Genomic DNA, 60948 nt, shown 5'->3' with positions numbered 1-60948 from the left:
GACGTCGTTCAAAGAAAAATAGCAGTCTTGCTAAAACCAGATAGAAAAAGTGAGATGTTTTCTTAATAGAGGGAGTTGGATTAAATCATATCAAGCCAGAGAAGGAGGAAGACCCCTCAGGGACTTTGGAGTCTTCCACCTTCAGGAACTAAGTCATTTTGTTCTGAGTAGAGGAGGACAGAAGACACTAATGGACACCAGCTGCTGCAGTAGATTTTGCAAGTCCTTTGAGGGATCACAGACAGCAAAATAGCTGATACAGAAGAAAATGGTGTCAGCTATGCTGTCCCCGCAATTCACTTTCAATACAGATCTATCGATAGGGGAATTCATGATTAAACAAGGAGAGACAGAAGACAAAAATGGACAAGTTTGATTATATAAAATTAAGGTTTTTTTGCACAAACAATACTAATATAGTTAAAATTTGGAAAGGAATTGGGTAATTAGAGGGAAAAATCTCTGAAGCAAGTTTCTCTGATAACATGGTCTAATTTCCAAGATATATTAGGGGACTTTGACTTGAATTTCCTTTTTTTTTTTAAATTTGTTATTTTTTAATTTATTAGAAAATAGAAATATAGCAAATAAAAACAAAACAAAACAAAAGTAGAACATGTAGAAATATAGCAAATAAGAACAAAACAAAACAAAAGTAGAACATGTGCCCGGCAGAGTATCAGGGAGGATTCAAAATATCAATGAATTTCCAATTCAAGAAAGACGATATAACAGTAAAATAATTTATACTCATGATCTTTTGTTTTCTGATGTGCAATTTTTTCCTTTGATCCAAATTTTAGAAAAGTATGAACTGATGCAAAGTAAAGTAGTCAGAAGAAGCAATTACAGTAACATGAGTGGAATTAATAAAAATGTGAAACGACCATGAAATTATAATGGCTTGGCTTTGAAAGAGATATGAAAATGTACTTTTTTGCAGAGGTGGAGAACTACTGAAGCGCAACACCATATATAATGTCAGGCTTCTTTGAGGTATTTTGCAAAACTGGTTGGGTTTTGTTTTGTGGTTGTTATTTAACTCCTTTTTATTCGTTAAGGGTTGGTTATTTGGGGAGTAGAGATATTGGAAAATGAAAGCAATGTAAAAATCAAAGATGGGAAATTTTAGAAAATAGTACTCATACAGTTCTCTCTCTCTCTCTCTCTCATTATTTATCATTCTTGTTTTATTTCTATTCAACAAACATTTATTAAGTCCTACTGGGGCAGTGAAGTGGCTTACTGGCTAGAGACAGTCCCTAGGGTTTAAATATGGTCTCACCCACTTCACTACCTGTGTGACCCGGGGCAAGTCACTTAAGCGTGAATATCTCAGTTTCCTCATTTGTAAAAGGAACTGGAGAAGGACTTGTCATCTTTGTTTAGGAAAATCCCAAATGAAGTCACTGGACTGAAATGAGACAACCACAAAGTACCTACTATGGGCCAGTCTCAGGATTACAAATATGAATAAGAAAGACAGTATTTGCCCTCAAAGGATTCCAATCTAATGAAGGGTGAATGGGGGAAAGAAGAAGTTTTAAGAAGGAGGAAAGGAAGGGAGAACTGGCTTGGATGCTCTTCTTAAATGAACATTTGCCCCTGCCTCCAATCAAAGGGGCAAGGATTGAAGTATTTAGGTAAGAAAGTGTCAAGGCTGATGCCATCTGTCAGGATGAGGGGGTTACTGGGAATATGATGGATACGGTCAAAGGATAACTTTAACATCACTTCCTGATGCATTCCCTCCTCCCTCCCAAGCTCACTTCTTTTTTTAATTTAAAAAAAAAAAAAAAAAAATATATATATATATATATATTTTTATTTAAAAATAATAATTATTTTTTCTCCAAGCTCACTTCTTTTTTTTAATTTAAAAATAATTATTATTTTTTCTCCAAGCTCACTTCTTTTTTTTATTTAAAAATAATTATTATTTTTTCTCCAAGCTCACTTCTTTTTTATTTAAAAATATGATTTTTTTCCAAGCTCACTTCTTTTTTTTATTTAAAAATAATTATTATTTTTTCTCCAAGCTCACTTCTTTTTTTTATTTAAAAACAATTATTTTTTTCTCCAAGCTCACATCTTTTTTTATTTAAAAATAATTATTATTTTTCTCCAAGCTCACTTCTTTTTTTAATTTAAAAATAATAATTATTTTTTCTCCAAGCTCACTTCTTTTTTTAAATTTAAAAACATTTATTCTTTTTTCTCCAAGCTCACTTCTAATAAAGGCAAAACTAGCCAAGGAACCCACACACCCACACGCACATACAAGACAATCTTGCATCCGCTATTTTTCCAAGGAAACGTGGGAATCCCAATCTTAGCCTGTTCTTTGGAGAGAAACCAGAGTGGTGTCTTATTCCCTTCTCCAGCTCGTTTGACAGATGGGGAAACAGACAAGCAGGGGTAAGTGACTTGCCTGCTGCTAAGATTGAGGCTGGACGTGGACTCAGGTCTTCCCGGTCCAGCACTCTGCGCACTATGGCGCCACCTAGAGCCCCAGAGGAAAAGAGGGAGATGTCTACCATCTTTTTGACAAAGATTGATCCTCCTAATTCCTTTAAGCTTTTCCTAAACATCTGCTTGTCAGCCATTCTACTACTCTAGGAAGACACCGGGACACTCGAATCCCGAAGGCTTTTTCTTCCGTCTGGGAAGCGCCACCAACCGAAGGCGGCGCACGAATGAATAACTTGGTGGTGATGAGACCTAATAAACCCTTTTTCATTTGACTTTGGGGGGAACAGAAAGTGAAGTGAGCCGCGCAAAGTCTCGTAATCTTCAGAAAAAGAAGGGAATGAACCATGGCTTCGATTTACGTCTTTGGGTTGAAGTGGAGCGGCCTTTCTGGTCTATTGCAAGTCTTTTAAAAAATAATAATTTATTATTATCGTAAATTATTATTATTAATAGAAAATGAAACCTAAGAATGAGTGTAATTGGAATAGACTACAGAGACTCCTGCAGTACAGGAGAACCAGGAGCCCGGATAGCTCAGTCGGTAGAGCATCAGACTTTTAATCTGAGGGTCCAGGGTTCAAGTCCCTGTTCGGGCGGAAACCTCACTTTTAGATAGAATATTGTAAAAGGCGCCGATCGTGAAGAAAAAAACGAGCAGAAGTTTGTAAGTAAATCCGAAGTGAGAAGAACTTTATTAAAATGAACTGCTGTTAGCCAAACTCCAGGAATCTTCACTCAGTGAATTCACTGGTTGTCTATAAAAAAGAAAAGATTACCGAGGGCCCTAGTGAGATCCCTGAATTAATAATCTCCTTCGAACAATGATTATCTAATATTCCCCAACTCAGTAGGAATTATTAAGCACCTCCTCCTTTGGACTGAGAGATAAGAGGGTAACCCCCGATCCCCACCCCTTGGAATGGGAGACAAGAGGGTAAGTACCCCCCGACCCCCACCCCTTTCTCTTTAGCTCTAAGGGAGTCAATTTTACAGTATCGCTTAATACGACATAGCAGAATTTGAAACTTAAACCCCTGCAAGGACGCTCAAACTTACTTTTATTACTCTAAAAACCAAACCAAACCAAACAACTGACAAATAAAGAGATCGCCATGAAACTAGAAGAGCGAACAAAAATGCGACTCTGGTGGGACTCGAACCCACAACCTTTGAATGCCTCGCCAAGGCAGCTAGAAGTCCAATGCGCTATCCATTGCGCCACAGAGCCGTACGACAACTACCCTACTTTCAAGGGGCAGATAAACGAGATGAGCTCGTTAAGTACAGCAAAGTTGTCAGAGTCCTGACGTCCAACACGCCGTCCACTGCACCACCCGGCTCTTCTCTAAGTACATTGGCAGGAATCCAAAGCTATGGAAGGGATCAATGTCTAAAAGTAGATTTCTTTAACTCATACTCGATTCCTGCTCAAGTAGTTTCAGTGGCTCCCTATTACCCTTAAAATCAAATATAAACTCCAGTCTTCAAGCTATCCGTTCTAGACTGATGACCCATTCTTTCTCTCCCCTCCGCGTGTCTCTAGAGGAATACACTGCCTTTCCATTCCCCCACCCCCAACTTCTTAGTCCCGAGCTCCCTCCAAGATGGGCTCGCTCACCGCGTCCTACGCGAAGCCTCTCCCGGTCTTCTTCCAAGTCTTAGTGCTCCCCGAACTTTCTGTCTTTATATTCAGTTTCTATGACGGTCCTTTGCATACAATCGGTGCTTAATAAATACCAACGGAATTAATGAAGTCGAATCGAGATCCCAGGCGTCTGATGCGCTCTCGCAGGCTGTGCGCCCTTTCTGCTTAAAATGGAACCACAGCGGCTCACGCTGCTAGAGGCGGTCGGTTTCGCTTTTATATAGGATTGCACGGCCTGGGAAAGGCCATAGGGACTTCCTAAATGCCGCTGGATAATCTGTGCTAAAAGGTGAAGGATGCGCCCGAACAGGGACTTGAACCCTGGACCCTCAGATTAAAAGTCTGATGCTCTACCGACTGAGCTATCCGGGCTCCTTAAGGAACTACGATTCGTTCAAAAGGTGAAAAGGGCAAGAGGAATCGATTTATTATGTGCCTGAAGTGGGAGGTGATAGTCCCAGGATGGGGGTGCGGCTGGGGCCCAAGCTGAACCCAGACTATCTATGGGAGGATCCTGCAAAAATGATCGGAGTAGATGCTCCCGGAGGCGCCTCCTAGGGGCCACTTCCACCCCCCCCCCCCCCCCCCACCTCGCGGTGACATGCGATCGCTCCGACCAGGGTCTCTGAAGCTGCGGACCCAGCTCCGCTCTAGTCCGGCTCGCTTGGCCACTAGGGGCTGCAAGTGCTTCACTCTAGTCAGAGCAAAGAGAAAGAGCTCTTCGTGGCGCCGAAATAGCTCAGTTGGGAGAGCGTTAGACTGAAGATCTAAAGGTCCCTGGTTCGATCCCGGGTTTCGGCAGAAGTTTTAAATCGTCGTCTCAGGTTTTAATCTGAATTCTTTCGGAGGCTGTGAAATTGGTTGGGATTTGGGGGCGCGCCTCTGCGGCAAGCCAGAAGTCCAAGCTGCCGGGGAATCCCCGCGAACCCTTCGGCCCCACTGCGGTTCATCAGATACCGCTGTTCCGGCCACTGTGCGACCTCCACAAATCAGCACTACCCAGTCTGTGGAACAGTACTCCTGCAAGCCTCAGCCAGCAGAATGTTTCCCTTCTCTCCCTTCTTTTAACCTCTTTCTATCATTTCCTCTTTTTTTCTACCTCAATACGTCTGTCTCTCCATCTCTCCTTTCCCCCCTTCCCTTTCGTCTCCCTCCCTCTTTCCCTTCTTCTCTTCCCTCCCTTCCTTCCATTCCTTTCTCCCCTCCCTCCCTTCCATTCCTTTCTCTTCTTCCCTCCCTCCCTCCCTCTCTTCCATTCCTTTCTTTTCTCCCCTCCCTCCCTCCCTCCCTCCCTTCCTTCCATTCTTTTCTCTTCTTCCCTCCCTTCCTTCCATTCCTTTCTCTTCTTCCCTCCCTTCCTTCCATTCCTTTCTTTTCTCCCCTCCCTCCCTCCCTCCCTTCCTTCCATTCCTTTCTCTTCTTCCCTCCCTTCCTTCCATTCTTTTCTCTTCTTCCCTCCCTTCCTTCCATTCCTTTCTCTTCTTCCCTCCCTTCCTTCCATTCTTTTCTCTTTTTTCCTCCCTCCCTCCCCTTTCTTCCTCTACTTCCTTCTTCCTCCTCTCTCCTCATGTACAGCGGGTAACATCCCTCAGCTGCGCGCTTCATTCCACCCCCAGAAAGCAAGCAAACTCAGCGTAAAGGTCCAATGAGATCACAGTGGGGGGAGGGGGTGTAGCCTGGGAAGAGACTGGTCTGACTCTCGGGGTACGGAGTTCTACCGTATTTCAGTGCGGAGCCCGCTGTTGTGTCCCCGGGGAACCCGGCTGTTGAAGACTGCTAAGTCCTACCCAAAGGTGGAGGACGTGCGGCCTTGGGAATCCCGCCAGCTGTCTGAGAAGGAGCAGGCGGGGAGAAGCCCGCCGGGAGGCCTGGCTACCCCACGGGACCGCTGGCCGTCGGCCTTCTTCGTTGGGAAGGCAGGTCTGGGTTCCGCGGGGAGGACGCTCGGCTGGGGCCCCCTTGCTCCCAACGCGGCCCTGAGAGCTGCATCCCCGGGAAAGCGGAGAGACCCGGAGTTGGTGCTTCCCCGGACTGGTGATGCTCTCTGCCATCTCATCTCTGCTGTAATCATCCAGTATCAGAATGTGTGTTAGCTATTTCTGTACATCCTCCATCCAGCGCCATCTTCTCAAATGTGTCTCATTGTAGACACGAATCGGAAACACGGTTTCCTAAATCCCACGTCTGCTGGAAAGCAGGACCGGATTCGCGGTACGAGAAGCCATTTCTGAAGATGAACTTAAATAAAGCGCGTGAACAAGACAGCCCCGGTGGGAGGAGCTTGGTCCTGGGGGGCAAAGGATGGGCAAAGGGGACAGGACCCTGCGAAGACTGGGGTGGTCGGCTCAAAACTGCAGGTCCTCTGCAGGGGACTGCTTGCTGACAGAACGTCCCGGTAGAAAAAGCAAAAAGAAAGGATGGGAAGTTAACTCTAGTGAGGTCCAAGGAACGGGTCCATCGACAACGTTTTTGGGATGTTTTTGGAGCAGAGGCCTCTGGGAAATACTGGCCAAAGTCTGCCAGAAAATCCTAGACTTAGTAGTAAAAAGGAAGCGCAAAGATTCGGATAACGCAGAGCTCATATTCCACATTTGGGTCAAATACTGAAACTGGGTCACGAGGAAGAAATCCGAATTCTCTTGGGGAGAAGAAGAAATTAGATCTTTTGAGGAAGCTAAGACAGCCTGGGATTTATGGCCTACTCAGGACAGTGCAGCGGATTGCAAATATCCATCTAAGTCGGGTATGTAAATTGGAGCCTCTGATAAAAATTGGCAGGGAAAATAATGTAGCATTAGGATTCTGGTCAAGGAAGCTTCTTCCCCCAGCCAGGGAAAATCATACGGGCTTTGAACAACAGCTACTGGCTGCTTATTGGGCAGTAGCTGAAACTGAACAGCTCACTTTAGTATGAGGCCCCAAGCATTAGGGGATGGATGATGGGAACCCCAGCTCCCCATAAGATAGGACATGCCCTGGAATCTAGTATAATAAAGTGGAAGAGGACATACAGAAATCAGGAGTCTTGGTATTGCATGAAAAAGTGTCTGAAACAGTCGCCTCAGAGCAAATACACGAACCAAGGCTTTGACTCTCCAAGCTCTGAACAAAAAAAGTATACTTGGTTCCCTGATGGCACTGACAAACTTGGGGGACAAATTAGACATTAAAAGCTGTGGCATATAGAAAGCAGTTATATTGACAAGTACAGGGAAAGGAGTCAGTGGGCTGCAGTATATCAGGCCCTAAAACAAGAAAAGGGGGGGTCAATACGACATCTTTACCGACTCCTGGCCCAAAGTCAATGGACTTTCTAAGTGGATGCCAAATATTCCCAAAACTGGGAGGTTCACGAAAAAGAGATACGGGGAAAAGAAATGTGGGTTGACATATGGGACATAGCCCCAAATACTATCATTTCAGTTTTCCTCATAGATGTTCATGCCTCGATGAACAGCAAAGAGCATGAATGCGTCCACGTGGACGACCTTGCAAAAATTGCGAAGATGTACAAAGAAAATTCCATTCGGAGAGGGGAGGATGAGGGAATCCTAGCAGGATGGCTCCAGTGTGCCCAGACGCTCGGATACATAGAGGAAGGGAGGATTTACTACTACCAATATGGCAACTGGCTCAAAGGTGTGGGTTACAACTAAACCCAAGGCTGTGGAAATCCTAGCGGAAGGGAAAAAATAATGCCAGTGTTGGTTTGTTACGCAGGAGATGGTGCCTTATATGTCGTTCCACTAACACATGTCTTTTCATAGTGTTTTTCAGGGATTTGGATCATGACCTTCCTCTTAGAGCCTGTTGTTTGGACGCCCAGAGTTATAGTGAATAAAAGTCCAACTACCACCATCCGCTGGGGATGGAGCAATTCAACTTACGATAGAATACAAGACAATTTCAGCTGCCCTGCAGCCCGGCCTTGCTACTTTCTTAATCTTACGTTGAATGATAATGCTACTTACTGGCCTGGATACTCCCAAGTATATGGAAGACACTTTGTGAAAGGAAAAAACTTTACTATAAATGTGCAATCTGAGGTGAATGTCACCTGTTGTATCTATAATTATCCTATATTGACACCTACGTCCAATCCCCGACAAAGCATCGTGACTCTGAAAGACAAATGTATCAATGCATCCCAAGGGATGTTCCAGGGGCTTAAGTTCACAATCCCGAGGACTGAGAACCAATTGTCTTTGTTTTGTTTTAAGACCACAGTGATACAGAATCGGACTTGGTGGGCCGATTACATCCTCCTAGTCACTCCTGGACAAATGAAGCAATACGCATCTGCTCTCATAAAAGTGACCTAGAATGTACAAAAGTACCTTTTGCACTTTAATATAACTTTCCCACTCATTGAATCACATAGCAGGACAAAAAGCATCTGCTATGATTCTCTCCTTGGAGGAACTGATTTGGGCACAGTAAATTCAGTAGAACTTGAGAACCTCTCCAGCAGATTGTACAGCTCGAGTCTCAACTGTAAAAGCACAATGGTTGCCCATAATGATCCTGCCCCATCAATACACTCTAAACTACCAAAGACAATTTCCTGCAAGTACTTAATGCTTCAGTATTAGCCATTTTACGCCTTAATATTAATATATCCTTATTGTATAATTGGACACATTCGTTACAAAATATGTATAGCCCAATACAAAAGGAAAACGGACAAAGGATGTTAATGCAGGGCGACCCACGGTTATGGCAGAGTGTACTCTCAAGCGATACATCAAAGAGTCATTGGATGGCTAAAGAAGTAAAGAGCCCTAAATGCAAGAGTATTTCATTCACCGACACACTAACTCATTATAAAATCAGGTTTGCTACAGTGATGTGCACTTTCCATGTTATCGCTTTTCTTTTACACTCTTATTTTGCTTTGCCTCATATTAATGGACACTACGTAGACCTAAATAATGGTATTCATACTTTAGCTGATTGCACAAATTGTGATCATGGAAATGTATGCGGAATGGTTACCCAACAGATGGAGCTCTGTCTATTAAGCCATTCTCCTAATCTCTGTGATTTTACTCTATATCCCATATTCAATTTGTCTATGTTATATGAAGTATCTGTTCAACCTCTCTTGCTAGTCTCTAATAATCAAACTGATCTGAATTCTGTAGGGCAAGGAGCCCCATTTGCAGGTTGTGAGTTTTTCCCATTGGCAGGATGATGCTTTCTACTTTTCCCCACTATAGTGGATGATGTTGGGTCCCCAACCTGTTACCTTCTACCTTTAATTTCTAGTCTAAATTCTTCTGTCAAATTGCAGTGACTATTAGAGAAAAACCAAGAGCTCTTCATGAACATTGAATACAAAGTTGCTGGGAAATTAATAGAGTAACTTCTGATACGAACCATCCTTGATATGACTTTTTATTTAAATTTCCTGTGCAGAAATATTTTTCTATAATAGTTCACCTATGTTAATGTTTACTACTGTACTTATTATATTATGCCTATGTAATTGTTACATGATTTTCCAAATGAAAATATACATACACTAAACTCACCCCTAAAGTCTCCATAGCCTATATTTTCAACATGTCAGAACTGAAAGCTGACTGAATGGCAAATGGATCTAGAAGTTCTTCTATATTTCAGTGCAGGCCCTGTGTGTAGCCTGTAGTGCCTCTTCTCCCACCCCCTCCTGGAGTGAATCTGGATTTTGAAGACATGCTAAATCCTACATAAACACAGAATATCTGCTGCAGTTCTCTGGGAAGGAACGTTGCCTGCGAACTCCATAGTGAGGTCTGGCTGCCCTCTTGATGCTGTGCATGCACAGCACATGGGATAGTTGGCAATAAGCCTCTTTGTCGGCAGCCAGCCTTCTTTGTTTGGAAGGGTTGATGATGTTTCTGTTCCAAGGAGAACTTTGGAATCTCACCCATGGAGAGGATGTTCTGCCTGGGATCCCTTGCTCCCCATCCAGACCCCGAAAGCTCTATCCTGGGTTCCCCAGTGAAGAGACTGGAGATTTGGTGCTTTCCTGGCTTGGTGACAGTTTCCATTACTTCTTCTATCTATATTGGTATTGCTATAATCATATTAGCATTAGGAAGGTCCTGGCAGAGAAGTAAAATTTCTAGCAGAGAAATCCCAACAGAGAGGTATAAAGTCTTGTTAGGGAAATAGGGATAAAGATAAAGAGAGAGTAATGCTGAAAGAGAATATCATTCCGCTCAAAGGATATGAACAGACAATTTTCAGATGATGAAATTGAAACGATTTCCACTCAGATGAAAAGAGGCTCCAAATCACTACTGATCAGAAAAATGCAAATTAAGACAACTCTGAGATACCACTACACACCTGTCAGATTGGCTAAGGTGACAGGAAAAGATAATGACCAATGTTGGAGGGAATGTGGGAAAACTGGGACACTGATGCATCGTTGGTGGAGTTGTGAAAGAATCCAACCATTCTGGAGAGCAATCTGGAATTATGCCCAAAAAGTTATCAAATGTGCATACCCTTTGATCCAGCAATATTTCTACTGGGAGTATATTCCAAAGAGATATTAAAGAAGGGAAAGGGACCTGCATGTGCAAGAATGCTTGTGGCAGCCTTTTTGCAGTGGCCAGAAACTGGAAAATGAATGGATGTCCATCAATTGGAGAATGGTTGGGTAGATTATGGTATATGAATGTTATGGAATATTATTGCTCTGTAAGAAATGACCAACAGGAGAAATACAGAGAGGCTTGGAGAGACTTACATCAATTGATGCTGAGTGAAATGAACAAGACCAGGAGATCATTATATACTTCAACAACAATACTATATGATGATCAATTCTGATGGATGTGGATATCTTCGACAATGAGAAGATCCAATTCAGTTCCAATTGCTCAGTGATGGGCAGAATCAGCTACACCCACAGAAGGAACACTGGGAAATGAATGTGCACAGTTTGATAACTTTTTGAGCATAATTATTGCTCTCCAGAATGGTTGGATTCTTTCACAACTCCACCAACGATGCATCAGTGTCCCAGTTTTTTTTTGTTTTTCTCTCCCAAGTTATTTTTACCTTCTGAATCTGATTTTTCTTGGGCAACAAGAGAACTGTATGGATATGTACACATATATTGTATCTAAGATATACTTTAACATGTTTAACATGTATGAGACTGCTTGCCCTCTGGGGGGGGGGTTGAGGGAGGGAAGGAAAAAATTGGAACAGAGGTGAGTGCAAGGACAATATTGAAAATTACCTATGCATATGTTTTGTCAATAAAAAGCTATAATAATAAAAAAAATAGAGAGAATATCATTTCAGTGGGCAGAGGGTTCCTGCTATGCCAGGGAGAAAGATTCCTTGGCATATTAGGTCCTCTGCAAGGACTGAGTTTAAATTGCCATTTTATAAGGAAATCTGGAACAGAAGTTTCAATGGAGTAAGATTCCTTCAATGCTGTCACTGCCTCCAGGCCTAGAGGAGACCACTTACTGGGAGTGGTTTTGAGCCAACAATAGGGGTCAGTGGAAATCTAAATGAGATTACTTCAACTAGTCCCACCAAGATAAAGCATTTTTATCTTGATTCCCTGGGGCGGGTCTCACAGAGTCAGGGTTTAAGGAGAATTTCTCCTTGAAGGAGTTTTCAGAGAGTTTTGGGGGCTCCCCTCATCAAGTCCACAGTTGAGAGCCCCTCCTGACCTTTGGGAGGGGACCCACCCTCCTGTTCTAGGGGAAGCTCCCATAGTGCTTTCCACCTACAATTCAATTGTAGATCTTGGCTTAGGGCATAATCACCACCCTTTATTGAATTTAGTTTATTAATTGAAAATTAGTCCTTAATCTCCCTAGTCTCAAACCATAGAAGGTTAATAAAGAAATGACTCTGTACCCCAAACCTTTGCTAATTCCTAATCAGGAAGAGCCCACTGAGAAGCCATTTCTCAGTGTAAAAAATCCATTTTTTGCCAAAAACCTCCCCTGCAGAGCGGGACTGCAAACCTGGCCTGGGGACTCCATTACTGTCAGAGGATCTCTCACACCTCAACAAAAAACATTTCTTTTTCATTCCTACCATGCTATCACTCTGATTCAGTTCTTTTTTTTTTTTTTTTCTCTTTTTTTAAAGAAATTTAAATTTAACTTTATTTCATTTATGTAAATATGGTTAGGGGGGGTAATAATATGATTTGCCCCCAGCTGAGCCCATAAAACTGGCTCAAGGCCCATAAGTTCTAGGAATAGTTCTGTGAATGGGAAAAGGGACTTTCCTGGGGACATGACACAAACATGTGAAAAATTGGATCATGAAATTTGACTGTGTTCTGATTGAGTTGTATATATAGGAATCAGTGTGTATGTATATGTGTATATATATATATATATATGTATATATGCACATATAGGTATGTGTTTATATGTACATATAGGAGTCAGTGTGTATGCATATGTATATATGTATATGTATATATTTGTGTATATGTATATATGTGTGTATATGTATATGCATATATAGGTTGTGTTTATCTATATGTATATGTGTATATATTTGTATATATATGCATATATAGGTGTGTTTATCTATATGTATATATAGGAGTCAGTGTGTATGTATATATGTATATATATGTGTATATGCATATATAGGTGTGTGTTTATCTATATGTATATATATAGGTATATATATGTGTATATATATATATATATATTTATATGTACTATAGGAGTCAGCATGTATGTATATATGTATATATATGTGTGTGTGTATATGCATATATAGGTGTGTGTTTATCTATATGTATATATAGGAGTCAGTGTATGTGTATATGTGTGTATATGTATATATTTGTATATATGTGTGTATATGCATATATATGTGTGTTTATCTATATATCTATATATATATGTGTGTATGTATATATGTGTGTATATGTATATATATGTGTATGTATTTATGTATATATATATGTGTGTATATGCATATATAGGTGTGTGTTTATCTATATGTACATATAGGAGTCAGTGTATATGTATATGTGTATATATATGTATATATTTGTATATATATGTGTGTGTGTTTATCTATATGTATATATAGGAGTCAGTGTGTATGTATATGTATATATAGGTATATATGTGTGTATACGTATACGTATATATGCATATATAGGTGTGTTTATATATATACAGGAGTCAGTTTGTATATATATGCATATATAGGTGCGTGTTTATCTATATGTATATATAGGAGTCAGTGTGTATGTATATGTATATATATATATGTATATATTTGTGTATATGTATATGTGTGTATATGTATATGTGTATATATTTGTGTATATGTATATGTATATATGCATATATAGATGTGTTTATCTATCTATCTATCTATGGAGTCAGTTTGTTTATATATATGCATATATAGGTGTGTGTTTATCTGTATGTATATATAGGAGTCAGTGTGTATGTATATATGTATATATGTGTGTGTGTATATGCATATATAGGTGTGTGTTTATCTATATGTATATATAGGAGTCAGTGTGTATATATATATATGTGTGTATATGTATATATTTGTATATATATAGTGTGTATATGCATATATAGGTGTGTTTATCTATATGTATATATAGGAGTCAGTGTGTATGTATATATGTATATATATGTGTGTATATGCATATATAGGTGTGTGTTTATCTATATGTATATATAGGAGTCAGTGTATATGTATATGTGTATATATATGTATATATTTGTATATATATATATATGTGTGTGTGTTTATCTATATGTATATATAGGAGTCAGTGTGTATGTATATGTGTATATATATGTATATATTTGTATATATATATGTGTGTGTGTGTGTTTATCTATATGTATATATAGGAGTCAGTGTGTATGTATATGTGTATATAGGTATATATGTGTGTATACGTATATGTATATATGCATATAGGTGTGTTTATATATATATACAGGAGTCAGTTTGTATATATATGCATATATAGGTGCGTGTTTATCTATATGTATATATAGGAGTCAGTGTATATGTATATGTGTATATATATGTATATATTTGTATATATATATGTGTGTGTGTGTTTATCTATATGTATATATAGGAGTCAGTGTATATGTATATGTGTATATATATGTATATATTTGTATATATATGTGTGTGTGTGTGTTTATCTATATGTATATATAGGAGTCAGTGTGTATGTATATGTGTATATAGGTATATATGTGTGTATACGTATATGTATATATGCATATAGGTGTGTTATATATATATATATATATATATATATATATATATATATATATACAGGAGTCAGTTTGTATATATATGCATATATAGGTGCGTGTTTATCTATATGTATATATAGGAGTCAGTGTATATGTATATGTGTATATATATGTATATATTTGTATATATATATGTGTGTGTGTGTTTATCTATATGTATATATAGGAGTCAGTGTGTATGTATATGTGTATATAGGTATATATGTGTGTATACGTATATGTATATATGCATATAGGTGTGTTTATATATATATACAGGAGTCAGTTTGTATATATATGCATATATAGGTGCGTGTTTATCTATATGTATATATAGGAGTCAGTGTGTATGTATATGTATATATATATATATATATATATATATATATATATATATATATATATATATATATATATATATATGTGTATATATTTGTGTATATGTATATGTGTGTATATGTGTGTATATTTGTGTATATGTATATGTGTGTATATGTGTGTATATGTATATGTATATATGCATATATAGATGTGTTTATCTATCTATCTATCTATCTATCTATCTATCTATGGAGTCAGTTTGTTTATATATATGCATATATAGGTGTGTGTTTATCTATATGTACATATAGGAGGCAGTGTTTGTATATATGTGTATATATGCACATATAGGTGTTTATATGTGTGTACATGTGTATACGTATATGTACATATATGTATACAGGGGTGTATTTAACCGATCACGTGTTTAAACATGCGTAGTAAAAACAGCCAACGACAAAAAGGCTCCGCGGCCCCCTCTCCTTCCCCTCCCGCCCACAGACTTTAAACCCAGCTGGGCGGCGCCAGGGCCTTACCTGCAGGAGAGATTGGCAGGGACAGACCGGAACGAGCATTTAAAGGAACAGGCTCCCAACTGCCGGCTGCCAAGCTTCCCCAGCCCGGGGCATGGTGGGCGGCGGCGTGGGAAGGGGAGGCCTGCTGCTGAAACCCTCCTGTTCTTGAGCAGTCGGAAGGGCGGTGGGGACGCGTCTCCGAGAGTGCCCCGAGCTCTCCGCAGCAGGGCAGAAAGAGCAAGTTCTTCGCCTTTCCAGAGCAGAGGGTCTCGCCCCTCCAAGCCCGTGGCTCCCTCCCCTTCCCCAAACATGGTCCGCGAGAGTTAGCCTACGGGGGGCTCGAGGGGCAGCTGTGCAGAGCTCCCTTTGGCTGCGGGCGGGATGTCGTGCGTGGGACGGACAGGGATTTTCTCCTCCAGTCCCGCAGTGGGGACAGCGGACCAAGCTGTGCGAGCTCTCAAATGGGTGAAATGAACATAGGTCTCAAAAGTGGCTCCAAAACAAGTTGACATGTTCACATACCCAGGCACCCCTGCGCACCAAGAGCCCGGATAGCTCAGTCGGTAGAGCATCAGACTTTTAATCTGAGGGTCCAGGGTTCAAGTCCCTGTTCGGGCGTGCAACTTTTATGAAAGAAAAACTTTAAAAAGAAACCAAAAACCGCTTAAAAAAACAACACCAGAACCTAAGCTGGACTTGTATCTGGGTGTTGCGGCGAAAGCAGCGTGGGACCGGCTGGGTACAGAGAGCCGGGGAAAGGGCCGCCGTCCTCGGGGAGAGCCGGGGAAAGGGCCACTGTGCAACGAGAGAGCCGGGGAGAGGGTCACCGTCCTCCCGGTTCCGTCTTTGGAGGATTAGAGTTTTGGAGGTGAGGAGCATTTAGGGAATCTCCTCAAGGCACCATTTCCTGAGCTTTGCAAACTTTCAAGAACAACCTAGATATTAGTTGTTGCTGTTATCGTTGCAATCTCTTTATTCTGCAGGCGACGAAACTGAAACCCAGAGAGGGGAAGTGAGAGAATCCGAATTCGAACGCGACTCCCGGAGCCCGCTGTCCCGGGAAGTAACGACTCGCCTAAGAATTAACAGCAAGCAGTAAGAGCTTAGTATGTGTCAGCTCCTGGGTAAATTACTGCTACACAGGCCAGACTTATATATATGTGCACATGTACACACACACACACACACACACACACACACACACACACACACACACACACACACACACACACACACATGAAAACGACAACACAACCCGTCCCCAAAAACCTTCTAGCTAGTCCTGGGGCTCCCGGATTCCCAGAAGGGCCCCACTAGGCTTCCCCAGCCCAAGGGATTCCTGGCACAGACAAAGGCTAAGAACGCTGCTCTCCAGGGCGAGGATGTCACTCATACGCAGATAATTATATGCTCGTGCATATAACGCGGAGTAATTTCTAGAGCCGGAGGGCATTATTAACTCGGGGGATTCGGGGAAGGAAGGGGCGTCCGGGGGTCGGGAGCTCGGTCTGAGGGAGCGAGCTTCTGGGCTCAGTGGGAACAGGAGACTGAAAACCGCCGAGGGTTCTACCAACTCAGCGGAATTGTGTTGAGCCCTTGTTTAAATCAAGCAGAAAGCTGCCATCTCCACTTAGGAAACAGGAGGGTTGCATCAGATCTTAATGATCGCTGGGGAAATGGAGTTTGGGCACCGAACGCAAATTTAGGGTTTGGAGAGAGGACTTCTGAGGAGCTCAGTGTCTTGGTTCATCATCCTTGCTTTGTATGTATACACGTGCATGTATAAACAGGTGTGTGCATATATGTGTGTATACGTATATATGTATGTGCATATATGTGTGCGTATACATGTATGTGTATATATGTGTGCGTGTACGTATATATGTATGTGTATATATGTGTATATATGTGTATACGTATATATGTATGTGTATATATGTGTATAGAGATGTGCATATGTGTGAGTATACGTATATATGTATGTGTATATATGTGTATATACATGTACATTTATGTGTATATAGGTATATTTATGTGTATATAAATGTATACATGTGTGTATACAGATGTATGTATATATATGCATACGTGTGTGGATATATAGATGTATGTATAAATGTATATATGTGTGTATATAGATGTATCTGTATAGATGTGTGTGTATATGTATATGCATGTGTGTTTGTGTATATGTATATTTGTAAGTGTATATAGATGTATGTATATGTATATGTATGTGTGTGTGTATATGTAGGCCTGCTGCTGAAAGATACTACAGAAGGCTTCTGCCCCCAGATCCTTTGCCCCAAGGTCTCCCAGGGGGATCTGACCCTCCAATAGGGTGACTTTTGTCTGTGTGGGACCTTATCCTTCTTCCTTCCAAAATAAACAACAAAATCAAACCTCTTCCTTCACTATTTTAGTTCCAGGAAAAAGTTAACCTTTATATATATGTATAGGTATAGATATAGGTATATATGTAGGTATATATATATGTGTGTGTGTGTGTGTGTGTGTGTGTGTGTATATATATATATAGGAAGTGACCTGCAAATAACTATGAGCTTATCAGATATGTCCGGGGTAAGTTGATGGAGGCGCTGGCTTTGTGGGAGTTGGGAGAGGGGGGATGGTTGGGAAAGGCTTCTTACAAAAGGTAGAATGAAAAGAAAGCCAAGTGTGTTACAGACATGAGAGAGAATGAACAGATATGGATTGGGGAGGCAGAGAAGGCCGGCATAGGATTGTAAAGGAGGAGAATAAGTCGTAAAAAGAACAGGAAAGGTAAGAATGGGCCAGGGGCCAGTTTATGAAGGACTTTAAAAACCAAACAGGATTTTATATGTGATATTGGAAGTAATTGGGAGTTACTGACATTTATTGAGTAGGGGATCTGCTTTAGGAAGGTCACTTTGACAACTGAGTGGACAATGTACTGGAGAGGGGGGTTGAAAGACCAGCTAGATGGCTCTTTCAGTAGCACATTGCTGAGGTACCGAAGGCCTGTCCCAGGATGGTTGTCCTCTTGGGAGTAGACAGGGGCATTACATGTGAGGTGTTGCAAAGGTGGAATCAGTGGGACTTGGCAACAGATTGGATAAGGGGGTGGGGTGTATGAGAGTGAGAAGTCAAGGATGACACGTGGTGGGAGAGCCTGCTTCATTGGGAGCATGGTGGCCATTTTAACAGTGACAGAGAAGCTTTCAAGGGTTTGGGTTCTCTGAGAGGAAATGGAGAGGAATAGGGGACAAGGGTGGAAATCCAGGCAATAAAAACATGAAAAAGCAATGATCACTAATGAAAAAACAAGCTGCATGCAATGAACTGTAGGGGTCCTTGTGGGAGAAGGTAGAGTTTGAACTGATACTGATCTTTTGGCTGTGAAAAACAATGATCAGATCTTTGGCTAATACTACAAGCATTCACACAGATTATAGACAGCAGAAAATAAATGTCAGAAATGGACAAAGAATACATTTAGCTCCAAAGATGAGTTATGAGAAGACACTTTCTTCCAGATCCTTTGTAAGGATGGGGCCTGGAGGGTGGACATGGGAAGAAGTTTTGGGTTGGGGAAAATAGAATTGGAAGCTATATGTATACATGGAACTCATACATATACATAGATATGTATACTAGATATATACACCATATATATATATACATGTGTGTGTGTATACACACATATTAGCTTTGATGAAATATTTTCTATTATCCCTCCTTTTCTCTGGGAGTGGGACAGATAGAGGGGAAATTTTAGGCATCATAGTATATACCTGTGTGTGTGTGTGTGTGTGTGTGTAATTTGGGGAGGTTTCTGATATCAGTGAATGATTCCCTTTGTCTCCAGTGTATAGTAAATGGAAAACTGTGACAGGAAATGAACTTGGAAAAATGGGACTGCCTTGTACTGGGAAGCTTACTTGAATGACAGGCACAAGGCTCTGAAATGGACACAAATCCTTTAGATGTGAAAAAAAGAGGACAAGGGTGACCCGTATCTGAGACACTGACTTATCTTTTATAGGTGTCAACTTGTAATTATTATTATTATTATTATTTTGCTTTTCAAGCTACCACTTTTTCACATGATCATGGATTTATTTAAAGCTTCAAGTTAAACCAAGCAATGAATGAATGAATGAATGAATGAATGAATGATTTCAAATCCTCATCCATCCACCCTTCCTTCGGATTTGTTGGGCTTCGTTGCCTCCTTGGATGAACCCCTGGGGTGCCCCCAGTTTGCTCTTGGGAATACATGATGATTAAAGGTATCTTTTTCTGACTTCCTTTAGTTATAAATAGAAAGCACGCTGGGAAGCACTTGAAAAAAATCAGCTCGGCCTTGGGGGCTAACTAAGTTGAAAGGCGCTTCCGTGCGCCGAAATAGCTCAGTTGGGAGAGCGTTAGACTGAAGATCTAAAGGTCCCTGGTTCGATCCCGGGTTTCGGCAGAAGCTTTTTTTTTTTTTGTGTGTGTGTGTGGTTTTTTTTTTTCCTTCCCTCACTCTTGATTGAGGAAAATGTTCGATTTCAATTGAAGAGGTCATGACAATAAAGATACTCTTCTCTTTTTCCCTGCATCCGCTTTCCTGGGAGGTTTCTCCCCTCCCCGGGCGCCTGTCAGCGAGTACTGAGAGGTTCAGAGGAGAGTCCGGTGTAACCAGGGCGCTGTGAATGCTCAGGACTCAGGCCCGACGCGATCGCGGAGCCGACCTTCCGTTTCCTAGAGCCAGCTGCCACTTACTCGGGCCACCGAATGTATTTATTTATGTATTTGATTAATTAATTTATTACTAGCTGCCACTTACTCGGACCACCGAATTAATTAATTAATGAGATTAATTAATTTATTAATAACACAATAGAGAATATGGACCTGGAGGTGAGAATCTGCACTCCATACTTAAAGGCTTGAGGCGAAGCCCTAGTTCCCATCTCGGGTTCCATAGTGTAGTGGTTATCACGTCTGCTTTACACGCAGAAGGTCCTGGGTTCGAGCCCCAGTGGAACCAGGAGTTAGTCTTTATTGTGACTTTTTGATTGGAGGCGGGGAGAAAAGGGGGGTTGGAGCGCAGGCTCATCGGGGTTAGGGGCCCAGAGTTTTGGAAGACTTGTAGGTCCGGGCTCCAAGCTGAGGTCACCTTATGCAGCAGCTTTAAAAAAATATGCCTTCCTTTCCCAAAACCACGTTCTCAGAGGTGCATAGGATTCGAACCATAAACCTCTTGTTGAGGAGCCTCAAACCTTACCGATTGAGCCACCCGAAAAACTCACTACACGAAACTCACATTCTGTCTCTACTGTAATCACCCAGTTCGCGCGTCGCGCGCGTTTGAAAGAATTTGCTCTGCGGGACTTCCTGCTCAGTAAGAACTTTGACTGTTTCTGGAGCTTTGTTTTTTTAAGTAGAGACGATTTCATGAGACATGTCTGTTAACGTGGGAGAGCAGCGCTCCTTTCAAATCTGGGGTTTTAGGGTTGAGCCCATCTGGGTTCTTTATTCTTGATTGCGAGTTCTAGTTCTCCTCAAGTCAATAAGCGCCTACTATGTGCAGGTTTTGTGCTGAACGTTGAATCCGTTGAGATGTTGCAAGTAATATTGAGGAAGCCCTGTGTAATGAATGAGGTGGTCATTTTATTGCTAGTGCTGCCTTGGAGCGGAAGAAGCGATCAGTAGCGTAGTATGGCAAGGCCTTTGGGGGGCCCTCTCCTGTACTTCTCCCCTCCACGGTGAGAGGGAGGGACGGCGATGTTCTCCTGGGAAGAGGACTTTCCGAGGAATTCAGTTTCCAGCTTTTTTTTTTTTTTCCCCCTCCTCTTGTAGATGGTGACTAGAGAATGAATTCCTTTCGGCTCAAAAATGTTAGCCTCCTACCAGAAGTGGGGTTCGAACCCACGCGGACACATGTCCATTGGATCTTAAGTCCAACGCCTTAACCACTCGGCCATTCTGGTTGGCGATGGTGACTATTTCCCCCCTCCTCAGATGAGGTCTTCTCTTCCCAGTTACTCTCCCGGTGACCAAGTTGGTGGCGCGCACCGAAGAGGGCAACGAGACCCAGCCTCGAAGGGGAGAAAGACAAGTTCCGAGTGGGGCCGTCTGTCCCAACCTGAAACACTCTTCCTGTCCTTCAGGCCCAGAAGGACACTGGGCGGGAGCTGAGGTGACCTTTGGCCCCGGACACTGTCCTGAATAACTATTTACTAGGCGCCTGCTTAAATGTGCCCAGGATTCTCCACCAGGCTCTGAGCATCCTGCAAGGAGCCCAGTCTCCCAGGAGTTTACGTTCTATCCGGGGAGCCTGCAGCTATGTGAATACGAGACTCCTAGACTACGTAAATCCGTAGTAATGGGGAGGAGGGCAAGGGAGCGGGCCAAAAACCCTTCCCGAGCTGGTTTTTTTTTCCCTTCTTCATCTTTACCTCCCTCTGTCTCCCGTACCCCAGATCCAGGGCCATGGCTCTCGCTCTTCCTGGAACCAGCCCCTCGTACATCCTTAACTCCGGCGATCTCCCCTGGCTGCCATAGACTCATTCCAATGCTCTCTCCTCCTTTTCCAGCTTCTTTCCCAGTCTCACCTGAAGTCCCAATTTCTGCAAGAAACCTCTGAGAGGAAGCCCAAATTCTCCTGATTCGGACTTGCTGGAATTCCATGCGATCTACCATTAGAACGCAAACTCTTTGAGGGGAAGCGACTGTGTATTATTTCTTTGGGGGGGGGGAGCGGTGGGGGCTTTTTTTTTTTTTTTTTTTTTTTAAATATATCTCCTCAATGCTTAGCATGGAACGTATCACGTAGTGAGCGTCGGACCATGCTTATGGACTTGATGGAGACCCGGGGTGGGGACACCCATTAAGAAGCATTTGTTAAGCATCTTCCAAGAGCGGGGAACCCAGGATTGAGAGCTGGCCATGGACAGCTCCGGCCCTCCGGGGGCTCCCAGACTTTCACAAAACTCCCCCTCCGCTTTTCCCTTTTGGTACCAGGAGATACGCAAGCTGTTGACCCCAAATGGCTGCCCCAACTTTTAGAAAGGTCATGGTGGATATTTAAACATGGTGGACTTCTTTGTATTTTCTTGGGAATAGTTGGAAATGGTTCCATAATGCCAGTGTTTTCCAAAGCTCTCCAAGAGGTTGTGTGCATAAGTGGGCATTTTTTTTGGGGGAATGGTAGGAAACAGTCCCACGATACGCATAATCTCCCTGGTTTTTAAAGCTGTGGACGACTTTTGTCTCGCTTCTCGGAGAGGTCACGTGGGTATTATAACCCGGTGGAGATCTTTAGGTTGATATTTTCTTTAGGAATGACAGGAAATAAGCTCCCTGTCGCCTTTGGCTTTTGATTTCTAAAATTACGACTCTGGTGGGACTCGAACCCACAACCTTTGAATTCCTTCAAGCTCTACTAGAAGTCCAATGCGCTATCCATTGCGCCACAGAGCCACTCGCTTGACAGGCGTTCTCTTAATCGCCTCATCTGCAGACAAAAGCAAGCTTAAGTTCCAAAGTATAAAAAACGATCCTGGAGTTTACACTCGGATGATTTTGGAGATCATCTCTCCAGCTCCTTCGTTATACGTGGAAAGCCCGGCTGCGACCCCTCGCGATAAGTGCGCGCGTCTTTGGAGGGACGGGCTCTTTGGCCGCGGGGAGGCCGGCGGGGCTGTGCTTGTCTGAGCGGTGGCCCCCACCTCTCCCAGGCAGGGCTGGTGCGCAGCGCGGGGCAGGAGGAGGGGGTTGGGGGGGACCCGGATTTACTGACAGAGGAGGGCCAACGGGACTTTGCCTTGTATATTAAAAAACAATGATCCGCTGTCAATTTAAGGAAGGTGAGGGGAAAAGATGGGGGGATGGGGAAAAAAAGAAAACAAACAAAAAAAAGCAATGGGAAGAAATGACTATTCTCTTAAAGGCCCTTAAGAAATAGAGGACTCAACGGTTCCATAGTGTAGCGGTTATCACGTCTGCTTTACACGCAGAAGGTCCTGGGTTCGAGCCCCAGTGGAACCAAGAAGACATAGCTTTTGCCCGTGATTTTAGAAAAATTTTCACTTGGAAAGAAGCAAAATCCGAATCATATCAGTCTGTTTCCTTCACCCACGGATCAGGAAGAAAACCTTTTGTAACTTTACACCGTTTGAAGGATGCTATTCTTTAAGTGGGAAGCATTGAACAGCGCTCGCTAAGCTCCACAACTGTCATGGCCCCGGATGAACTCATCCTCCACTTTCTTCACCCGCGAAGTGGGACTGGGGTGGGAGGCGTGGCCCACGGCTAACGGATGCTCCCCTTCCGGCAGCGTCTTTGTGCACTAAGCTCTCCTCACATTGCTGGAGGTGGCCCACGGCTGAGCACCCCCGGGGGCTGCGGAGGCGGCCGGAGTTCCCAGAAGCCTCAGAGGATGCTGTCTGGGGATCAGAACCTCGCCCTTTGTCAGCGCCTTTGCCTCGGACACAGGGACGTACTCGGAGGCTTCCGAGAGGGAGTCGGGCAGACGCAGGGGAGGCTGAAGTCATCTGGAGGCTTTAAGGGAGAGGTCCAGGAGACTGGCCTGAGGGGTCCCGGGCTGAAACTATGGGTGGAGGTTTCTCGAGATCAAGAAGTTCATAAGCATGGCCGCTAGGTGGCGCAGTGGAGAGAGCACCAGCCCTGAAATCAGCAAGACCTGAGTTCAAGTTTGACCTCAAACACTTAACTGTGTGACTGGAACAAGTGACTTAATCCCAATTGCCTCAGCCAAAAAACAAACAAACAAACAAAAAACATTTAGGAAGCATCCACTTAGTGTCAGAAAGAAAAATAAACAATCCCCTCTTGTAAAGAGCCGGCATTCTAATAGAGATGACAACAATGTCGTAGAGAACACACGGGCATGTGTAGGTGATAGATGGCTACATTTTGTATGTATTTATGCTTACATACACATGCATGTAGACGGTATGTACCACATAGCCCATGTCGTGGTAACTGTGCCATCCGCACTGCACACACACCATACATCTAAAGTGAACATAGACCAGGAAAGGACTGAGGCAGGAAGAAGGGCGCACACAGGGCAGGGGGCGGCTTCCAGGAGGAATTTGGTGTCTGAGCTGAGTCTTAAGGAAGAGAAAGCTTCCAGACCAGGGATTCTGGAACCAAGGTCCGAGGGCCAGATGCGCCCGCCGGGTTCTGGCATGGGCCGAGGGGCGGACGCAGGGTGGGAGCTGCTGTTTTTACTGTGTCCGGCCTCCCACAGTCTGAGGGACAGGGAGCCGGCCCTATTTAAACAGTTTGAGGACCGCTGTTCTGGACCCACAGAGATCTCACCCCCATCAGTGCTCTGACATCCTGGAACAGACATTCTCTTGGACCATTGAGCCAGAGAATATCTACGGAGGGGTTCGGAGGAGCACCCGCAGACTTTAGAATGCCGCCATCTTCAGTTTCCGCCAGCAGCCGTCAGACGTGCCCCCGTTAGTGATTCCAGGCTGCCGTGAGCGGTGAGACTCCGGCAAGACGTCACCAAGAGGTACGCCATCGCTCAGCGCTCACTCCATTCCTGCAGTGTCCTTTTCTCTCAGTTTTACCGGGACTCCGGTTTCCAGGAAGCAGGGGGTCTAACAGCTAGCAGAGGGCACCAACTGCTGCCAGAAGACTGGGGACCATTAATCTGGGGATGAGTCTGATGGAGGAACCGCATGGATGGTTCTCTCTGGATGGTTCCAGAACCATCAGAGGCAGCCAAAGACTGCATTCTTAGCAGAAAGTTCCCCACAAGTCCGGGAGGGCGGGGCTGTGCTGGAACCGAATTAACAATGTGTCTTTCTAGAGCACTTGGAGGTTTACAGAACTCTCCTTCGGTGAGGTAGAGTGCAGAGCTCATCCTGCTCATTTTACAGATGAGAAAAGAAGAAAAGGAAATTGTAACAGAATTGCCTAGATAGTGACATCGGAGGTAACACTTGCACCCCAGCCTTGTTCCGACAACACTAGACAATTATAGTGAAACATTGACAGTTTTTGGGTCTTGAAACATCTGAGCTGCGCCTGCCAGTGTTCCAAGCCAGGGAACCAGCGCCTCTTTTCTACACTATTCAGTCATGGAATTATGGTCTAAGGGGCAGGTCTTCCAGTGACCAGCAAAAGCCTGGCATCGTCTGGGGCTGGAGGGCAGAGCCCACTTAGGAAAGTCCAGTATTGGAGCCAGTCCGTATCAGCCGAGCGGGTGAGGACCCAGAAAAGACCCTGATTGACCGGCCCAGTCAGGGCTGCGCTTTGGGTTGGTGACCAAGCTTTTCCTTTCCTGTGGAGGCGCGCCCTAGCACCGTGGGAAATGCTCCTGGCTACTGCTCTTACTGTGCAGTTGAGTAACTTTGTTAAAGAACTGAAGGATGCTCATGTCATGTTCTAGAGTCCTGTACTTTCCTGAAAGGTTCCCCTAGGAAACTATAGGCTCAGAAGTCCTGTTCTAGCCAGGACTCAGGATTCTGACAGTTCTCTATGGGTGACACATGAAGACCTGAGTCAGAGTTGGGGAGAAAAACAAAAGGGCCAAAGGGAAGAGAAGGGGAAGGGAGAACGAAAGATAACCTAGCTTATTTTGGCAGATTCTATTTATTTATTTTTTATTAGGGCTTTTTATTTTCAAAACATATGCCTGGATAATTTTTCAACATTGACCCTTGCAGAACTTATGTTCCGAATTTTCCTCTTCTTCCCTGCCCCAGATGGCAAACAATTCAATATATATTAAACATGTTAAAATATATGTTAAATCCATATTTATACATTACTTGCTGAATAAGAAAAACAAAATCAAAAAGAAAAAAATGAGAAAGAAAATAAAATATAACAACAAAAAGAGTGAAAATGCTATGTTGGGATCCACATTCAGTTCCCACTCTTCATTACTCAATAATCGGAGCTGGTTTGAATCATCTCATTGTTGAAGAGCGCCATGTCCATCAGAATTGTTCATTGAATAATCTTGTTGTTGCTGTGAACCATAATCTCCTGATTCCACTTATTTCACTTAGGATCAGTTCATATAAGTCTCTCCAGACCTTTCTAAAATCATCCTGCTGATTGTTTTTTATAGAAATTATTATAGACTATAGAATAGAATATATATAGCATATAGACATTATATTATAGGATAATAATATTCTATCACATTCATATACCATAATTTATTTGGCCATTCTCCAACTGATGGGTGTCCACCCAGGTTCCGGTTGATTGTCTGGCAGACTTTATGCTTTCGAAATGCTATGGTAGAAGCACTGAGCTTAAAATTGGAGGGCAGGGAGGCCAATCCCAGGCCTTCTCCTTCCAAGCTGGGTGACATTTGACAATTGACTCATCCCTTCTAGGCCTTAATCCCTATATGTATAAAATGAAGGGCACTGGAGTAAATGCCATGTAAAATCCTTTTCAACACTTAACAGTTTATTAATAATATGAAAATAGAGAATGTTAAGAGAAATATTTACGGAGTGGAGAGGACTTCGCAGTGGCCTCCCAAAGCACATCATTTAGTGTACCACATCACCCTACTTTTTGCAATCTGGGCCATTTTTTCTATTGAAAATTTTCTTACACATCCCTCCCCAGTCCATTAGTTCTCACTTCCTGTGCCTTGGTAATTATCTTGTATTATTTGACACCCCTCTTTTTGGATTTTCTGTCTCCTGTTTAGATACAGTGGGCTGGGTTCCCATTATTACATAGGCTGAGAGAGATTTTGTCATGTAACCAAGTGGAGAATTATATCCAGTGAAATGCTAATGGAACAAGGATCAAAATGACAGAATCAAAGAATAGTGGAAATGAAAGAGAACCTAGAAAACAGAACATTAGAGTTTAAAAGTGAATCTTTGAATGTAGAATATTAGTCTAGGAGCACCCTTAGACTAGTGCTCATGCATCTAGAACTTTAAAGTTGGAATCAGACAGAGATGCTGGGGTCTAATCCTGATTTGACCAAGTCAACTTTAACTTTCTGGGCTTCAGGCTCCTCATTTCAGAAGTGAGTTAATCACTTCTAAGGTTTCTTTTATCTCTAAATCTGTGACCCTATGGTTCTGGGTGAATGCAGACAAATCTTGAAATGTGGAACATTAGAATTGGAAGAGAACACAGACTACTGAATTCTAGAACATAGAATATTCAATCCAGTAGCCAAAAGACCTATAGAACATAAGAGGTGGAGGGAAACCCAGAACGCAGCATATAGGATCATAGGCATCTTAACTTGGAAATAGATGAGACCTCGAAGGACATCTTGTCTAATTCCTTTCCATTATAATGAGGAATTGAGACCAATTGAGGTCAAGTGCCTTGCTACATCAGTAATAAAATCATAGAGCTTGGGTCTTTAGTTGAAAAAGAAACTTTCTGGGAAAGTAGACAATTCCCTCCATTCCTTCCCATTGGAGAGACACAAGGAACTTCTTGGTTGGTCCCTTCTCTGATTGGCTGACTTCAAGGTGATTGTCAGCCTCTTATACAAATCAAGGGCTCTTCTGCTTAAGTCCCCATTATATAAATGAAAGAAATTATTATTTATGTAGTATGTTAGAGCCTGAAGGGACTTGAAACCAAAGAATGTTGAAGTTGGAAGGGACCTTAGAATATTCCCTCCAATCCCTACGGTCATAACATGCACAGAGGTTACATCATTTGCCTTAGGTCACACAGATAGCTATTAGTAGGTTCTTGTTCCCATTGGCTTTTCCATTTTTAATGTGGAATCTTTAATACAGATATTTTTTGAATGGAGGCAGGTCTAGTGTCTGTGCATCTTATTATGTACCTTGCTTTTTTTGTGTTTGCAATAATCTAAACTCTTTGCCTTCACTGGTTACTTAGGATAACTCCCATCATTATATACAGGAGGCAGATATTAGCAAGATTACTTCCTGGAGTATCTGTCCCATGCAAATAATGAGCATAAAGTTCAAGTCAGTCTTTCCCATTTCCCTGTTAGCTCAGAGCCAATTCCTTTGCAGAAGGTACAAGTCTTCTGTGTAATCTTCTCATGGCTGACTTCATCTCCTGGTTTCTCAGTGTGTAAATCAGGGGATTCAAGAGAGGGGAGATGACAGTGAAGGTGACAGAGATGACTCGATCAGAGGGAAGGGCAGTGAAAGGCCTTGCATATACATAGATACAGGGCACAAAGTGCAGGGTGACCACCATGATGTGGGACGAGCAGGTGGAGATGGCTTTCCTCCTGCCCTCCCCTGTATGAGACCTCAACATCACCATGATGACTGTGTAGGACACAGTGAGTAGAAAGAACCAAAGTGTGGCGAGGAGACCATTGTTGGAGATCATTAGAACTTCCAGAGCAAAAGTATCAATGCAGGCAAGTTTGAGGACTTGGGGGACATCACAGTAGAAACTGTCAATGATATTGGGCCCAGAGAAGGGGAGTGGGAGCAACAGACAGATCTGTACAATGGAGTGTATGAAGCCCCCCACCCAGGAGGCCACTATGAGTCCAAGACACCTTCCTTTACTCATGAGGGTCACATAGTGAAGGGGCTTTGAGATGGCCAAATAACGATCCAAAGCCATTACAGATAGAGTAAAAATATCCACCCCACCAATGAAGTGGAAGAAAAACATTTGCGTAAAGCAGCCATTGAAAGAGATGGTTTTTCTTTGAGCTAAAAGATCTAACAAAACCCTTGGAGCAGTGATGGAGGAGAAACAGATATCCAAAATGGATAGATTTCGGAGCAGGAAGTACATAGGTGTGTGGAGGCGACTCTCGAAGGTCACAGTGAGCATGATAAGGAGATTTCCCAGTAGAGTTATTATGTATACTAGGAATAATGAAAGAAATAAGATGATGCTCAACTTTGGAGACTGGGTGAGCCCCACAAAAACAAATTCCTTTATCCTGGTGCGATTCTCCAGTTCCATCAGCTCATGTTTCCTCTTCCTTGGCCACCTTGGGAAAAAAAGAATTAAATAATAAGCAATATACACATTCACTCAGATATCCCCCTTCTTTAATCACACTCATCATCTGCTGATTTCACATCTACTCATATAAGGCTGGATGAAGCTAAACTAAATCATAAAACAGAAGTAGCTGGACCCACTATCTATTTATATGACACAATCTAAATCATGCATTCTTGGATAATGAAACAATCCTTTTTTAAAACTCCCTAATGGATTGATTCACTGTCCTACTGACCACACCATTTTCCAAACCTTTTAAGATCTTCTCAGATTTCTCATAATTCTTCTTTTTTCTACCTTCTCAATTGAGAACCTTGCCCCATGTTTCATTTTTAAAAATGGTGACACTCCCAAAGAGTTCTTGCTTCTTTCCTCTTCCTTATCTCACATCACTCAGAGAAGTCTTCTTAATTTCTACCTCATGTAGTGAAGTGGTTCTTCTCCTTGCCAAGGCAAACCATTTCATATGCACAAATAATTCCATTGCATCATAATTTATCCCACAAATTATCAATTCTAACATCCCAACTCTTATTTTCAAAATACCAAAAGACAGCTTTCAACCTTCACCCCTGAAGGTTCCAAATTTTTCTTTCTCCCTTCCCCTCATCCCCTGGACCTTAGACCGTAAGTAATCCAATATAGGTAAAATATGTGTAATTCTTCTAAACATATTTCCACATATATTATGCTCTATCAAAAAATCAGATAAAAAAGGAAAAAAAGTAATATGTATGCTGTGATCCACATTCTGTCTCCATGGTCCGTCCTCTCTCTCTCTCTCTCTCTCTTTCTCTCTCTCTCTCTCTTTCTCTTTTTTTTTTCCCTGAGGCTGGGGTTAAGTGACTTGCCCAGGGTCACACAGCTAGGAAGTGTTAAGTGTCTGAGGTCAGATTTGGACTGGGGTCCTCCTGAATTCAGGGCTGCTGCTCTATCCACTGCGCCACCTTGCTGCCCCTATAGTCCTCTCTCTCTTAATAATGATGGCTCTTTCCATCAAAAGTCTATTGGAATGGTGTTGAATCACCTCATTGTTGAAAAGAACCAAATCCATCACAATTGATCATCAAATAATCTTGTTGTTGCTGTGTACGAAATTGTCCTGGTTCTACTCATTTCACTTAGCATCAGTTCATGCCCGTCTTTCCAGGCTTTTCTGAAATCATCTTGCTCGTCATTTCTTATAGAACAATAATGTTCAATAACATTCAATATTATTTTATACCACAACTTATTCAGCCCTTCCCCAACTGATGGTAATCCATTTCCTTGCCACTATAAAAAGGGTTGCTACATATATTTGCACATGTGGGGATTTTTCTCTTTTTCTCTGATCTCTTTGGGATACAGACCCTGTAGAGACCCTGCTGGATCAAAGGGCATGCACTCTAGTCTTTTGGGCATAGTTCTAAATTGTTCTCCAGAATGGTTGGATCAGTGGACAACTCCCCCAACAATATCATCCCCACTTTCACTTATTTTCTCTCTCTCCCTGCACTGGCTACTTCCCTAATGCATGTAAACATAAAAAGAACTCCCAGTACAGTTATTATATACATGTTTCTCCCATTCTCAGAATTGCTCCAGCCATCTCTGCTCTATGTCATCCTGTATTTTTCCCCCTCCTTTTTTGGCTAAACATGTTGAAAAGACAGTTTACAAGAAGGTTCTTCACTTGTTTTCCTCATGTTATCTTCTCTAAGGTCTGGCTTCCAACTTATCACTCGACTCTTTTCAAACTTACCAATAATCTCTTTATTGCCAAATCGAATGGCTTTTATATTTCCTATTTTTCTTAACTTCTCTGTATCCCTGGATACTGCCAATCACTTCTTGTTAGTGGCTTTTATGATGCTGCTCTCTTCTGATTCTCCTCCTACTTGACTGATGCTTCTCATTCTCCTTTGCTAGATCTTTGTCTGGGTATTGGCCACTGATCATGGGTGTCCTTGAGGCTGTCAATTGGATCCTATTTTGTTCTTTCTCTGGACCAGGGCTCTTAAACTGATTCATGACCCCATATAGAGTCTCATAATTGAATGTGGGACTTACACAATTATGATTTATCATCAGTAAATGTTTGATGGAGATACCTCTTTTACAAACTTATATACCCAGTATTTACATAAAAATTTCTCAGTTGAAAAGGGATTGTAAGTGGGAAAAATTAGAAAAGCCCTGCTCTGGACTGTATCTCTTGGGGATTTCATAAGCTCTCAGGGATTCAATGACATCTTTCTGAAGATTTATTTATCTAATCCTCACATCTATACTAACCTTTATCTCACATCTCCAAGTGCCTACTGAAGATCTCAAACTGGATGAGCCATAGGCATCTTAAATTCAATATGTCCCACACAGTACTCCTTATTCCCCCCTAACCTTCCCCTCTTCTTAACTCCCTTATTACCACTGAGGGTGCTACTATTGTCCCAGTCACTGAAATGTTCAAGGTAGGAATCATTGTCAACATTTCATTTTCTCATTCCTAGAAATGAATCTTTTACTAAATTCTCTCAACTTAACCTTTGCATGCTTTCTTATAGTTTGATCCCCTTTCTTCCTCTGACCTTGCCACCAGTTTCATCTCAATAACATCTCAATTACTTTAAAGGAGGAAGAATCCACAGTTGAAGAGGTAGAAGTAGTTTATTCTAAGCATTTGGAACAACTTGGGCTAAGACAAAGGAAGCAGAGTGCATTGCACATGCAGAAAGCAGACGGTACTTTAATTGAACCATGACATTTTATTAATTTAAATTATTTAGGAATATTCATTCCACAATTATATTATTAAGTTCCTAGAGTGTGTCAAGCACTTTACTAGGCACTCATGCTACAGAAATTTCCTGAAGGAAGTTGTGTTTAAAATTTTAAGTTTCAGATACCCTCCCTTCTTCTCTCCCTTATCTTGTCCCCTCTCCCCACTTGAAAAGTTTATTTTACAGATGAAGAGCTGAAGCAAATAGGATTAAATGACTTGACCACAGTCACACAGCTAATAAAGTATCTGAAGCTGAATTTAGGTCCTCCAGACTCCCAAGCAGGTGCTTTTTTTTTTTTTTTTTTTTTTTTTTAATGGACCACTAGGTCCCCTGCAGGGTTTACCAGATTGGAAACACAAGCCACAAAGAGGATTTGTAATTTTCCCAGAATTATCAGTCAGAGGTTGGTTTAGGACTTAATTAGGGGCCAGAACACTGGATAAGTGGATAAAAGGATCATAACTTAGTTCTGACAGGTTGGGGGTCAAGAAGGTCGGGGAGTAGGAGACAGTGAATCAAGGACGAGAGGTAATGAGCAATACCCAAACATTTGAGGTAAGTCCCCTGAGTTTTATGACTCACTGGAATGTGAGAGTGGCCAGAGTTTTGAGGACCCAGTTCTCTCAGTTCCAATGGGGCAAGGAAAGTTGGGGTGACCACAACAATTCCACTCAGAACATAATAATTCAGGGAAACCGAGGCAGGGAAGCTGTCATTACAATACACTCTGGTACAAAAGGCTCATTCTCCTTGAGGTTAGTGCCCATAGCCCTTTCTAGTCTTTCTGGCTGATGCTACTTTGTATTTTCATTTGAAGGAACTTGGAGAAGATTAGGATGGAACTATAGGATGAAGGCTTTGCTTTCAAGAAGAATTGGGAATAAAAAAGAAGTAAAACCATGGATTGATATGGGATCTCTGAAAGTCTCCTCTTCTTCCTCAGGCTTTCTGCAACCTTTTCTTCCTCTTGCTTCTACCTTCAAGCAGTGGGATATTATTTAATTCAATTCAATAGGTATTTACTAATTGTCTAGAGCCCCAAATATAGGGCACATTAGTGACCTGCCTTTCTTAGTTATGTCTAAATCCTAAAGAGATCTGAAGGCTTTTTCCTCAAATTGTTAGTATAGAATTATGAAAATTCTGCTGAAAGTTTTCCACCTGCATCTGTACAGATACCAAGAATGAACTATCCCTACTCTTCTGTCTTCATCTCTGTAGCAGCTGGATGCTTTGCAGACCACCAGAGGTCCCCAGAATACTAAGGACCCCATTTCTTACAATTACAAAACTATTCTATTACTTTACATGACCTTTCCTCTGTATATAACCTGTATTATGTCTGACAGTGTCTTTGTATGATATTAATGGGCTCTTGGCCACTCAATAGATAGAACTGGATACAATTCCATTTATGAGTTTGTGTTTGATACTAGACAAATCATTCAACCTTTCTATTTCCAGGATTCTCTAATCCTCTGTTGTAGTTGGTTATTCTTGTTCTCATTTCCTCTGTCTTCTTCCTATTATTTCTTCTTTCTCTTTTTCATTTTCCTCTTCTTCCTATTTTCTCACTCCCTCTTGTTCTTTCTTCTATCCCCTTCTTTCCTTTGTATTGCCTCTTCATTTTTGTCATAATAAGTGATATTTTTGCCATTACCCTCTCCTTCCATATATTTTCCTTGCCCTTCTTTCATCTTCCTCTTCTATCTTTCATATTTATCTGACATTTCCACATTTTCACTTTGATTTTGCATTCATGATTTTATTCCACCTTTGTAACCACTCCTTAAAGGAGATTAGAATAAATTTTGATGTATTCTTGTTTTTACAAATGAAGAAACTTACATGAGAGATATTAAAAACATTTTTTTTCAGCCAGTATAGAGAAATGACAACCTTTTGCTTTAAGGTTAAATAGCTTCTTCATGAGTAAACCAAGATTAGCCAGAAACCTTCGTGCTTTGATCTACTATTTCTTTTTCTGTACCTCATTTCCAGACTATATGTTGGAGATCAGACTCATATAAACATGAGAATGTAGCCTTCTCTGGAGACTGTATTCTTTCCTGACCAGCTGCAGAACTTTGTTTTATGCCATAAGATACATTAGTACAAATTCAAGCTTTTAGCTGGCTGGATCAGGGCTAAAAGGTGTAAAGCTCAGGGCTCTTCTCCACATGGGTTCAATATTCTCTAACTAGGTTCCTGATGTCATTCATATTATGTCCCTAAAATACATCCCTCCAAGTACAATGGATTTGAATAAGATCTGGTTGATAGAGTGTGTCTATGATCCTCCCACTTCTCTACCCCCCTTCCTGACTAGCCTAGCTAAGTTTGTGGAAGTTTTTACCTATCTTGGCTTTTAGTAATTCGTTTTAAAAACATTCAGAGACCATTTTTTAATTCATAGAGGGGTGATCATTTCCATGGAAGAACTAGCCACTGAAATTAGGGATACTTGAAATATTAAAGTACGTGTATGTGTGTGTATATCCATGTATCCATGTGTATACATGAGGCAGCTAGATTACTTAATGGTTAGAGCTCTGAGCCGAGGTTCTTCAATTGCTTCCAATTGTAGTCAACTCCTCATGATCTCATTTGGGGTTTTCTTGGCAAAGATACTGGAATCGTTTTCTATTTCCTTTTTCAGCTCATTTTAGAGATGAGGAAACTGAGGCAAACAGGATTAAATGATGATAAAGAGTCTTCTTGACTCCAGGTCTGGCACTCTATTGCACTACCTAGGAGTCAAGGAGACCTGAATGTGGCCTGTATGACTCTGGACAAATCACCTCACTCTGTTTTCTTCAGTTTCCTCATCTTTAAAATGAGCTGGAGAAGGAAATGACCAATCACTCCAGCATTTTTGCCAGAAAATCTTATACAGGATGATGAAGAGTTGGGAGTGACTGAATAACAAAAATAACAACAACAACAACAACAACAAAAAAATATATATATATACATCCATCCATATATATATATATACACACACATATATATATATATACATACATGTGTATATAAATATACATGTACATTTGTATGGAAATTATATATATATATATATATATATATATATATGGATACAAATATACCTATAACTCTCTCTATATTTCAGAAAATTTCAACAAACCTTTCAATCATTCAGATAATAATTTCCAGGGATCCCAGCCATGGAAACTACTCACAGTTGGCTGGCACACTGGTAGTGTTTCCAGACTGGTAGGAAGCTGCTAGCCCTTCTGCTGTTCAGTCTTTTTGAGCCAGGGCAGGAGGACGCCACAGAATAGAGTCCCATGATATGAGCAAGGCCACCACACAATTAGAGGATATAGATAGCATTCCCAGAAGGCCAATGGGCAGAGCTGGGACTGGGCGTAGGTCTGATTGGCAGGTCATTAGGATTTCACACACACAGGGGACCCAAGAAAGGACACTTTTTAATGAGTCTTTACAAAACAGAGAAGTGAGTGCCAAGAAATTCTGTTCTATAGTTCATGGTGGGAGTTATTTTGTGATTAGTCAAGTTGCTGGGTTTCAATGAAGTCTCAATTTTTTCTGATTGACTAGGAACACATAAGAGTACAATATTGAAGTGCTAGTTTGTAAAAACATTGGTAATTTGTTAAAATTGTAGGTTCTAGAGTTGGAAGGATATCTGACATCATTTCATCCAAGCCACACCTGAGTCTATTTTAGAATTGGTCCTAAATCCTCATCCATTTTCAGCTTAATTACCTGGTAATGGGGAACTCACTTCCTACTGATGAAGGCTATTACCCTTCTGCATGACTCTAAGGATTAGGATATTTTTCCTTCTATTTTTTCCTCTTCTATTTCAGTAAATCATTCCTATACGGGAGTAAGGAAACAAATCTAACTCCTTTCCCATATGACAGCCCTTCTGATATTGAAAAAGAACTAACTTCTGTTTCTTCCAATTTTTTTTCTATAGGCTAAATACCCTCATACATTCTAGTTTAAATTAATTAGTTATTAAACTAAACAATTTATTCTAATTAATTCTAATTCAGATATTCTCAGCTTTCTAATTTTTATGTATGGTAGAATACTATTGTGCCATAAGAGTTGATGAGCAGGATACTTTGGGAAAATCCTGGAAAAATTTATATAAACTGATGCAAATGAAATGAGCAGGACCAGGAGAACATCCTACATACTAACAGCAATATTGTATGATGATCAAATGTGAATGATTTAGCCTTGTTTCAGCAATACAAAGAACCAAGACAATTCTGAGGGACCTATCATGAAAAATGCTATTCACATCTAAGAGAAAAAAGTAATGGAGTTTGAACACAAATTGAAGCTTACTATTTTTTTGTCTGTGTGTTCTTTAACAACAGGACTAATATTGAAGTGTGTTTTATTTGACTACACATGTAAAACCTTTATCAAATCTCTTGTCTTTTCAATGAGGGGTGAGGGGAGAAGGAGTGGAAAAGAATTTGGAACTCATCATTTAAAAAATGATTAAAGTTGTTTTTTATGAAATTTAAAACATTAGAATTCATATGAAAGAAAAACTTTATTTTTGCATTTTTTCTGGTTTTGTCTCATTTTTTACCCTATTTGGTCATTTTCATGGCAAAGATACTGGTAAGTATTAAGGACATTGCATAGGTGAAGAGGCAGGTCAATTCTCCTGGAACCTCCACAGCTGTGAATCATAACATCTGAAGGAGTTGCAAAGCAGCCTTTACTGACACAGGTGTTGCTTGTTCTCAATCTGAGAGCTTCAGTCTTCCTTTTTTTTTTTTTTTTTTAAATTCCATGACTGAATAGTGTAGAAAAGAGGCCTTGGTTCTCAGATCTGGTTTTGATCACTGGCAGGTGCAGCTCAGATGTTTCAAGACCCAAAAAATGTCAATATTTCACCAATTTAGTCCAGAGTTGTCAAAACACTAGAAGAAAGACTAGAGTGCAAGTGTTACCTCAAATATTACTAAGTAACTGTTACAATTTCCCTTTCTTCTTTTGATCTCAATTTTCTAATCTATAAAAGGAGGATGATCTTTCACTATCTATCTCACAGAAGAATTTTGTAAACCTCAAAATGCTAAAGGAAGACACATTATTAATTAAGTTCAGCATAACCCTATGCTCCTGGACCCAATATTGGAGCCAGTCCATATCAGCCAAGTTGGTGAGGACCCAGAACAGGTATTGAATGACCTGCCCAATCATGGTTGTGCTTTAAGTTGGTGACCAATCTTTTCCTTTCCTGCATGCTGGGTGTGTTTGTGGAAGGGTGTTCTCTGGTATTGGGGGTAATGCTTGTGGCTACTGTTTTTACTGTGCAGTTGAGTAACTTAACTTTGATAAAGAACTGAAGGATGCTCACATCATGTTCTAGAGCACTGTATTTTCCTGAAGGGTTCCTATAGGAAACTATAGGCTCAGAAGTCTGACACACATTCCATCCAAGGGCTCACTATCCCTTCTTATTCTGATAGTTCTCTGGGGGGACAAGAGACAACGACGGGTGACACATGAAGACCCGAGTCATAATTGGGGGAAAAATAAAAGGGCCAATGGGAAGAGAAGGGGAAGGGAGAATGAAAGATAACCTAGCTTATTCTGATAGAATTTATGCTATCATAATGCTCTGGTAGAAGTTTTGGGTTTAACATTCGAATGTAGGGAGTTCAGTCCTAGCTCTTCTCCTTATAAGCTAGGTGACACTTGACAAGTGACTCCATCTTTAAAGGCCTTAATCCTTATATGTATAAAATGAAAGGCTCTCAACTAAATGCCATGCAAAGTTCTTTTCAATACTTAACAGTTTATGAATAATATGAAAATAGAGAGAGTGAAGAGAAATATTTGTGGAATATTGTAATGTCCTGTTGTCTCTCAATTATAATTGTTCTCTGGGAGGAGGTTTCTTTTCTGTAAATCCTTTTCTTTGGGAGCAGGTTTCTTGGGAGGCTTCTGGAGCCTCCAGCAAGAGCAAAGGTAGATGTGAGAATGAAGTCTTGACTCTGAATCTCTTAGAGTGTGGGAATCAGACTTTGCTCCAAGAGTGTGGGAAGTCTTCTCCTTGACCTTCACCAGACTGACTCTTTCCAGACTGCCTTCTCCTTTTATTCTCCCAGAGAGTGGGCTTATGGGTACTCCAGGGGCTTGTAGGAACTACTTACAACCAATGAACTTGCTCCTTTAAAAAGTGTAAACTCCTTTTCAGAAGCCTAAAGGTATAAACTCCTTTTAAATGTATGAATTAAAGGTGTGAACCCTGAGCTAGAGAACTGTTAAATAGCACCTAGTAAGAACCTAACATCTCCCCCTTTCTTTTGATTTAGAACATAGGGTGGTCATGACCTTGAAACAGGTATACATATATACATCAATATGGGAGATTTTACACATAATTACATAAAATACATAAACACATAGTATCTTAACACATGCTGGAAGAGATATAACAAATAACATGATCAAATAATCACAAATTGAGAATTTATACATGTCTATAAGTCTACTGTCCATTAGTTCATGTGCCAGAAATCCAATAATTCCTGCAAGTTTTAAAGTCCTACAATAGTCTTCATCAACAATTTTTCATCTTAAGGAATCCAATGATCTCTGCTGGTTTTCAAGTCCTTTAACAGTCTTCTTATCAGCCATGCTCTTTCAGTATCAGATGTTTCTTTGTTTTGAGGTCTTTCTCTTTTTCTGTCTCTCTCTGATGGACAAGGTGAATACGACTCGTTGGCACCCATCTGATTCCTTCTCCATCTGAAGAAATACAAGCAAACCCTCTTCCCCAAGCAGTTAACCTATCTGGTTCCTTCCATCCACCACTTTCTGGGTCTCTCTACATCACTTGGTGATTATCTAAAGACAATGGAGCTGTTCTCACTGGACACTGTCCTTCCAGTTGGTTATAAAACCTGTCTGCCAGAGCCAGTGCATCTTTGTCAAAAATTAAAAAATTAATGAACTAAATTTAGAACTTCTCTAGGGTTATCTGTGGCTCCCCCTTTCTTTTGTTTTTGGAGGAGTGTCTTAATGTCTCTTGTTTCTTCTCTCTACTATTGCCTGACCTTGAGGATTAAATGGTATGCCAGTGGTGTATAAAATCTTATACTGCACACAAAAGTGTGCAAAATGTTTAGAAGTATATGCAGGTCCATTGTCTGTTTTTATTTCTTGTGGCACATCCATAATTGTAAATGCTTGGATAAGGAATTCAGTGACCACTCGGGCTGTCTCTTTTGCCAAATTGTAAATGTAAAGCTCGAGCAGCCTGATGATATTTAGAATGAGATTCTTGGGCTTCCTGAAATAAAGGAATACTGGCTAACATAGTTAAAAGGCTATCTGCCTTTGAATTTCCAATAAAAATAGGACCTGGAAGTCCACTATATGAGTGGACATACAAGATATAAATTTTCTCACTTGCTCTGTTCCTTAAAAAGCTGATAAATATTAGAAGCTGCAAATTTTATTCGGGTCATGGAAATTCTTTGTACAACACCTACTGAATAGACTGAATTGGTAATTATATTTATGTCTCCTGGTAATAACTAAGAACTAGAATGATTGCAAATAATTCATTCTGCTGAGTGGACTGAAAAGGAGTTCTGACTACTCTCTTTATGGTTAAATCATGAAAGTATACAGCACAAATATTTTCTTTGAAGGCATTTGTAAAGATAGTTGGTCCTTTAAGAGGAACTTTAGAAACCTTTTCTTCAAAAATCCATCGCCAATTAAGTAGTAGTCAGGTTATCTTTAATGGAGACCCATGTGCAAAATTTGGAGCTGTGGCCAATAAAATTTACCATTCTGGGATGGTCTTGCAGCATACATCAATTTGTGCCTTAGTATAGAATGTGTATATTTTCCAGGACTTATCCCAGATAATTGTACTGTTAGCTTAATGGCCTTTAATAAAATTCTAGCCACAAGCACTGGGTAAGGGGTAAGGCTTTGTTCTGGTTGTGCTGGGAGGTTCACCCACTCAATCACACTGTCTCCTTGATGAAGGATTGCTGGGGTGGCTCTTTTGTAGCAAAAACTGATATTTCCAAGGGTTTTTGAATGACTCTCAACCACACTGGATAAAGCTAGTTCAACTTCTCTCAAAACCTTTGTAAGCTGGCGTGGTGAATTTAAAGCACTGTCTCCCCTTAAAATGTCATATAGAGGTTGCAGTTGATTGGTAGTTAAGCCTACACTGGACGCATCCATTGGATATCTTCTATTAATTTTTGGAAATCATTTAAGGTGTCCAACTTTTCTGTTCTTAAAGAAAGCTTCTGTACTGTGAGTGCCTTAGGATATACTTCATATCCTAAATATTGAAAATATTTATATTGACAAATATTGACAGCAGGGTGGGGGAGAGAGGGTGCAGGGAGAAGCTTGCCTGGGGCTGCTGCCGCCCCCACAGGCTCTGGCAGGAAGCCTGACTCTGCCATAACACTGAACACAGGCAGAGTGGTCCAACCAACTGTGGTAATGACAAAATAAAAAAAATATCAAAATGCAAACTGAAATAGACATGGATAAAACCCAAGAGAGCTAGACTCCACATAGGTGTGGGACAGTAGGAGAGGAGGCAGAGTGGGCGGATGAGGGAGATCTATACAGTAAATGGTTTTATGTTACAGATGACTGGTAGTTTAAAGAGTTCTTCCCAGCACCCCTGCTGCTTCAGCCCAAAGAGGGCAAACCAAGGGAGAAGAGGAGAAGAGGAACATCATCGTGGTGCATTCAGGGTCTGAAGCAGCAGTCTGGGCTTGCTCAAATAAGTCCTCATTGTTTCTAATAATCTTCTAAATTCAGAGATCTTCTTGGAGCACCATCCTTGGCTGGGGGAGGCTTTGAAGTGATGGCCAGTGTCTTTGATTCTGAACTGGGAACTTGCAAGTCGATCTTCACATCAAATCATGCACTTTGAACAGGTCCTCTGAGAGGTCACTGGCTGACTTAGAGTTGATGTCTTTGTCTTTTCCTTGACCCTTGTTCATCTCCTTTGGAGCATCTGGTAATGCCCCAGAGCCATATTTTGTATTCAGCTGATCCAGGAGGGCAGCTTGAACAGCAGGGTCTCTGGAATTGGAGACAATAGTTGGTTTGCACTGCCGCCTAGTGAAGGGGTCTATCTGTTGATTTTTCAGGTTGTGACTTTCAGCCACAGGGGCTTTGTCAGACTCAACAATGTTCCATTCCCGATTTCGTTAGTTGATGTAACTGATGGCAGAAATATTCTTTGTTCGTTGCTAATTTAGGGCCTCTGCCCTTTAGCCTTGTCTTGGTCTCCCAAATCTTCTGCCATGGCCTTCTCCTTCAGAAGCTGCATTTTTTTTTTTCATGGCATAGTTGGGTGGAGCTTTTCTGAATCTCTCTTTCTCTTTTATAATCTCTTCGATATCCTGATCATTGAATTTATAATTCAAAGCTTCTTTAATGGATACTTCCTTCTTGTTGATTTCATCCAAGGTAGGTAGCTGCAGGCCAGCAGAAAACATCACTTCTTTTCATTTCATAAATTCACTTTCTGTGAGCTCTTGGTTTGAGACAAACTCCAAGTGGAATACTCCCTGGTCATTGCCATGCCTCAATTGCAATCCTTTATTTGTCCTAGTGCCACCCAACTGATAAACCTTGGCTGTTTCTACCACACCAGTGATTTCAGCAACCAGATAGACAGGTTTACTGTTGTGGTTCCCAATGCCAATTCGTACAAAACATCCTGTGACCGTCTTAGCAAAGAAAGGCATGTGACACCACTGTTCCAGCTTGTGCTGAGATAACCGCACTCGGTTCACTCTTCAGGCAGAGAAACTGGCTGTGATTTTGGAGGAACCTCTTCTTTTTTCTCTTCTTCATCAGCTGATGTCATCATAGATGAACAATCTGTCTTCTCACTAGATTTATCGTCCTCCTCTTCCTCTTCATCATCAGAGTAAATTTCACTTGTTTTTAATGGTTGTTTTTTTTGGCAAGTAGCTCAACTGTTCTATTCTTCTGTTTTTCTCTCTCTGCTTTCAGTTCTTCCATGGCCTGAGATTTTTTTGTCTAGTTTTTCATCCCGCTTGGAACGCCGCTCCTTATTATGGAACGTGACCTGGGACTCTTGAATCTGTGAAAGGGTTTTTTTTTTCCTCTTGTTCTTCTTCTTGTTTTCTCTTTCTTCTTGGCTGTTTTTAATTTCTTCTTAATTTCAAACCTCTTCAGTACCTCTCTCTTTTCTATTCTGTTAAACAGTTCCTGTTCTCTCTCCTTCTCTGTCATTTGTTCTAAACAGGTCCTATCTTCATCTCCCATGAGGTCTTCTCCATATCCATGATGGAATTCCTCATTCTCAGAAGAAGAATCTGAATCTGAGCTGGAGGAGGAACTGTTACTGTCAGAGTCAGACACTTCACTTCTTCAGGGGCTGAACTCTCAGCTGAGCTGTCTTTGTCAGAGCTACCTGAGGAAGCAGTTTTGTTTGTCTGTTTTTTCATGGTTCCCTTCTTCTCTATCTTCCCAGTTTTTCCTTTTTTCTCATTTTTTGAACTTCCAACTGTCTACTCATCATCACTGTCTGATGTTTCAGAGTCTGAAGAAGCTGCAGGCTGACTAACAGGTTGTTCTTTCTGCTCGGAGTCACTGCGTTTCCGTTTGGCTAGGGACAAGAGCTCCAGGTTCTCGTCACTGCTGCTGTCCTCCATGTCCGAGTCGATAACAACAAGGCCTTTCCACTTCTTGACCATGATGGCACCTTGGCTCCCATGCTGGATACCGCTGACCGGACTCCCCTCTTACCCGCCAGCCAGTGTGACCACTGCAGCTGCCACAGCCACTTGACCCACATAAATGCGACTGCACATGCCTGCTCCTCTCCACTGCCAGGTCCTTCCCCCTCCCCTCAGAGGCACGCCGATCACCCCACTTTGGGCGCCAAAATGTAATGTCCTGTAGTCTCTCAATTATAATCCTTCTCCAGGAGCAGGTTTTTTGGGAGGCTTCTAGAGCCTCCAGCCAGAGGAAAGGTAGAGAGAATGAAATCTTGACTCTGAATCTCCTAGAGTGTGGGAATCAGACTTTGCTCCAAGAGTGTGGGAAGTCTTCTTCTTGACCTTCACCAGACTGACTCTTTCCAGACTGCCTTCCCCTTTTATCCTCCCAGAGAATGGGCTTGTGGATACTCCAGGGGCTTGTGGGAACTACTTACAACCAATCAACTTGCTCCTTTTAAAGGTGTAAACTCCTTTCCAGAAGCTTAAAGGTGTAAACTCCTTTTAAAGGTATGAACTCTGAGCTACAGAATTGTTAAGTACGGACTTAGCACCTAGTAAGAACAGAGTATAAGCTCCCAAAGTATAAGTATAATAGTGTATAAGCTCCCAAAACTTATCATTCAGTGTACCACACCATTTCACTTATTCCTTGCAATCTGGGCCATCTTATCTATTAAAATTTTTCTTACATATCCCTCCCCATTGCAGTGGTTTTCCCCATTGGTCATTATCCTTAAATCCTGCAATATTTGACAGCCTTTTTCCTTTTGAATTCTTTCTGTTTCTTTCTTAATCACAGTGGGCTAGGTTCCCATTATTCCATGAGTTGAGAAAGATTTTCTCATTATGTAATAAAGTGAGAATTTATATCCAATCAAAATGCTAATGCTAGAGAGTGGAACAAAGATCAAAAATGGCAGAATCATAGAATGTCGGAGATGAAAGAGAACATAGAAAACAGAATGGAGAACATCAGAGTTTAAAAGGGAATCTTTGAATGTAGAATATCAGTCTAGGAGCACCCTTACACTAGTTCTCATACATCTAGAACTTTAAAGTTGGAATCTCACAGAGATACTGGGGTCTAATCCTGATTTACCCAAGTCAACCTTAACCTTCTGGGCTTCAAGCTTCTCATTTCAGAAGTGAGTTGGAAACTTTCATCTCCAAGTCTGTGATCCTATGGTTCTGGGTGAATGCAGACAAACCTTGAAATGTGGAAAGTTAGAATTGGAAGAGAACATGGACTGCTGAATTCTAGATCTTGGAGTAATTTTAGAACATAGAATGTTCGAGTCAGCAGCCAAAAGACTTATAGAATGTAACAGGTGGAAGGAACCTTAGAATGCAGCATATAGGATCATAAGAGACTTGGAAATGGATGAGACCTTGAAGGGTATCTTTTCTAATTCCTTTGCTTTAAAATGAGGAATTGAAGCCAGTTGAGGTTGAGTGACTTGCTGCATAAATAGTAAAATTATAGGGTGTGGCCTTTGGTTGAAAAGGAAACTTTCTGGGAAAGTAGACAACTCCCTCCATCCCCTCCCATTGGAGAGACACAAGGAACTTCTTGGTTGGTTCCTTCTGTGACTGGCTGACTTCAAGGTGATTGTCAGCATCCTCAAATAAATCAGAAGCTCTTCTGCTTAAGTCCCCATTACATAAATGAAAGCCTGAATGGACTTGATACCAAAGAATATTAGTTAGAAGGGACCTTAGAACACTTCCTCCAGTCCCTATGGTTATAACATGCAGAGAGGTTGCATCATTTGGATTAGGTCACTCAGGGAGCTGGTGGTAGGTTCATGTCTCCTGGTTCTCAGGCCATTGCCTTTTCCATTTTTAATGTGGAATCTTTAATACAGATATTTTTTGAATGGAGGCAGGTCTAGTGTGTCTGTGCATCTTATTATGTATCTTGCTTTTTCTGGGTCTGGAATAATCCAAATTCTTTGCCTTCACTGGTTACTTAGGGTAACTCCCATCACTATACCCAAGGTGCAGATGTTTACAAAGATGTACCTCCTGGAATATCTGTCCTATGCAAATAATGTGCATAAAGTTGAAGCCAGCCTTTTCCATTTCCCTGTTAGCCCAAAGCCAATTCCTTTGCAGAAGGTACAAGTCTTCTGTGTAATCTTCTCATGGCTGACTTCATCTCCTGGTTTCTCAGTGTGTAAATCAGGGGATTCAAGAGAGGGGAGATAACAGTGAAGGTGACAGAGATGACTCGATCAGAGGGAAGGGCAGTGAAAGGCCTTGCATATACATAGATACAAGGCACAAAATGCAGGGTGACCACAGTGATGTGGGATGAGCAGGTAGAGATGGCTTTCCTCCTGCCCTCCCCTGTATGAGACCTCAACATCACCATGATGACTGTGTAGGACACAAGGAGTAGAAAGAACCAAAGAGTGGTGAGGAGACCATTGTTGGAGATCATTAAGAGCTCCAGAGCAAAAGTATCAATGCAGGCAAGTTTGAGGATTTGGGGGACATCACAGTAGAAACTGTCAATGATATTGGGCCCAGAGAAGGGGAGTGGGAGCAACAGACAGATCTGTACAATGGAGTGTATGAAGCCCCCCACCCAGGAGGCCACTATGAGCCCAAGACACCTTCCTTTACTCATGAGGGTCACATAGTGAAGGGGCTTTGAAATAGCCAAATAACGATCAAAAGCCATTACAGATAGAGAAAAAACATCCACCCCTCCAAGGAAGTGGAAGAAAAACATTTGCATAAAGCAGCCATTGAAAGAGATGGTCTTTCTTTCAGCTAAAAGATCTAACAAAACCTTTGGAGCAGTGATGGACGAGAAGCAGATATCCCCAATGGATAAATTTCGGAGCAGGAAGTACATAGGTGTGTGGAGGCGAGACTCAAAAGTCACAGTGATCATGATAAAGAGATTTCCCAGTAGAGTTGTTATGTACACCAAGAGTAAGAAAAGAAACAAGACAATGCTCAACTTTGGAGATTGAGTGAGCCCCACAAGAACAAATTCCTTCACCCTGGTGCGATTCTCCAGTTCCATCAGCTCATGTTTCCTTTTCCTTGACCACCTTGGGGGAAAAAGAATTAAATAATAAGCAATATACAATTTATTCAGATATCCCCCTCCTTTAATTACACTCATCATCTCATCATCTTTAATTATACTCACTTCTACTCATATACTGCTGAATGAAGCTAGACTAAATCATAAAAATAGTGGTTGGACCCATTATCAATTTATATGAAACAATCTGAACTGGATTCTCATGATAGTGAAACATCCTTTTAAAAAACTTTTCTAATGGATTGATTCACTGTCCTACTGCCATATCAGTTCTCCAAACCTTTTAATATATCCTCTCATAGTTCTTCTTTTTTCTACGTTCTCAATTGAGAACCTTGCCCCATGTTAATTTTTAAAAATTATGACATTTACCAAGAGCTCTCTCTTTCCTCTTCCTCATCTCACATCACTCTCATGCCTTCTTAATTCTCTTTTCATATAATGAAGGGGTCCTTCCCCCTGATAAGGCCAACCATTTCACATGCACAAGTAATCCCATTCTAGCATCCCTTATTCAGAAAATTGTCCATTCTTTCATCCCAAGTCTCACTTTAAAAAATTGATAAATTTTTATTTTGAAAAATATCAAAAGATAGTTTTCAATCTTTACCCCTGAAAAACCTTGTGTTCCAATTATTTCTCCCTCCCTTCCCCCTACTCACCTCCCCTAGACTGCAAGTAATCCAATATAGATAAAACATGTGCCATTTTTCTAAACCTATTTCATATATCATACTGCACTAGAAAAATCATATAAAAATAAACAAAACCAAAGGTGAAAATAGTATTCTGTGATCCACATTCTGTCTCCATAGTCCTCTCTCTGAATATGGATGGCTCTTTCCATCAAAAGTCTATTGGAATGGTGTTGAATCATCTCGTTGTTGAAAAGAACCAAATCCATCACAATTGATCATCACATAATCTTATTGTTGCTGTGTACAAAGTTCTACTGGTTCTTCTCATTTCACTTAGCATCAGTTCATGCCCGTCTTTCCAGGCTTTTCTGAAATCATCTTGCTCGTCATTTCTTATAGAACAATAACGTTCAATAACATTCTGTATTATTTTATACCACAACTTATTCAGCCCTTCCCCAACTGATGGTAATCCATTTCTTTGCCACTATAAAAAGGGTTGCTACAAATATATTTGCACATGTGGGGCTTTTTCTCTTTTTCTCTGATCTCTTTGTGATACAGACCCTGTAGAGACCCTGCTGGATCAAAGGGCATGCACTCTAGTCTTTTGGGCATAGTTCCAAATTGCTCTCCAGAATGGTTGGATCAGTTGACAACTCCCCCAACAATATCATCCCCACTTTCACTTATTTTCTCTCTCTCCCTGCACTGGCTACTTCCCTAATGCATATAAACATAAGAAGATCTCCCAGTATAGTTATTATATACATGTTTCTCCCATTCTCAGAATTGCTCCAGCCATCTCTGCTCTATGTCATCCTGTATTTTTTCCTCCTTTTTTTGGGCTAAACATGTTGAAAAGACAGTTTACAAGAAGGTTCTTCACTTGTTTTCCTCATGTTATCTTCTCTAAGGTCTGGCTTCCAACTTATCACTCGACTCTTTTCAAACTTACCAATGATCTCTTTATTACCAAACCGAATGGCTTTTATATTCCCCATTTTTTCTAACTTCTTTGTATCCCTGGATACTGCCAATTACTTATCTTCTTGTTAGTGGCTTTTATGATGCTGCTCTCTTCTGATTCTCCTCCTACTTGACTGATGCTTCTCATTCCCCTTTGCTAGATCTTTGTCTGGATATTGGCCACTGATCATGGGTGTCCTTGAGGCTGTCAATTGGATCCTATTTTGTTCTTTCTCTGGACCAGGGCTTCTTAAACTGATTCATGGCCCCATATAGAGTCTCATAATTGAATGTGGGACTTAAAAAATTATGATTTATCATCAGTAAATGTTTGATGGAGATACCTCTTTTACAAACCTATATACCCAGTATTTACATAAAAATTTCTCAGTTGCAAAGGGATTGTAAGTGGGAAAAATTAGAAAAGCCCTGCTCTAGACTACAGCTCTTGGGGATTTCATCATCTCTCAGGAATCCAATGATCCTTTTTCTGAAGATTTATTTATCTAATCCTCACATCTATGCTAATCTTTATCTTACATCTCCAAGTGCCTACTGAAATCTCAAACTAGATGAGCCATAGGCATCTTAAATTCAATATGTCCAACACAGTACTCCTTATTCCCCCCCAAACCTTCTCCTCTTCTTAACTCCCTTATTACCACTGAGGGTGCTACTATTGTCCCAGTCACTGAAATGTTCAAGGTAGGAATTGTCAACATCTCACGTTCTCACTCCTAGAAATGTTTCTTTTGCTAAATTCTCTCAACTTAACCTTTACATGCTTTCTTATAGTTTGATCCCCTTTCTTCCTCTGACCTTGCCACCAGTTTCATCTCAATAACATCTCAATTACTTTAAAGGAGGAAGAATCCACAGTTGAAGAGGTAGAAGTAGTTTATTCTAAGCATTTGGAACAACTTGGGCTAAGACAAAGGAAGCAGAGTGCATTGCACATGCAGAAAGCAGACGGTACTTTAATTGAACCATGACATTTTATTAATTTAAATTATTTGGGAATATTCATTCCACAATTATATTATTAAGTTCCTAGAGTGTGTCAAGCACTTTACTAGGCACTCGTGCTACAGAACTTTCCTGAAGGAAGTTGCATTTAAAACTTTAAGTTTCAGATACTCTCCCTTCTTCTCTCCCTCATCTTGCCCCCTCTCCCTAATTGAAAAGTTTATTTTACAGATGAAGAGCTGAAGCAAACAGGATAAAATGACTTGACCAGGGTCACACAGCTAGTAAAGTATCTGAATTTGAGTTTAGGTCTTCCAGACTCCCAGGCAGGGTTTTTTTTTTTTAAATGGACCACCTAGGTGCCCTGCAGGGTTTACCAGATTGGAAAGGGCTTTGCTTGCCACAAAGAGGATTTGTAATTTTCCCAGAATTAACAGTCAGAGGTTGGTTTAGGACTTAATTACAGGGCAGAACACTGGGTTAGTGGACAAGCCATAATTTCAGGAAACTTAGTTCTGACAGGTTGGGGGTCAAGAAGTTCAGGAACAGGAGACAAGGCAAGAGATAATGAGTAATAATAATAATAATAATAATAATAATAATAAAGATAATGATAATCAAGGGCAAGAGATAATGAGCAATACCCAAGCATTTGAGATAAACCCCTGGAGTTTTATGACATACTGGAATGGGAGAGTGGCCAGAACTTTGAGGACCCAGTTCTCTCAGTTCCAATGGGGCAAGGAAAGTTGGGGTGACCACAACAATTCCACTCAGAACATAATAATTCAGGGAAACCGAGGCAGGGAAGCTGTCATTACAATACACTCAGGTACAAAAGGCACATTCTCCTTGAGGATAGTGCCCCTAGCCCTTTCCAGTCTTTCTGGCTGATGGTACTTTGTATTTTCATTTGAAGGAACTTGGAGAAAATTAGGATTAAACTACAGGATGAAGGCTTTGCTTTCAAGAAGAATTGGGAATAAAAAGGAAATAAAACTAAGGATTGATAAGGGAGCTCTGAAAGTCTCTTCTTCCTCAGGCTTTTTGTAATTTTTTTCTTCCTCTTGCTTGTATGTTCAAATAGTAGGATATTATTTAATTCAATTCAATAGGTATTTACTAATTGCCTAGAGCCCCAAACATGGGGCAAGTTAGTGACTTGACTTTCTCAGTTATGTCTAAACCCTATAGAGATCTGAAGGCATTTTCCTCGAGTTGTTAGTATAGAATCATGGAAATTCTGCTGAAAGTTTTCCACAGCTACCAAGAGCAAACTATCCCTGCTCTTTTGTCTTCATCTCTGTAGCAGCTGGATGCTTTGCAGACCACCAGAGGTCCCCAGAATACTGAGGACCCCATTTCTTACAATTATGAAACTATTCCATTGCTTTACATGACCTTTCCTCTGTATCAAACCTGTATTGTATCTGACAGTGTCTTTGTGTGATATTAGTGGGCTCTTGACACTCAATAGATAGAATTTTATATCCAAACTAGGGGTGGATAGAGTTCCATTTATTAGTTTGTGTTTGATGCTGGACAAAATCATTCAACCTTTCTATTCCCACGATACTCTAATCCCCTATTGTAGTTGGTTATTTTTGTTCTCATTTCCTCTATCTTCTTCCTATTATTTCCTTTTTCTCTTTTTTTCCTTCCTTTTTCTCATTTTCCTCTTCTTCCTTTTCTCACTCCTTCTTGTTCTTTCTTCTATCCTTTCTATCACCTCTTCATCTTTGTCATAATAAGTGATATTTTTGCCATTACCCTCTCCTTCCATATCTTTTCCTTGCCCTTCTTTCATCCTCCTCTTCTATCTTTCACATTTAGGTGACATTTAAACATTTTCACAATGATTTTGCATTTGTGATTTTATTCCACCTTTGTAACCACTTCATAAAGGAGATTAGAATAAATTTTGATATACTCTTGTTTTTACAAATGAGGAAACTTAGAAACATTTTTTTTTCAGCCAGCATCAAGAAATGACAACCTTTTGCTCAAAGGTTAAATAGCTTCTTAATGAGTAACCCAAGACTAGTCAGAAATTTTGTTACCTTGATCTACTATTCCTTTCCCTGAGCCTTATTTCCAGACTATATGTTGGAGATGAGATTCATATAAACATGTCTAATGAAGCCTTCTCTGGAAGAATGTGGAGGAGACTGTATTCTTTCCTGACCAGCTACAGAATTTTTTTTTTCTACAGGCTAAAGAGTCTCATACATTCTAGTTTAAATTAATTTGTTTTATGCCATAAGACACATTAGTACAAATTCAAACTTTTAGCTGGCTGGATCAGGGCTAAAAGGTGTAAAGCTCAAGGCTCTTCTCCTCATGGGTTCAATATTCTCTAACTAGGTTCATTCATATTATATCCCTAAAGTACAATACCTTGTCCATCCCTCCAAGTAGAATGGATTCTAATAAGATCTTCTTGATAGACTGTGTCTATGATTCCCCTGCTTGTCTGCCCCCCTTCTTGACCAGCCAGGCTAAGCTTGTGGAAGTTTATCTCCATCTTGGCTTTTAGTAATTCATTTTATGGCCTTAACAACATTCAGAAACCATTTGTTAATTCATAGAGGGATGATCATTTCCATGGAAGGCATAGCCACTGAAATTAGTGATACTTGAAATATTGAACATTGAATATGCATGTGTGTGTATATGTTTGCATGTATCCATGTGTATACATGAGGCAGCTAGATTGCTTAATGGTTAGAGCTCTGAGCCGAGGTTCTTCAGTTGCTTCCAATTGTAGTCAACTCCTCATGTTCTCATTCGGGATTTTCTTGGCAAAGATACTGGAATCATTTTCCATTTCCTTCTTTTTTAAAATTTTATTTATAATTTTTTGACAGTACATATGCATGAGTAATTTTTTTGTAACATTATCCCTTGTATTCATTTTTCCAAATTATCCCCTCCCTCCCTCTACTCCTTCCCCTTGATGACAGGCAATCCCATACATTTTACATGTGTTACAATATAACCTAGATACAATATATGTGTGTAAATACCATTTTCTTGTTGCACGTTAAGTATTAGATTCCAAAGGTATAAGTAACCTGGGTAGATAGACAGTAATGCTAACAATTTACAGTCACTTCCCAGTGTTCCTTCTCTGGGTGTAGTTGTTTCTGTCCATCATTGATCAACTGGAAGTGAGCTTTTCCATTTCCTTCTTCAGCTCATTTAACAGATGAGGAAACTGAGGCAAACAGAGTTAAATGATGAAGAGAAGTCTTTTTGACTCCAGGTCTGGCACTCTATCTATTGCACTACCTAGGAGTCAAGGAGACCGAATTCTATTGTGGCCTGAATGACTCTGGACAAATCACCTCACTCTGTTTTCTTCAGTTTCCTCATCTTTAAAATGAGCTGGAGAAGGAAATGACCAATCACTCCAGTATTTTTGCCAGAAAATCTTAAACAGGATGATGAAGAGTTGGGAGTGACTGAATAACAACAATATATATATATATATTATATATTGTATATATATATATTATTACAATATTATATATTGTATATATATAATATACATATTATATATATATAAATACAAATATATACATACATGTGTATATAAATATACATGTATATTTGCATGGAAATTATATATATATGGATACACATATACCTATAACTCTCTCTATATTTCAGAAAATTTAAACAAGCCTTTCAATCATTCAGATAATAATTTCCAAGGATCCCAGCCATGGAAACTACTCACAGTTGGCTGGCACACTGGTAGTGTTCCCAGACTGGTAGGAAGCTGCTAGCCCTTCTTCTGTTCAGTTCTTCTGAGCCAGGGCAGGAGGACTCCACAGAACAGAGTCCCATGATATGAGCAAGGCCACCAGGCAATTAGAGGATGGAGGTAGCATTCCCAGAGGGCCAATGGGCAGAGCTGGGACTGGGCGTAGGTCTGATAGGCAGGTCGTTAGGATTTCACACACACAGGGGACCCAAGAAAGGATACTTTTTAATGAGTCTTTACAAAACAGAGAAGTGAGTGCCAAGAAATTCTGTTCTATAGTTCATGGTGGGAGTTATTTTGTGATTAGTCAAGTTGCTGGGTTTCAATGAAGTCTCAATTTTTTCTGATTGACTAGGAACATATAAGAGTACAACATTGAACTGGTAGTTTGTAAAAACATTGGTAATTTGTTAAAATTGTAGGTTCTAGAGTTGGAAGGATATCTGACATCATTTCATCCAAGCCACACCTGAGTCTATTTTAGAATTGGTCCTAAATCCTCATCCATTTTCAGCTTAATTACCTGGTAATGGGGAACTCACTTCCTACTGATGAAGGATATTACCCTTCTGCATGATTCTAAGGGTTAGGATATTTTTTCTTCTATTTTTTTCCTCTTTTATTTCAGTAAATCATTCCTATATGGGACTAAGGACAACAAATCCAAATCCTTTTCCATATGACAGCCATTCTGATATTGAAAAAGAGCTCTTCTGTTTCCTCCAATTTTTTTTCTACAGGCTAAATAGTCTCATACATTCTAGTTTAAATTAATTAATTATTAAACCAAACAATTTATTTGAATTAATTCTAATTCAGATATTCTCATCTTCCTAATTTTTATGTATGATAGAATACATAAGAGTTGATGAGCAAGGATGCTTTCAGAAAATCCTGGAAAGATTTATATAAGCTGATGCAAATGAAATGAGCAAGACCAGGAGAACATCCTACATACTAACAGCAATATTGTATGATGATCAAATGTGAATGATTTAGCCTTGTTTCAGCAATACAAAGAACCAAGACAATTCTGAGGGACCTATCATGAAAAATGCTATTCACATCTAAGAGAAAAAAGTGATGGAATTTTTAAAAAATTAATTTCATAATTATAATTTTTTGACAGTACATATACATGAGTAATTTTTTTTACAACATTATTCCTTGTATTTATTTTTCCAAAATTTCCCCTCCCTCTGTCTATTCCCTCCCCTAGATGACAGGCAATCCCATACATATTAAATGTGTTACAGTATAACCTATATACAATATATGTGTGTAAATCCAATTTTCTTATTGCACTGTAAGAATTGGATTCGGAAGGTATAAGTAACCCGGGTACAAGGACAGTAGTACAAACAATTTACATTTACTTCCCAGTGTTCCTTCTCTGGGTGTAGTTATTTCTGTCCATCATTGATCAGCTGGAAGTGAGTTGGATCTTCTTTATGTTGAAGATATCCACTTCCATCAGAATGCATCCTCATACATTGTTGAAGTGTATAGTGATCTCCTGGTTCTGCTCATTAAGTGATGGAATTTGAACACAAATTGAAGTTTACTATTTTTTGTCTGTGTGTTCTTTAACAACAGGACTAATATTGAAATATGTTTTATTTGACTGCACATGTAAAACCTTTATCAAATCTTTTGCCTTTTCAATGAGTGGTGAGGGGAAAAAGAGTGGAAAAGAATTTGGAACTCATCACTTAAAAATGATTAAAGTTGTTTTTTATGAAATTAAAAACATTAGAGTTCATAAGAAAGAAAAACTTCTTTTTTTTTTGTTTGTTTTTTTGTTTTGTTTTGTCTCATTTTTTTTTACCCTATTTGGGCATTTTCATGGAAAAGATACTGGTAAGTGTTAAGGACCATGCATAGGTGAAGGGGCAGGTCAATTCTCCTGGAACCTCCACAGCTGTGAATCATAACATCTGAAGGAGTTGCAAAGCAGCCTTTACTGACACAGGTGTTGCTTGTGGAATGGGAATGAAAGAAATTGGAGGCAAGAGGGAAGAGGAGAGAGGTCAGACAACGCCATGGCCTTTTAATCTCCTTAGTATCTCCCTATATCTCACATGAAAAGATCCATTCTGTTGGATTGAGTTGGATCTCTGGCAGCCACTGACAGGTGGCTCCCATATCACATTTCTTTCTCCAGCTCATTTTACAGATGAGGAAACTGAGCTAAGTGATTTGCCCAGACTCACATAGTAAATATCTAAGGTTAAATATACACTCAGGAAGATGAGCCTTCAGAACTGTAATGCCAGTGGTCTATCCACTGTACCATCTAGCCACTCCACCTCATTCTTGCCATTCTCAAACACTTTCTCAAACACATTCTCAAAAGTGTCTTAAGTGACTGTTGGCTCCTGTGTTTACATTTCAAAGTTTTTTATTCAGTTCTGATTTTCTTCAGCAATATCATAAACTGAGTCATTTGAATTTTAAATTATAATCCTGTCATTAGTCATTCTTGGTTTTAAGCTTTTCCTTTAGTGTTTTGGAATAAATAATTCCAATACTTCTTGAGTCTATTATAGTGGTGACAGACAAGCTTTTGAAGTTCCTTGATTACTGGAACTATTTCTTTGTGGCTGCTTGCAGTACCTTTTCTTTGACTTGGAAGCTGTGGATTTTGGCCCCCATATCCCTGGGAGTTCTCATTTTGGGGCTTCTTTCAGAAAGGGAGTAGAAGCTCTTCTTTATTTTACTTTGCCTTCTGGTGGACAGTTTTCACTCAGGATTTCTTGAAAATTTGTAAGTATGACTTTTAAAACTATTGTAATTTTCAGGAAATTTAATGATTCTGAGATTATTTTTCTATGAACTGTTTTCTAGAAAAGTATTTTTTATTTTTGTTGTATATTTATATATTTCTTTCTATTTTGATTACCTTTTGATTTTGGTCCAACCTTTTATCTTGCTTTATGAATTTCTGCTTATTCCACTTAAATTTTTAGGGAATTCATCTACTTGGATAGGCTTAACACCTTCAGTTTCAAGTGAATTACTCTCCCTTGAATTTATTTTTTCCTCCAGAGTTCTTATTTCATTTTTTATTTCTTGCTTCATTTTTTCCAGATATTCTTTTAGAACTTGTAACTGAGATTTTTCCTCAAAAGTTGTGTTTATCAATATTGTAGAATTAACATGTTATGGATTTGACTCTTGGGCATCTCTGGATCCATAATATTCAAAATGTTTTGTACAAATGAAAATGGTATAATCAAAATTAGGAGAGCAGAAAATCTGAAAAAATTTATTTAAAGAGTTTGTTTGAGAAAAATTTTATCTAAAAGGCTTCATATCTCACATATTTAAAGAACTGTCAAATTTATAAGAATATGAATCATCCCCCAATTGTTAACAGGCATTATTTAGAAGTTCTTATAAAATGTGGAGATGTGATTGGACATTAGACATCTGAAACCAGTATTGGCCATTTTTTATATGAATTTGCTTGGTTTTATTGTTTTCATTTACATCATGATAATAATGTCTGTTTTTTCCTGGACCTGCCTTCTTTATTCAGCATCAGTTATGAGACATTCTATGTTTCTGTCTTTCTTTTTTAATCTATTACATTTGTAGTTCTGAAGAGTGCAATCATATTTCATTCATAAACCACCATTTGTTCAGAGTTTCCAAAGAGCATATGTTTTAGTTCCATTTTTTTGTCACCACAAAAAGTGAGCCTGTGAATATTTTATTATCTTCAACATTCTCTTTTCTGCCTTTGATTTTCATGGTATATTATCTTTATTGAAAAATTTCTTTGTCAAACAGTAGAAAGAGTGCAGTAACATTGATTGTATATTTACAACTTACTTTCCAGAGTAGTTGGGCCATTTCCTAATTGGACTCCCAGTACATCAATGTGATTGTCTTATAAAGTTTTTTTTAAAATATTGAGTATTTTCATCTTTTACCATCAATGCTAATTTGATGTATCTGAAATAATATCTCAGAGTTTTATTCCACATTTTCTTTATATTTAATATTTGGGAGCATTTTCCCCATCTAGTTGTTAGTTTGTGTTTCTTTTCTTGGAAGTGTTTATTCATGTTTTGATCACTTCATTGGAAGCTTACAAAAATACTGTAGAGTATGGCTTACTTTAAAAGGTCATAGTGGCGTCATTAAAAGGATGAAGAGTAAAACTAAAATCTCCTTACTCCTAGACTATTATTTTTTCCAGTTCACATAGCCCGGTTAATCAATCATGTGTACATGTATTTGCATAGAAAATAGTTCTTTATTCTCCTTCCATTTTTTTAATCAATAAGTATTTTCTAAGGACCTACTGTGGACAGAGAATGGTTCTGACCCTGGGCTAATGGACTCAGCCTTAGTCGGTGGGTTAGTATAGCCCATTAATCTGGTGGAGAGTAGTGATCCAGGTAATCTCTGTAGAAGTGCTCTTGCAGGGGAGGAAGAGTATTTTTGCAGAGTTTAGAATGCTATACATCTTCAGGTTCTGCTACCTGCCATCAGACGTGTCCCCTTTACTGATTACTGCCACTATTAACCAATGTTGCCACCACCAGTGAGACTTGAGCAAGACATTATCAAGAGATACTGCCATTTGCTGTAGACTCCCCCAATAGCTCTCAATCTGAGAGCTTCAGTCTCCCCTTTTCTCTTGCCTTCACAATGACTTCAGTTTCTAGGAAGCAGTGAGTCTAAAACGTTAGCAGAGGGCACAAACAGGTGCAAAAAGACTGGGTTTATTGACTGTCAATCTGAAGATCAATCTTCTCCCATCCCCATTTATTCCAGAACCATTAGACCTAGCAAAATACTCCATTCTTAGCAGAAACAACATACTTTTCCTCTCCACAAGTCCAGGAGCATGGGGCTATGCTGGAACTTAATAATGTGTCTTCCTTTAATATTTTGAGGTTAACAAAATTCTTCTTCTGTGAGGTAGTACAAAGATCATCATTGTCATTTTATAGATCAGAAAATTGCAATCAAAAGAAGAAAAGGAAATTGTAACAGAGTCAGCTAGATAGTAATATTTGAAGTAACACTTGGACTCTAATCTTTCTTCTAGTGTTTTGACAACTCTGGACTAAATTGGTGAAACATTGACATTTTTTGGGTCTTTAAACATCTGAGCTGCACCTGCCAGTTATCAAAGCCAAATCTGAGAACCAGGGCTTCTTTTCCATGTTATTCAGTCATAGAATTATAGTCAAGGGGGCAGGTCTTACAGTGACCAACAAAATTTTGAGGTTGTCTAGGGCGAAGGACAGAGCCCTCTTAGAAAAGTCCAGTATTCAAGCCAGTCCATATCAGCCATGTTGGTGAGGACCCAGAACAGGTATTGAATGACCTACCAAATCATGGTTGTGCTTTGAGTTGGTGACCAATATTTTCCTTTTCTGGATGCTGGGTATGTTTGTGGAAGAGTGTTCTCTGGTATTGGGGGAAATGCTTGTGGATACTGTTTTTACTGTGCAGTTGAGTAACTTAACTTTGTTCAAGAACTGAAGGATGGGATGCTCACATCATGTTCTAGAACATTGTATATTCCTGAAGGGTTCCTATAGGAAACTATAGGCTCAGAAGTCTGACACACGTTCCATCCCAGGACTCACTATCCCTTCTTATTCTTACAGTTCACTATGGGGACAAGAGACAACTATGGGTGATACATGAAGACCTGAGTCATAATTGGGGGGAAAAGGGCCAATGTGAAGAGAAGGGGAAGGAGAATGAAAGATAACACAGCTTATTCTGGTAGAATTTATGCTATCATAATGCTCTGGTAGAAGTTTTGGGTTTAACGTTGGAATGCTGGGAGTTCAGTCCCAGCTCTCCTTCATATAAGCTGTCTGACATTTGATAAGTGACTCCATCTTTAAAGGCCTTAATTTTTACATGTATAAAATGAAGGGCTCTCAACTAAATGCCATGCAAAGTTCTTTTCAACATTTAACAGTTTATAAGTAATATAAAAATAGAGATAGTAAAGAGAAATATTTGTGGAGTATAAGGTATCAAAACTTATCAATCAGTGTACCACACCATCGGACTTACTCCTTGAAATCTGGCCATCTTATCTATTGAAAATTTTCTTACACATCCCTCCCCAGTGCAGTGGTTTCCCCCATTGGTCATTATCCTTTAATCCTGCATTATTTGACAGCCTTTTTCCTTTTGAATTCTCTTTCTGTCTCTTTCTTAATCACAGTGGGTTAGATTCCCATTATTCCCTTAGTTGAGAAAGATTTTCTCATTATATAACAAAGTGAGAATTTATATCCAGTCAAAATCGTCCCCTCTCTGACAGGTCCTTAGTTACAAATTCCCAGGTTGTTAGTGCCAAGTTACCTCCTGTCTCCCCTCTCTTGGAAGTAAATGTAACAGGTATGAAGTGTTAGGCTAATTGCAGTCTCAGCTTCTGTATTCTGCTTGCAAACCCTAGTTGGCTAAAACCCTATATAAACTCTGTCTTAATTCCTCTGGACCTCTTGCTTTGGAAACATATTCCCATGTTGTTAGCTGGCTTATTAAACTCTCCACTTTAAAATTAAACCAGTCTCTACTTGCCTCATTTTGTCTAGTACCACAAATTTGGAGGCCCCAGTGAGATTCAAAGGGACTGAGATCAGATAACAGTGGCCCTCTGTGGGGAGCTTTGGGACAGCTGATTCTGGACTCCCTTATGGGAAGGGGCCCCTGAGACATTCCAGGACCCCAGGAGAGATTAGGTCCAGCTGCAATAGAGACTCACCACCTACAGACTCCTATTCAGCTACAATGGAGAACTTGGTCTGAAACCTGTTGGAGGTGAATTTTTCTTTTTTTTTTTTTTTTTTTTTTTAAATTTTTTTAAATTTTATTTTATAATTATAACATTTTTTGACAGTACATATGCATGGGTAATTTTTTACAACATTATCCCTTGCACTTACTTCTATTCAGATTTTTTCCCTTCCTCCCCCAACCCCCTCCCCCAGATGGCAAGCAGTCTTATATATGTTAAATATATTACAGTATAATTTAGATACAATATATGTGTGTAGAACCGAATTTTTTGTTGCACAGGAAGAATTGGATTCAGAAGGTAAAAATAACAGTTTACATTCATTTCCCAGTGTTCCTTTTCTGGATGTAGCTGGTTCTGTCCATCATTAATCAATTGGAATTGGATTAGCTCTTCTCTATGTTGAAGAAATCCATTTCCATCAGCATACATCCTCGTACAGTATCATTGTTGAAGTGTATAATGATCTTCTGGTTGTGCTCGTTTCACTCAGCATCAGTTGATGTAAGTCTCTCCAAGCCTCTCTGTATTTCTCCTGTTGGTCATTTCTTACAGAGCAATAATATTCCATAACATTCATATACCATAGTTTACCCAACCATTCTCCAATTGATGGACATCCATTCATCTTCCAGCTTCTAGCCACTATGAAAAGGGCTGCCACAAACATTTTGGCACATACAGGACCCTTTCCCTTCTCTAGTAGTTCCTTGGGGTATAAGCCCAGTAGTAGTATGGCTGGGTCAAAGGGTATGCACATTTTGATAACCTTTTGGGCATAATTCCAGATTGCTCTCCAGAATGGTCGGATTCCTTCACAACTCCACCAACAATGCATCAGTGTCCCAGTTTTCCCACAGCCGGAGGTGAATTTTTCTGTTCTATCTGGGTGCTAGTACATTTGGGTATGTAGGAAAAGTTGGACTATGCAGCCATAGAACTCTAGGAAGTGCTGGTGGGAAGCCATGCAGCACTATTTGGTCTTGGGTGCCTTTGGGCACAAATCTGGGTGCCCTTTTGAGTACAACTTGATCTTGGGTGCCTTTGGGCACAAATCTGGGTTCCTTTTTGGGCACAACTTGGTCTTGGGTGCCTTGACATGACTTGGCAAGAATTGGTTGTGGGGTATTTTTAAGTTTAAAGGTAAGATAATTCTTATATGCACAGGTGCTATTTGGTTTTTCCAGTTTTAATCTGGAGCTTGAGAGCCTAGTTTATTTCTGAAAAGGCTCAGTCTGGATATTTCTGAGAGGGAGAGATTGTCGAGCAGAAATGTCAGGAACCTGCCCTGGTCTGTACCTGTTGATATATGGTAAAGTTGTTGATTTGAAAAAAAATTCTATTGTCTGTGTGGTCCATATCTGTATCTAGTTTGTCTTTGTGTCGCTTTAAGGAATTGTTACACTGTAATTATCTTAAACCTCCTCCCTCAGCTCTGGCCACACTGGGGGCTGCAGAAATAATGTTAGCTAATAAAAATTAAAATAACAGCTGATTAGATGTTTTAAGAACAATGATTGAAGATTTTGGCGATTGTTCAGATCAAGATTGCAAAGATAGCATGAAACAAATGCCAATAAGAGTTAAACTAATTTATTGCTTTTAATTGAAACCCATTTGCACTAATTTGGGGAAAAACAGAAAAACACTTGGCTGCTTTTAAAAATCTGGCAGCAAATAGCCTGGTCCACAAGCCTGTTAGGGGAAAAAAAGAGAAAAAACCTTTTCTGGGTCAGGTTACAGCTCTGAATGGGGGGGGGGGGTAGGTATGATGACCGCATTAGCACCCTGGATACTTTAGAGTCAGCCAGAGTCAGGATAAACAAAAGTCTTTATTCTTGGTCTTTAGTGGTAGAAGTCAAGGGGAATGGATGCATAGCATTTCTTCAACCTCACCTCCTCATCTCCCATCCAGAGTGAATCTGGTTAGTCTCTCTCCACCTCCTAGTCCCTCCCACAATTCTCTGTATACACCAAATGATTGGGCCAGCACAGGATAGTGGGAAGGGCCATTTTACAAGCATAT

At 40.3% G+C, this 60948-nt stretch overlaps 2 protein-coding genes, 10 non-coding genes and 1 pseudogene across 12 annotated transcripts; 6 read left to right on the top strand and 7 right to left on the bottom strand.

Moving 5' to 3' along the window:
• The first annotated feature begins 2995 nt into the window (after positions 1-2995).
• On the top strand, positions 2996-3068 carry TRNAK-UUU (transfer RNA lysine (anticodon UUU)). The gene has a single exon. It is a non-coding gene; the product is annotated as a tRNA-Lys (tRNA).
• Positions 3069-3611: 543 nt separating this feature from the next.
• On the bottom strand, positions 3612-3700 carry TRNAR-UCU (transfer RNA arginine (anticodon UCU)). Its single transcript is given in 2 exon segments — positions 3612-3647; positions 3664-3700. It is a non-coding gene; the product is annotated as a tRNA-Arg (tRNA).
• A 716-nt stretch (positions 3701-4416) lies between these two features.
• Positions 4417-4489, bottom strand: TRNAK-UUU (transfer RNA lysine (anticodon UUU)). The gene has a single exon. It is a non-coding gene; the product is annotated as a tRNA-Lys (tRNA).
• A 356-nt stretch (positions 4490-4845) lies between these two features.
• TRNAF-GAA (transfer RNA phenylalanine (anticodon GAA)) lies at positions 4846-4918 on the top strand. The gene has a single exon. It is a non-coding gene; the product is annotated as a tRNA-Phe (tRNA).
• A 10857-nt stretch (positions 4919-15775) lies between these two features.
• TRNAK-UUU (transfer RNA lysine (anticodon UUU)) lies at positions 15776-15848 on the top strand. Its single transcript has one exon. It is a non-coding gene; the product is annotated as a tRNA-Lys (tRNA).
• A 3765-nt stretch (positions 15849-19613) lies between these two features.
• Positions 19614-19686, top strand: TRNAF-GAA (transfer RNA phenylalanine (anticodon GAA)). The gene has a single exon. It is a non-coding gene; the product is annotated as a tRNA-Phe (tRNA).
• A 488-nt stretch (positions 19687-20174) lies between these two features.
• TRNAV-UAC (transfer RNA valine (anticodon UAC)) lies at positions 20175-20247 on the top strand. The gene has a single exon. It is a non-coding gene; the product is annotated as a tRNA-Val (tRNA).
• An 860-nt stretch (positions 20248-21107) lies between these two features.
• TRNAL-UAA (transfer RNA leucine (anticodon UAA)) lies at positions 21108-21190 on the bottom strand. Its single transcript has one exon. It is a non-coding gene; the product is annotated as a tRNA-Leu (tRNA).
• A 1404-nt stretch (positions 21191-22594) lies between these two features.
• On the bottom strand, positions 22595-22682 carry TRNAR-UCU (transfer RNA arginine (anticodon UCU)). The gene is given in 2 exon segments: positions 22595-22630; positions 22646-22682. It is a non-coding gene; the product is annotated as a tRNA-Arg (tRNA).
• A 494-nt stretch (positions 22683-23176) lies between these two features.
• Positions 23177-23249, top strand: TRNAV-UAC (transfer RNA valine (anticodon UAC)). The gene has a single exon. It is a non-coding gene; the product is annotated as a tRNA-Val (tRNA).
• Positions 23250-28205: 4956 nt separating this feature from the next.
• Positions 28206-29153, bottom strand: LOC141547567 (olfactory receptor 4D11-like). The gene has a single exon (XM_074275953.1). The coding sequence runs from the start codon at positions 29151-29153 to the stop codon at positions 28206-28208; it is 948 nt and encodes a 315-aa protein (XP_074132054.1).
• Positions 29154-40750: 11597 nt separating this feature from the next.
• LOC141545730 (RNA polymerase-associated protein RTF1 homolog pseudogene) lies at positions 40751-42825 on the bottom strand (annotated as a pseudogene).
• A 1999-nt stretch (positions 42826-44824) lies between these two features.
• LOC141545731 (olfactory receptor 4D11-like) lies at positions 44825-45772 on the bottom strand. The gene has a single exon (XM_074272949.1). The coding sequence runs from the start codon at positions 45770-45772 to the stop codon at positions 44825-44827; it is 948 nt and encodes a 315-aa protein (XP_074129050.1).
• Positions 45773-60948: the final 15176 nt, after the last annotated feature.

Source organism: Sminthopsis crassicaudata, chromosome 6 (assembly GCF_048593235.1).
Source record: "Sminthopsis crassicaudata isolate SCR6 chromosome 6, ASM4859323v1, whole genome shotgun sequence".
NCBI classification, from domain to species: Eukaryota; Metazoa; Chordata; class Mammalia; order Dasyuromorphia; family Dasyuridae; genus Sminthopsis; species Sminthopsis crassicaudata.
The sequence above is the reverse complement of the archived record's forward strand: the minus strand, read 5'-3'. Positions and strand labels throughout refer to the sequence as shown.

Coding starts and splice junctions, on each gene's coding strand:
- LOC141545731 (XM_074272949.1), bottom strand. CDS start 45,772: ATGGAACTGGAGAATCGCACCAGGGTGAAGGAATTTGTTCTTGTGGGG.
- LOC141547567 (XM_074275953.1), bottom strand. CDS start 29,153: ATGGAACTGGAGAATCGCACCAGGATAAAGGAATTTGTTTTTGTGGGG.